The sequence below is a fragment of the Staurois parvus genome, unplaced genomic scaffold, assembly GCF_062004578.1.
Source record: "Staurois parvus isolate SC_StPar_1 unplaced genomic scaffold, SC_StPar_1.0 ptg003601l, whole genome shotgun sequence".
NCBI classification, from domain to species: Eukaryota; Metazoa; Chordata; class Amphibia; order Anura; family Ranidae; genus Staurois; species Staurois parvus.
The window spans coordinates 1,310,656-1,368,592 of NW_028321397.1; the positions used below are offsets into that span (position 1 = coordinate 1,310,656).

The 57,937-nt window shown below is 46.6% G+C and overlaps 2 protein-coding genes and 1 pseudogene across 3 annotated transcripts; 1 reads left to right on the forward strand and 2 right to left on the reverse strand.

Moving 5' to 3' along the window:
- Window positions 1–590: 590 nt before the first annotated feature.
- On the reverse strand, window positions 591–34,929 carry GPT2 (glutamic--pyruvic transaminase 2). Its single transcript, XM_089667837.1, has 11 exons — window positions 34,379–34,929; window positions 21,548–21,637; window positions 20,236–20,344; window positions 11,975–12,108; window positions 11,342–11,585; window positions 8,995–9,074; window positions 7,522–7,658; window positions 6,162–6,336; window positions 4,928–5,083; window positions 3,524–3,636; window positions 591–2,210 (listed from the first exon to the last, which is right to left on the reverse strand). Exons 1-11 carry the CDS (start codon window positions 34,601–34,603, stop codon window positions 2,120–2,122), a joined length of 1,554 nt encoding a protein of 517 aa, XP_089523963.1. The 5' UTR covers window positions 34,604–34,929; the 3' UTR covers window positions 591–2,119.
- Window positions 34,930–36,580: 1,651 nt separating this feature from the next.
- On the forward strand, window positions 36,581–57,822 carry HDIP1 (HDAC and MIER1 interacting protein 1). 2 transcript variants are annotated; one of them, XM_089667810.1, is made up of 4 exons: window positions 36,626–36,752; window positions 41,145–41,305; window positions 56,227–56,323; window positions 57,308–57,822. In XM_089667810.1, exons 2-4 carry the CDS (start codon window positions 41,300–41,302, stop codon window positions 57,583–57,585), a joined length of 381 nt encoding a protein of 126 aa, XP_089523936.1. In that variant the 5' UTR covers window positions 36,626–36,752; window positions 41,145–41,299; the 3' UTR covers window positions 57,586–57,822. The 2 variants fall into 2 exon arrangements, with proteins under 2 accessions (XP_089523935.1, XP_089523936.1); XM_089667809.1 differs by lacking the exon at window positions 41,145–41,305 and having other exon boundaries at window positions 36,581–36,752; window positions 57,308–57,808.
- Window positions 50,045–50,160, reverse strand: LOC149427656 (U2 spliceosomal RNA; annotated as a pseudogene).
- Window positions 57,823–57,937: the final 115 nt, after the last annotated feature.

Genomic DNA, 57,937 nt, shown 5'->3' on the forward strand with positions numbered 1-57,937 from the left:
ATCGCACTTTATGCTAGTCAAGTAAAAAAGGGAATCAACAACCGGCATACCCAGGCCTGTACCATAACGCAGTGTAAAAGTATCAGAGGTACGCAGGCCATAAATCAAAGCAAGCAGAAAACCAGCCTGTGAGGTCATCTTTGTTATTTCTGATTGGCTTGTACTGCTAAATACACTTTGACATTGCTGTAAAGCATGGGTGTCAAACTGGTGGCCCTGCAGCTGTTACCAAACGACAAGTCTCATGAGGCATTGCAAGATTGACAGTTACAAGCATGACTCCCAAGGGCAGAGAAATGATGGGACTTGTAGTTTCGCAACAGCTGCAGGGCCGCCAGTTTGACACCCCTGCTGTACAGTAATCAATAACATGTCCTATCTGCTGGACCACTGCCACCTACTGGATAATGGGAGGTACTGCATGCTAATGCAAAAAAAAAAAAATCCACCTAAAAGAAAATAGAACAGTTTGTATAAAACATATTCAGGCATTTTTTTCATGCTGTAAACAGGAGTTGTATTTATATACACATGTAACGGAATATGAAATTGTAGTTTTATATGTAACAGACATTTGTAGTTTATAAATGTAACAGACAATTTAATTTTATTTCTTATAAATGTAACATATTTCAAGCATTGTAAATGTAACAGACAAAATGTAGCCAAAATATGTAAACTTTGCTGTGTAGAACAAACTCTGTTTTAAATTATATTAAAATTGTTTTTAAAAAAGTTGCAACAATTCCTTAGTGTACTGGGAGATGGACAAAGCCTAGAACAGTGGGCTCCGCTGTGCGGCCCTTTTCATCCAGCCTCTTGGGGCACGATTTCATTCACGGACACAAACAATGGGCCACAATTCCAACCACTAACACCAATGAAGGGGCAAAGTTTCTCCCAATGACACCAACAATAAGGCTCACTGACATTGGGACCTTTTCTACTCCCAATGGCCATAGTCCACCCCCCCCATCCCCCACTAAAGTCTGAAGGACAGTAAACTGGCCCTTTCTTTAGAAAGTTTGGAGACCCCCAGCCTAGAATATGCACAGCCACTGATAAGATGAACCAATTTCAGCAATTTGGCATTTAATGCAATGATCACTCTGACAGAATGCCTTTTACAGCACTGTGGGCCTTTTTCACTCTCCCAGGTTTTAATAAGCCCCTAAGAGCTAGTTCACACTAGATGCAGTCCAGTGTGCATTTTTTTTTCTGCATCAAAAATGCATGCACAGTGTTTTCCATGTATTCCAGTGACCCTAGTTCACATTTGTGCAGTCAGTTTCCGATGCAGAAAAAAAAAAAAAAGTATGTTATGTGCACCCACTTATACTACCTCAAATGGACATAAAGACAGGGTCTCATTAAAGTGGAGCTGTACTTGCGTCACCTCCAGCGATGCGACATTCATGGGCGGATGGGCACCCACATCTTCTGATGAGCTTCTTCTGGCTTCAGGGTCTTCGGTCACCTTGGCTTACCAGGATGATGCAACTCTCATGCATGCACAGCTCAGTGTACAGTGTAAACAATTTCCAAAAACTTTCATTGCCGATGGCTTGTAGTTGTCAATGAACTGCAAGGGTGGTAGTGAGCGCTCTCCCAGTTCATCGATCTTCCTGCTCTCCGGTGACAGCCTGCCCATTTCCGAGGTACAGGCACACAGCTATTCTGAGAATCTACAGGAGCCTTGCATTGCACCCATGATCTGATCATGGTTCAATGCTCTGCAGACTCCTTCGAAAAAGAAAAATAAATGCACTTATTTTTACCGGCAAAAAATGTGCATTTATTATTTTTTCAAAAGGTGAATTTATTAAACTAGAATAAAGAGGAAAAAAGGTGGTGGCAAAAAAAAAAAAAAAAAAAAAAAATAAAAAAAAAATCAGGCTGCTGTTATAAAACGTGACAACTACTACACCCAACAGTCTGTTGGGTACATTTCTATTTACCTTTCTTTCAATTTTGTCCAGAATGCCCTTGATTTAAATATAAAAAAAAGTAGAACTTTCTTAGAATCCAACATTAATATCTGCTTATTGTACTACATGCCGAGCCAGTAAGAGCTAAAGTCACCAGTGCTTTGCATTTGACGTCAGCCATGTCTGTGTGTTCAGGAAAATTCATCCAGGAATCGGACGTGAAATTCTTTGACTTTCTGTAACAGCAGCTTTAGCTTCTCCAGTGGAGGTAGAATGGTCATCCTAGAAATACAGAAAACATGGTGAAAAATGGATAAGGATCCAGGTCTTGTACAGGCCCTGGAGAGGGGGAAGGAAGAATAGGGTCTGCATTTAATACTAGTCATAGGCAGAGCAAGTATTGTGGCAGCTGAACCTAAAGATAGCCATAGAAAGACCCATTTTACTCGATCAGCTCACTGACCAATCCGACAACAGCTCTGTAGAAGGTCGACCACTGTATCTGCTCCTCTCTGTGATCACTTTTCCCAGACAAGCAACAGCAAGAAGAAAGCAGTAGGAGGAACATGCGTCAGCCTCTGCATCCTTCTTGCCATTGTGTGTCTCAGGGAAAGTGTTCAGTCAAGACCTACTGCAGCTATAAATCAAACATCTCCTTCAGAACTATTGTCAGGATCAGCAGGAGTGAAGGGGACAGGCAGGCATTTCTGGATGTGGTCACTGATCCCCGTTTGGCGTTTCTGGATGTTGTCACTGTCATTGATCCCCCTGTTTGGCATTTATGGATATCCAGATTACTAAATATTTTGCCATGAGAATGTAAAGATCCATGTTTCATAAAACCACCTACCAAAAAGTTCTTTGATGGGGTGCACAGAGTGCAGCAACCAATAGCAGCCAGACAGAACTGAGCTGACTCCTGATATAAGTCTGTGGATTTCTGCATCACACAGATTTTCACATTGCATCAACCTGACAGACACTTTGCAGGGAATGTGTGCTTGGAGAAATACATGGGCTGCCATTGCTGACACCTCCTAAAAATGCTGTTTGCCTGCTGTCATGACGACTCTCTGAATTCTTTACATCGAATCAACATCCTAGAGATGCAAAGAATTGATTTATACAAACTAAAGCAAAGGCAACTGCTGCCCACAGCAAAAAGACACCTGTGCTTCCTTTATCTGGGTTAGGACATAGAATTGTGATTGAGGTGATTGTAGCCGCATTAGTGCACTTGTGACAAACAATTGAGTACTGTCTGTGATACTTTTTTTTTTGTTTGCACGAACATACAATTTTCAGGACGAGCTCTCGGGGTATGTCCCCTTCAAGGTACAAGCAGTACTACTAAAAGTTTTAGCAGAATGTTAAAACTTTGTGAAGCAGTACTACCTTGGACCTTGAAGGGGACATAACCCAAAAGCTTGTCCTGAAAATGTTATGTTGGTGCAAATAAAAAAAAAAAAAAAAAAGCATCACAGAAAGTACTGAATTGTGACATAGAATTGTGAGAGTGACTTGTTCCTGTGGGTGAGTGTCCAAGATTTTGTGTCATTGAAGTACTACATAAGGAATAGGACAGTCAATGTTACCTGAAATGGTAAGTCCCCTCTCTTTGGCCAAAACCACTTCCTGGTACAACACAAATCCCCATCTGCTCCAGTAACTGCATACAGTAGAACATGTCCGGCTCCATCTGCAGCTCCTGTGGGTAGAAGACGCTCATTCTTTATTTTTAGGTTTTTCTTTTGACACATTAAAGTGGCTGTAAACCTCAGACATGAAATATGAACAAAGTAGATCTCTCTATAGTGCATGTTTGTCTCAATCCAGAGCAAAGCATATCCCTCTATAGTGCATGTGTCTCAATCCAGAGCACTAAGAGTCGTTTCTATCTGCCTCATTCCACTATCAGCATGAGCCACATCTGACAAGTTTTCCTGACATCAAGAGAAACAGAAAAAAAAAAAAAAAAATGGATGGGAAGAAGGGGGTCTCTTCCTCCAATCAGCCCTCAGACCCTTCAATGAGCTCTGCAAAGTGTAACTTCAGCTCCCCGCTCCTTGCTTTCTGAAAGCTCAGACAATCTGTATAAATTCAGCACATTGAACAAATGTAGAGAAGAGTGCCACAGATAAACAGGTACAACTTATGTAGGAAGATTTGTTTAATCTCTGTGTATCACCCGAGGCCAGTCACTTCACTGGAGATAGGAGAGGGTTTGCGAGCACTTTAAAGCTGAATTCCAGGTATAGTTTTTTTTTTGGATAGTACACAAGTCCAGCTTAGACCAATGTAAGCATGCATTTTCCATACCTGGCTGATCCCTACGGAAGTAGAAAATCACTGTAGTAGCCAAAGCTAGTACAGTGATTCTCACTGTTGTCCAGTTCCCTTGCCAAGTGGCTGCCCTGCTTCATGGTATCACAGGTGCTTGCTCGCTTGGCATGGGTGCCAATTCACAGAACCTCTTGCGTTTTTCTCAAATAATGCAAAGAGTTGCTTGATTGGATGAGGTGAAGAGATGGGCCAGTGGCTTCACGCTTTCCACCTTGTCCAAACAGAGAATGCCCCGTATTTATGAAGATGCTCTCTAAATGACACCTGTGTCAAACAAACAACTTCTATGCAGCAGGGAAGCCACTTGGCATGGACCTGGAAGACAGCAGCAACCAGTATAGTAGTGGCCCACATAGAAGAAAAATATATTTGGAATATATTTTTAAAATATTCTTCTCAAATATATTGACATATTTGAAATGGTACAATTTTGGCCGTATTCAATATATGTAAAAAAAAAAAAAAATATTTCAAGAAAAAAAAAACAAAAACATATAGAGAGATATAAGAGATAGAGATTTCAGATATGTCAATATATTTGGGAAGAATATTTTTAAAATAGATTTCAAATATATTTTTCTTCCATATGGGGGGGGGGGGGGCTACTACAGTGAATAATCTGTCATTGTGGCCACATGGAACAGTGCTGAACTGACCTTCGCCTTCTCTACAGCTCGAGGTGGGATGAAGATTCGAGGAAAGGCGTACATGGCACCCTGTAGGGGGTTACATTGAAGGCCGGAAACCTGATTAAATAATTCCTCCGTCACTCTGGCCTTCTGAGCGAGATTCCCAAGGACAGCTTCTTTCTCCTGAGGGGACAATATACAGAAAAACTATAGCAAGCTTGGGTCTATTTAAATTCAGGGAGGTACACCCCACACAAGCAGCGAGCACAATATTGCAGGTTACAATACATAAAACATGAATAGAGGGTGCAGAGCTAAACAGAATTTTAAATGTGCTTTTCCATATATCAGAAAGTCCCAAAGATTTTATATATACACACACACACACAATAAAAAGTCCATCAGCCAAGAAAAGCCGATTTGAACGTTTTAGCGCGGCACCCTCAATCTATTCATGACAATATGCATTAAATTCAAATTACTAACTCTGACATACAAAGCCATTCATAACGCTGCCCCAAACTACCTCACTGACCTGATACCCAAATACCACCCTACCCGTACTCTCCGCTCCTCACAGGACTTCCTACTCTCTAGCTCCCTGGTCTCCTCCTCCTACGCCCGACTGCAGGACTTCCCCCATCCTCTGGAACTCCCTACCCCAATCCATCAGACTGTCACCTACCCTCCTCACCTTCAGGCACACCTGAAAACCCATCTCTTCAGGGAAGCCTACCCCACCCTCACCTAACAGCCATTCTCCTCCACTCCTCCTACCACTCCATCCCCCACATCCACTTCCTCCTGTACCTCTACCCCCTCCCTCCTAGATTGTAAGCTCGAAAGAGCAGGGCCCTCGAACCCCTCGTGTATTGTATTGTTACTGTATTGTCTTGTTCTGTCCCCCCCACTCTAATGTACAGCACTGAACAAACCTTTTGGCGCTATATAAAACACTGTATAATAATAATAATAATAAATACAGAAGTCTCTGGTTCACATAAGGCCCTTCTCAATAAAATTATACCACAAGAAGAAGAAGAAAAAAAAAAAAAAAAACCCCACACAAAAACATAGAATTCCATTGTAAACAAAACAATTCTTCGGAATCTAATAGAACTGGATAGGTCTCCAATTACAGAAATTCTTACAAAGGAAAATCCTCCACATCAGGAACAAAGGACACCATACTTCCCAGAAACTGACCAGAACATGGTGCGACACTGGCCATGCTGAATAAAGAGGTCTGTGCTGAACATACCCGGATAAACTGCTCGTAGGATTCTTCACTGGGCTGTGGCGGGTTCACTACGACGTCCATCGCTGCCTGGCCTGACACTGGTGGGCAAAGACGGACCGACAGCATCTTCATTAACTGGGCCTGTATATCTGGGTGCAGATTCAGCACCTCCATGTAACCTCCTCTGTAACCGCATCTAAGACATGAGAATATCATGTAGTGTGAACATATAGATTCATCGATTTTATATACGGACACAATAACAAGGCAGAAAACATACGGCTAGCAGTTAGAAACTCCAGCCAAAATGTTCATTTTTTTTGGTATTTGGATACAAAAAAGGTGACATTAAAGTGTTACTAAACCCACAACAGAAATACTGCTACAGGGCGGCACGGTTGTGCAAAATCACATACAGATACACGAGATTTTGCAGTTCTGGGCAGGGGGCACGTGGGAGCATGCCCTATTCGCTGCCTCGGCTATCAATAACCGGGTCCCGGCTGGTGATTACTCGTCTGCACCCGGTGATCGCTTATTATTACCGACGGGGGAGAGAACTGTACGTAAACAATACAGTTCTCTCCCATCAGCTCCTGCACACTGCTTTTGTACGGCTCTGCATAGAAGAGCCATACAAAGCAGTGTGCTTACAGTTGAAAGCACACACACAGCATACAGTTAACCCTTTGATTGTCCCACGTTAACCCCTTGCTATTTATTAGCACTGATTACTGTATTGGTGTCACTGACACCAAGTCAGTTCCCCTCAGTGTCAGAATGCCCCCGCAGTCCCACGATAAGATGCCTATTGCCGCCATTACTAGTAAATTAAAAAAAAATTAAAAATAAATAAATATATATATATATATATATATATATATATATATATAAATAAAATATTTATTAATTACACATACATACCACCATTTGTAGACGTTATAGGAAAAACTCACGTAAACCAAATAATTTACACGTATTGGGATTTTTTTTTTTTCAGCAGACATGTAGCAGAATACATTTTGTCCTAAATTCATTAGGAAATTTAATTTTTTTTAACTTTTCTATTGGATATGTTTTATAGCAAAAAGTCCAAAATATTGTTTTTGTTTCCTCAAAATTGTCAGTCATTTTTTGTTTATAGCACAAAAAAAAAAAAAAAAAAAAAAAAAAAAAAAAAAAAAAAAAAAACAAAAAACGTACAGGCGATCAAATACCACTGTGGGGAAAAAAAAAAAAAAATGATGTAGATTTAATTTAGGTGCAGCGTTGCATGACCATGCAATTGTCAGTTAAAGTAACGCAGCGCCGTAACGCAATAACCTGGTCAGGAAGGGGGGTAAATTCTCAGGAGGGTGAGGGGTTGATTCTGGACACTTACTCTCCCATATAACCCTTGGAGGTGGAGTGGAATGAGGCAAGCTCTACATTACTGCTGTACTCTGGTCCCATCTCAAACAGAACTTTCTTGAAGGAATGGAAATGGCAGTTGTCGGAATAGATATTGTCCTGGTAGACCTGCGCAATACAGACAACGCATGTTTATATTACAGATGATACAAAGCAGTATTCAGTAAACACGCTTTTAAACCGTTCTCAATCTACAAAACATTTCTGATGTGCTCAAGAATATCTATTCAACTGTAACCTCTGACGGAATGAATGGATTACATGCCCTAGATATTTTCCTGTACGTACAGTGTTTTTGAAAAGACAACGCATGGTGAAAAATTGTCCTGTATTACAGAGATGACGACTCGTCATGCCAGACCAACCCTTCAAATATTCATTTTATGCAGATAAATAGACATTTCGTACCATTATACACCAATTTTTTAATTCTGAAAAGTTGATGCAAGAATGATAGTAAAATCAAAACTCTCATTTGACACTATTGTCATTAACCACTTGCCCTCCAGAAGAAGATTTACCCCCCCCAGGCCCCCTTCCTGACCAGGCTATGCGTTACTTTAACGGACAATTGCGGGGTCATGCAACGCCGTACTTAAATTACATTTGTCTTTTTTTTGTGGAGCTTTCTTTTGGTGGTATTTGAACACCTGTGTTTTTTATTATTTGCAATATAAACAAAAAAACTGACAATTTTGAAAACAAAAAAAAAAAAAAAATATATATATTTTTGACTTTTTGCTATAAAACATATCCAATAAAAAAAAAAAAAAAAAAAAAGGTAACATTTCGCCATAAATTTAGGCCGAAATGTATTCTGCTCCGTATCTTTGCTAAAAAAGATCCCAATAAGGTGTATATTCATTGGTTTACGTGAAAGTTAGAGAGTCGACAAATGGCGGTATATATATACTGGAATTTTTTTTATACTAGTAATGGTGGAGATCAGCGACTTATAGCGGGACTGCAGCAGGCATTCTGACACTGGGGGGAACTGACCAACTGCCACTGATATCTCCAGTGACATTAATATAGTGATTAGTGCTAATAAAAAGCACGGGCACTGTAATAATGACACTGGGCAGGAAGGAGTTAACATCTGGGGCGGTCAAAAGGGAGAACTGTATGTTAGGGAGTGTTTTTATTGTGTACTATGTGCTGCTTTACTATGCAGACCTGCTGTGCAGAGAGATAGAAAGCAGCACGTCCATGCTGACAGGAGAGAGATCTGTGTTTACACAGAGATGCTTTCCCCTTTCAGCTTGGCCAATGATCACGAGTCCTGGCCAAAAATCACTGCCCGGGACCCGGTGATTGGACATCCTCAGGAGCCAATAGCAGTGCGGGTAGGGCGGCGTGCGCCCCCACCCGGAAATACAGTACATCTGTTGTAGGGCGGCACGCAAGTGGTTAACAGAGAAGATATGTGAACATCCTGTGTTACCTCATCTGCCAATAGGAAAAGGCCTTCTTCCCAGGCAAAGTGAATGACTTCCTCTATACAGTGTTTGCTCTGGACCTGTCCTGGAAAAGAAAAAAGGGAAAATATTGACATTGCAGGTACTAGCCCGGCTCTGCTCCAACAATACACACAGTACACATGTCATACATACATACATACATACACACACACACACACACACATATATACACATACACACATACACACGCACACGGAGTGAGCTGCAAACACAGACTGTTTTACCTTCATGCATACAAATAAAAAACATATACATACATACACACATATATATTTATTTAAATGGGCCCCTTAGGATAGACTACAAATATGAAGCGCCTCAGGTTGCCATACTTCAATCTGAAGCAGCCCTCTACAGTACAGCTCTTTCACCATTAGATGTCCTCAGTCTTCTGGGTTGAATGCTGCCCAATGTCATTCAACTTGGAGGATGAATGATATACTATGAATGAATGGCCATCACGGTCCCGCTCCCTACTACAGCACCCTTCATTCACAGTGTATTCAGACTAAGTAAAAAGTGCAGCGCTAGAAAATAAAAAGATAAAAATAAAAATAAAAAATAAATAGTCAGTATGCTTGATAGGTACTCCAAAGTCAATACAAAGTCCCAAAAGGAATGATGTATATACTGTGGTAAAGATGTAGTTGAAGATAGGTAGATGTGATCCCCGAATCAGTGAAGATCCCCAGGTCTAAGAGGCATACGTTCCCAAAATGAAATAAGGAAGCAGTCACAGCTATATCAGAGGGAACCACCACTCCTTCACTTTACATCCACGGTATCTAAGAGGAGAAACTCCTCACAAAAAGAAATGCCCATAGTAAGGTATAATATATGACATTTATTAGAGTAAAACGCAGGATGCATCCAGATTAGGTAAAATCATAACACCGCCAACAAATATTAGCATTAGCAGCCAAAGCAAACAGGACTAACCGTCCTGTCAGATGTAGTGGCCGCCGGAGCTCCCCAGTGCTCCGACGGCGTGGCGTCAAGGCGTGCGTAGGTTCCTCCTTACGCGTTGCGTGCCAAGCACATCTTCAGAGGAAAGAACCGGAAAGAACCACGCCGTCGGAGCACTGGGGAGCTCCGGCGGCCACTACATCTGACAGGACGGTTAGTCCTGTTTGCTTTGGCTGCTAATGCTAATATTTGTTGGCGGTGTTATGATTTTACCTAATCTGGATGCATCCTGCGTTTTACTCTAATAAATGTCATATATTATACCTTACTATGGGCATTTCTTTTTGTGAGGAGTTTCTCCTCTTAGATACCGTGGATGTAAAGTGAAGGAGTGGTGGTTCCCTCTGATATAGCTGTGACTGCTTCCTTATTTCATTTTGGGAACGTATGCCTCTTAGACCTGGGGATCTTCACTGATTCGGGGATCACATCTACCTATCTTCAACTACATCTTTACCACAGTATATACATCATTCCTTTTGGGACTTTGTATTGACTTTGGAGTACCTATCAAGCATACTGACTATTTATTTTTTATTTTTATTTTTATCTTTTTATTTTCTAGCGCTGCACTTTTTACTTAGTTCCATGTGAGGATTTTTTGGTTGTCCTGTGTGTTCTAGCTGCTCGTCTTTAGAAAGCGCTCACTTTCATTCATTGTTTCATATATTCAGACTATCGCCTACTCTTCCCACTTTTAGGCGATCTCTGAAAACCTATCTCTTCAGGGAATCCTATCCTGCCCTCTGCGAATAATGGAATCTTCTATTCCTCCTACCAGTCCATCCCCCACAGTTATTACATTTTGTACCACCAGCCCCTCCGTCCTAGATTGTAAACTCCAAGGAGCAGGACCCTCTTGTATTGAACTGTATTGTTGCTGTATTGTCTCCCTTTATATTGTAAAGCGCTGAGCAAACTGTTGGCACTATATAAATCCTGTATAACAATAATAAAAAAAAAACGAAAAACTAAAAAAAAAAAACCAAAAAAACACCTCCCCCCAAAAAACAAAAAAATTAAAAAAAAAAAAAAAAAAAAAAAAAAAAAACCCACACACAACACACGGCAGCCACAATGGACCATTTGGTCTTTTTCTGCTATCACTGTTCTATGTTTCTATCGCTCTGTGCATCAGCAAAGGAGCAAAGAAAGCAAACCCAATGCATCATGTGACCAGCCTGAAACCATCTACAAAAAAAAATAAAAAAAGCTAAAAAAAAAAAAAAAAAAAAAAAAAAAAAAAATCATCAACTCCTACACTATGGGGACCTCTATTAGGGCAGAACGTAGGGATGGGCTTTAAATGCTCTTCTTCATAATAGTCCCAATTCATAGTCTTACCTGTTGGGTTTCCTGGATTAATGATGCACAGCACTTTGGGGTTGCAGTACTCTCTGGCCTGATATAGAGATCTCCTCAGTTCATTGACATCCAAAGCCCAGCAGTTGTCCTCATCCAGGTAGTAATTCACCTGAACTGCATCAAACTCAGATATGGCCGCAGAGTAGAGCGGATACTGCGGGATGGGAATCATGACTCCTGTGCGGGACTTCCCCTCCCCCGACACAAGGATCTTCAAGATGCTCTGAAGGTGGAAAAACAATTCTGTTAGGCATGACTATGTTACATTTACACATTGCCCGATTAAAACCTGGTAGTGAGCATCCTGATCAGGAAGAAAATCACTGCGGTGATCACTCATTGAGGTTGATTTACTAAACAAATACTAATGCCAGCCATAGACGGGACGAAAATCGGCCGGAAAAAAAAAGGCCGATTTTCGCACCGTTCGTGGGTTAATTTGTCAGCCATTTTTTCGGGCATCTTGCACATTTTTTTTTTTTTTTTTTTTTAATCGGGCATGTTGGAAAATTTGCAGCCGATTTTGACAATCGGCCAATTTTCCCGGCAACGATGGGCAAAAGTTTTACTGATAAAAAAAAAAAGAAAAGCTGTGAAATAAAATATACGCACGGCTATGCCTTCACTTGCTCCAGTGGTCAGGCAAATATTGTCAGGGTCTGCCGGGATCCCCCCATCTCTCTTCTCTATATACCGAGCAACATCTTCCCGGATGCAGGCCACACCTTGGCTGGTGCTGTAGGATCCTGAATGAGAAAGGAAATTCTTTAGCATGAGAAACAACAATATTAAGCTTTACAAACCAATACAGAAAATACTAAAATTCTAGTTCAGGTAAGGAATGGCCTGCTGAACAGGGCTGCTGTCAAGAAACCACAGGGCCCCATACAGCCAACGTGACAGGGCCCCCAAATAAAAACAGTTTACTATGCTTCAATTATGAATGAACATAGTGAGTGATTGGTACTAATCACTTGTGTTCAGAAAGGAAGGGGCTGGTAAATTACATATTTACGGACCCTTCCCCCATTCTTCCTATAGCGTGTTTGCAGCTAGGAAGGAGAGGAGAGAAGCCGACAGCATTACAGGGGTGGGGCACACGGGGGTGAGCTTGGGCAGCATGGGGAAATGTATGGTGCACCGGGAGGTGCTGCAGAGAGAACCATACAGGGGATCAGCTCCAGCAATTGCCCCCCTCTCCCCCGCTGTGCACATCACCATCCCTGCCCACATCCGATTCTTCCAGCTGCCTGGGCCCCCCTGGTAGTCTGGGCCCCATACAGGAGGACCAGTGGTACCCCCTTGCATACTTATGTGCTTGTTTTGACTAGCTTGTTTAACTTGCCCTCCAGAGGATTCCCCCCCCCCCCCTTCCTGCACAGGCCACTGTTTGCGTTACGGCACTGCATTACTTTAACTGACAATTGCGTGGTCATGCAACGCTGTACTGAATTGAAATTTATGCTCTTTTCGCCCCATGAATAGAGCTTTCTTTCGGTGGTATTTGATCGCCTGTGCGTTATTTTTTGCGCTATAAGCAAAAAAACAAAAAACATGTGCAGTAAAGAAAAAAAAAAAAAATTTTTTGTCATAAATTCAGGCCAAAATGTCTGTTAAAAAAAAAAATATCCCAATACGTGTAAATTAATTAGCTTACATGAAAGTTATAGCGTTTACAAATGGCGGTATAGATAATGGGATTTTTCCCCTACTAGTAATGGCCGCGATCAGCAACTTTTAGCGGGACTGCAACGGACATTCTGACACTGGGGGGGGGGGGGGGGGTGGAAACTGACTTGGTGTCACTGACACCTCCAGTGACACCAATACAGTGATCAGTGCTAGAAATTTAAAAAAACAAAAAAAAAAAAAAAAAGCACCGACACTGTACTACTGGCAATGGGCAGGAAGAGGTTAATATGAGGGGAGATCAAAGGGTTAATGGTGTGCATTTTACTATGGGGCGGGGTGTTCTTCACTGTAAGCACACTGATTGGGATAGCTGTACTGTGCACACCCATCCCGAGCAGTGTGCTCAAGCTGACAGGGAGGAACTGATGCTGCACTGATAAGCAGCACTGCTGGGTACAGGTGGGTGGCACCAGGGGCGGACTGACAACTCATGGGGCCCTCGGGCAATAGGGGATCACGGGGCCTCTGTGTCCTATGAAAAGGTACTAGGGGGGCATCTCATGGGGCCCCCTACTGACCCTGGGCCCTTGGGCAGTGCCCGAGTTTCCAAATGGTCAGTCCGCCCCTGGGCGGCACTGATCATCAGTGCCGATCTGTTCGCTGACAACTGCTAGTTATCGGTTGCTGTGATTGGCCTTTTACCACATTACGTGACCAGCTGTGTCCGTAGGATACAGCGACCACGTAGATCGCCTGGTGTGCAGCCTCTGGGGGCGAGCGGTAGGACGTCATATGACATCCTCCCAGAACTGGACAACCGCGCTGTAGCCGTCATTGCCAAGTGGTTAATTCCTCCGCATGCGTGGTCCGTGTCATATCTAACTATTATGCAGCTTTCGCCTTTACTGTACTAGATACAGAGACCTCAGGATTGTTGAATATGTAATTTCCTCGCAGGAAGTGTCAGCTCTAAGACCACAGACAGAGGTCATGCATTAACCTGTGAAGTGCCACGTGGCACACCTCACATTTTAAACACAAACAAAAACTTCGGCACCGAAATGTGAAGACTTACTCTACTATAGGCTGAGCATACACAGCAACAAATCGCAGCTTGAAACTACAGTATCAATGCTCATCTTCAGGCAAGCGAAAAACACAAGTTACAGCGAAGTAGGTTTATAATGCCTTTAAAGATTTATAAAACACAAGTCTGTTTGTTTGCCCTTGAATTGCTCCTGTACTGTGTTGTGGGACTTCCAAGTATCAATACGGTGTGGAATCCCGGGTGTTAGCATGGTATTGTATGGGATCCCAGCTATCAGCACGGTGCTAATCCCAGAGGTCTGTCTGGTATCATAGAAACATGAAAACACAAGCTCTCCCAAATTCCCAGGCTGCTTGGATGCCATGCTGATCCTCTTGCTGCCTTCAGTCACTAAAAGAAAGAAAGGGGAGCGCTTCTAAGAGCGGCTATGTGCTGACTCAGAACAAGAATGCAGAGCAGGACTTCTGACTTTTCTCTAGCTTTTCTTAAAAAGCTAGTCCCAGGTTGGGAACTTACAGTAGAAAGCTCTGAAGCCGGACAGTAACCATCCTGACGTCAGACATGCAAACCGAGCCGTAACAACAGAATCCCAAACGTCTATCTTTTTCTGGCATATAATAGTTCCCTACAGAATACACACAACAACTTACTCCAAGTACCGTATTTTTAGCTCCATAAAGACACACCTAGGTTTTAGAGGAAGAAAACAATAAAAAAAATCAACGGACTGCGGACGCGCCGCGGGAGATGACCCAGAGCCGGCAGACGCGCCGCGGGAGATGACCCAGAGCCGGCAGACGCGCCGCGGGAGATGACCCAGAGCCGGCAGACGCGCCGCGGGAGATGACCCAGAGCCGGCAGACGCGCCGCGGGAGATGACCCAGAGCCGGCAGACGCGCCGCGGGAGATGACCCAGAGCCGGCAGACGCGCCGCGGGAGATGACCCAGAGCCGGCAGACGCGCCGCGGGAGATGACCCAGAGCCGGCAGACGCGCCGCGGGAGATGACCCAGAGCCGGCAGACGCGCCGCGGGAGATGACCCAGAGCCGGCAGACGCGCCGCGGGAGATGACCCAGAGCCGGCAGACGCGCCGCGGGAGATGACCCAGAGCCGGCAGACGCGCCGCGGGAGATGACCCAGAGCCGGCAGACGCGCCGCGGGAGATGACCCAGAGCCGGCAGACGCGCCGCGGGAGATGACCCAGAGCCGGCAGACGCGCCGCGGGAGATGACCCAGAGCCGGCAGACGCGCCGCGGGAGATGACCCAGAGCCGGCAGACGCGCCGCGGGAGATGACCCAGAGCCGGCAGACGCGCCGCGGGAGATGACCCAGAGCCGGCAGACGCGCCGCGGGAGATGACCCAGAGCCGGCAGACGCGCCGCGGGAGATGACCCAGAGCCGGCAGACGCGCCGCGGGAGATGACCCAGAGCCGGCAGACGCGCCGCGGGAGATGACCCAGAGCCGGCAGACGCGCCGCGGGAGATGACCCAGAGCCGGCAGACGCGCCGCGGGAGATGACCCAGAGCCGGCAGACGCGCCGCGGGAGATGACCCAGAGCCGGCAGACGCGCCGCGGGAGATGACCCAGAGCCGGCAGACGCGCCGCGGGAGATGACCCAGAGCCGGCAGACGCGCCGCGGGAGATGACCCAGAGCCGGCAGACGCGCCGCGGGAGATGACCCAGAGCCGGCAGACGCGCCGCGGGAGATGACCCAGAGCCGGCAGACGCGCCGCGGGAGATGACCCAGAGCCGGCAGACGCGCCGCGGGAGATGACCCAGAGCCGGCAGACGCGCCGCGGGAGATGACCCAGAGCCGGCAGACGCGCCGCGGGAGATGACCCAGAGCCGGCAGACGCGCCGCGGGAGATGACCCAGAGCCGGCAGACGCGCCGCGGGAGATGACCCAGAGCCGGCAGACGCGCCGCGGGAGATGACCCAGAGCCGGCAGACGCGCCGCGGGAGATGACCCAGAGCCGGCAGACGCGCCGCGGGAGATGACCCAGAGCCGGCAGACGCGCCGCGGGAGATGACCCAGAGCCGGCAGACGCGCCGCGGGAGATGACCCAGAGCCGGCAGACGCGCCGCGGGAGATGACCCAGAGCCGGCAGACGCGCCGCGGGAGATGACCCAGAGCCGGCAGACGCGCCGCGGGAGATGACCCAGAGCCGGCAGACGCGCCGCGGGAGATGACCCAGAGCCGGCAGACGCGCCGCGGGAGATGACCCAGAGCCGGCAGACGCGCCGCGGGAGATGACCCAGAGCCGGCAGACGCGCCGCGGGAGATGACCCAGAGCCGGCAGACGCGCCGCGGGAGATGACCCAGAGCCGGCAGACGCGCCGCGGGAGATGACCCAGAGCCGGCAGACGCGCCGCGGGAGATGACCCAGAGCCGGCAGACGCGCCGCGGGAGATGACCCAGAGCCGGCAGACGCGCCGCGGGAGATGACCCAGAGCCGGCAGACGCGCCGCGGGAGATGACCCAGAGCCGGCAGACGCGCCGCGGGAGATGACCCAGAGCCGGCAGACGCGCCGCGGGAGATGACCCAGAGCCGGCAGACGCGCCGCGGGAGATGACCCAGAGCCGGCAGACGCGCCGCGGGAGATGACCCAGAGCCGGCAGACGCGCCGCGGGAGATGACCCAGAGCCGGCAGACGCGCCGCGGGAGATGACCCAGAGCCGGCAGACGCGCCGCGGGAGATGACCCAGAGCCGGCAGACGCGCCGCGGGAGATGACCCAGAGCCGGCAGACGCGCCGCGGGAGATGACCCAGAGCCGGCAGACGCGCCGCGGGAGATGACCCAGAGCCGGCAGACGCGCCGCGGGAGATGACCCAGAGCCGGCAGACGCGCCGCGGGAGATGACCCAGAGCCGGCAGACGCGCCGCGGGAGATGACCCAGAGCCGGCAGACGCGCCGCGGGAGATGACCCAGAGCCGGCAGACGCGCCGCGGGAGATGACCCAGAGCCGGCAGACGCGCCGCGGGAGATGACCCAGAGCCGGCAGACGCGCCGCGGGAGATGACCCAGAGCCGGCAGACGCGCCGCGGGAGATGACCCAGAGCCGGCAGACGCGCCGCGGGAGATGACCCAGAGCCGGCAGACGCGCCGCGGGAGATGACCCAGAGCCGGCAGACGCGCCGCGGGAGATGACCCAGAGCCGGCAGACGCGCCGCGGGAGATGACCCAGAGCCGGCAGACGCGCCGCGGGAGATGACCCAGAGCCGGCAGACGCGCCGCGGGAGATGACCCAGAGCCGGCAGACGCGCCGCGGGAGATGACCCAGAGCCGGCAGACGCGCCGCGGGAGATGACCCAGAGCCGGCAGACGCGCCGCGGGAGATGACCCAGAGCCGGCAGACGCGCCGCGGGAGATGACCCAGAGCCGGCAGACGCGCCGCGGGAGATGACCCAGAGCCGGCAGACGCGCCGCGGGAGATGACCCAGAGCCGGCAGACGCGCCGCGGGAGATGACCCAGAGCCGGCAGACGCGCCGCGGGAGATGACCCAGAGCCGGCAGACGCGCCGCGGGAGATGACCCAGAGCCGGCAGACGCGCCGCGGGAGATGACCCAGAGCCGGCAGACGCGCCGCGGGAGATGACCCAGAGCCGGCAGACGCGCCGCGGGAGATGACCCAGAGCCGGCAGACGCGCCGCGGGAGATGACCCAGAGCCGGCAGACGCGCCGCGGGAGATGACCCAGAGCCGGCAGACGCGCCGCGGGAGATGACCCAGAGCCGGCAGACGCGCCGCGGGAGATGACCCAGAGCCGGCAGACGCGCCGCGGGAGATGACCCAGAGCCGGCAGACGCGCCGCGGGAGATGACCCAGAGCCGGCAGACGCGCCGCGGGAGATGACCCAGAGCCGGCAGACGCGCCGCGGGAGATGACCCAGAGCCGGCAGACGCGCCGCGGGAGATGACCCAGAGCCGGCAGACGCGCCGCGGGAGATGACCCAGAGCCGGCAGACGCGCCGCGGGAGATGACCCAGAGCCCGCAGACGCGCCGCGGGAGATGACCCAGAGCCCGCAGACGCGCCGCGGGAGATGACCCAGAGCCCGCAGACGCGCCGCGGGAGATGACCCAGAGCCCGCAGACGCGCCGCGGGAGATGACCCAGAGCCCGCAGACGCGCCGCGGGAGATGACCCAGAGCCCGCAGACGCGCCGCGGGAGATGACCCAGAGCCCGCAGACGCGCCGCGGGAGATGACCCAGAGCCCGCAGACGCGCCGCGGGAGATGACCCAGAGCCCGCAGACGCGCCGCGGGAGATGACCCAGAGCCCGCAGACACGCCGCGGGAGATGACCCAGAGCCCGCAGACACGCCGCGGGAGATGACCCAGAGCCCGCAGACACGCCGCGGGAGATGACCCAGAGCCCGCAGACACGCCGCGGGAGATGACCCAGAGCCCGCAGACACGCCGCGGGAGATGACCCAGAGCCCGCAGACACGCCGCGGGAGATGACCCAGAGCCCGCAGACACGCCGCGGGAGATGACCCAGAGCCCGCAGACACGCCGCGGGAGATGACCCAGAGCCCGCAGACACGCCGCGGGAGATGACCCAGAGCCCGCAGACACGCCGCGGGAGATGACCCAGAGCCCGCAGACACGCCGCGGGAGATGACCCAGAGCCCGCAGACACGCCGCGGGAGATGACCCAGAGCCCGCAGACACGCCGCGGGAGATGACCCAGAGCCCGCAGACACGCCGCGGGAGATGACCCAGAGCCCGCAGACACGCCGCGGGAGATGACCCAGAGCCCGCGGGCATAGTACAGGAGATGACCAGAGACTGCAGACCTTTGGTGAGCAAAAGGATGGGGGGGGGGGAATTACACAGGTACCCGCTCCCACTTCCGCGGACTTGTCCTCCCTCCCTGTAGTCTTGTGGGACACATGACAGGTCCCAGAAGACTGCCGGACCATTCACAAAGCGCAGCGCTTCTCGCACACGTGCAGTGGGGACCCGGCTGTGAAGCCGCAAGCTATCACAGCCGGGTGCCCACACTGAAGATCGCGGTGCCAGGGAGAGAAGACTGAGGACACCGCTGGACCGAGGAGCAGGTAGGTCCGAGGAGCAAGTTCTGCTGCACAGAAGAGCCGTGCGGCCGGCCCGGTGTTCTAACACGACGGCAGCAGGAATAACGGGTCGGCCGCTCCATAAGAAACACAGGCATTTCCCCCCATTTTTTTGGGGGAAAAAAACATGCGTCTTATGGAGCGAAAAATACGGTACACAAAACACTGCTGTGCTTCCTTTATGGGTTTAGATACATCTGGCCGTATTGTCACACTTCTAAAAATACCTACATGTGAGTACACATCCAGACAAAACTCCCTGGCATTTTCACTGGATTCTGTTCCATTGTAACTGTGCCTGGCCCTATTACTGGGCCATTAAAGCACAAGATCACAGCTAGTAGAATACTACAACAATCACATTTGAAAAAGAAAATCAATATGTTTGACTAAAGCCCTGCAGGAAATGAAAATGTACGCTAAGAACAAAACTGTGCACTGTAATGGAGTACATGCAGGCTTGCAGAAAAAAAAAAAAAAAACTCCTTGCACCGATGACATACTGCAATCCGTTTCTTAATGTGGTACTGCACTGTATCTGAGCACCACAAACCAATATACGGTTTGATTAATTTTTAATATTCAAAGCAAACCCCCTATCCAGGTAGGCAGGAGGGTGTGCTTAGCTGAGAAAACTCATCCTCCCCTCTTGAGGACTCCTGGATGTGTGGCATAATTTGCCTAGCCCAGAAACTAGGAAGTAACAGAATAAATGAGAAAAAAACAAAACAAAACAAACAGAAAAAAGCAAAAAAAAACGTAAAACAAGTAAACATAATATACCTTCCTGTCTATTTATTAATGACTAGCAGAAGTATTAAAAATATTTCAGATTGATAGAGTTCAGTTCTACTTTATAAATCATTATCCAGGTAAGATAAATATGAACAATTTCCTCCTCGCATCATTGACATGCTGGTGCCGTACAGCGGTTGCAGGCTGAGCCAAGTCAGAGCATTTCAGTGACTGGCACGCTGGCCCACACGTCCGATGATTTACGTCTTCCTTCTCTGTGGAGCTCTAAATGAGATTTTATTCCGTTTGACAACATTCAATATTTTTTTAAACAAGGTAGTTCAGTCTGAATACGAAGGCGTATTGATTACTGCATCTCACCAAGGCTGTAGCCTCCACATGACTGCAGGATTCTGCTGGCTCTGCTCTTGGCATCCGCTGGGAAACGCGGGCTATCCAGGAGATCAGGATAGGTGCACAGTGCTACGACCTGCGAACAGCAGCAGAAGTAATAGCTGGTTATTCATTTGTTGGAAGGCCGGAGGGACAACTACTATGCAAGAAAAAAAAAAAAAAAAAAAAAAGGAAGAAGATTGGGTCTGCACAGCTTCATCTGGTATTAACAAGAAAATGGATCATTCCAAACCTGATATATCTCAAGTAGATTGTGACAGGATGAACCTTTCACTGACACCTTAAAACTATCAATTTCCCTGAAGCACCCATTAGCCAATTTTCACAAAACAAAGTGACTCAGCAGTTTCAGAGTATGAACCCTCCCTGGTCACACGGTACTTCGAGTGTGCCAATCTGTTTTCTTTAATCGTGGCATTCACCCTTCCAAAGATGCTAAGCAAATATCGACTTTTGTGAAAGTTGGCATCTGCATGTGATCAACCAGTCAACCCCCTTTCCCCAGAACAGTGATCAATCTAGAAATAGGTTGCTCTGGCACTGCATTGCAGAGAAGGCAGGCATGTATTTGCTACCATATTTGAAATTTTAGGATATGCAGGGGGTTACTGCAGCTGGTCGCGGCCGTGCCGTGCAGGGGGTTCTTGCAGCTGGTCGCGGATCGGCCGTGCAGGGGGTTCTTGCAGCTGGTCGCGGATCGGCCGTGCAGGGGGTTCTTGCAGCTGGTCGCGGATCGGCCGTGCAGGGGGTTCTTGCAGCTGGTCGCGGATCGGCCGTGCAGGGGGTTCTTGCAGCTGGTCGCGGCTCGGCCGTGCAGGGGGTCCTTGCAGCTGGTCGCGGATCGGCCGTGCAGGGGGTTCCTGCAGCTGATTGTGATGCTGTGCAGGGGGCTTTTGCAACGGACCAAGGTAGTGTGTGTGTGTGGGGGGGGGGGGGGGTGTTTATTGTAGTGGATCAGTGCTAGGCGGGCATACTCTGCACAGAGTTGCATGGGTGGGTATGCACTATGCAGATATAAGGTCACTTTGATTTGTGTGTACCTACTATAGGTTGTGCTTTGAGTTCTCACTTCTGTGCACCTTTCATCCCCATTTCAAGGGGGTCTACTCTCCAAATTCAGCAACAGATTATAGGAGTGCAGTCATAAAAAGATTTTAAAAACTAAAAATCGGCGATTCACCTTCCAATTGCCACAGTTTTTGGGTGGATGAACCCTTTACATCCCTATAATGAAAAATATTCATGTGATGCTAATAACAGAAGACAAACTGTTCATTACCTGTCGCAGAAATGTGATTGGCTGCTGTCCCATAGCATGAGCATCACCGATGTTGGCTTTTATGACCTCATCGAAAGGTTTCTTAATCCCCTATAGAAAAAATGATCAGTAAGTCAGAGGCGTGGAGAAACAGGGTTTAATCAATTGTAAAGTATTGAAATTATTGGAAGGAAAGAAAGCCACCGCACACCAATGACCTCACTGCAGTGCAGGATTATTGCACAGACAGCCACAACAGCAGTCTGCCCCTCAAGGACTGACATTTGTTTTTTATTTTTTTTTTTTGCCATTTACAGAGAGGATAATTGGGGAGAGGAGGAGCAAAATAAAAAATACAGAAGTAATTGACGGTCCACTTTAACATCACTTCATTTTTTTTATTTAAGGATACATCATATACATGAAAAAAAATGCAACAGAAAGGGTTACATTCTTCGCAGTCACTTTTAATAAACACAAAAATGTGTCAGAAATTCTATATTTAACTGCTGCCGCCTTCACTCTGCCGATGCGGGGACAACGTGCATGTGCATCCGGTATTAGCTACACCGCTGGGTCGCCGACTCGGAGGTTACCATGGCAACTGCATTCAGTACAAAATCCCTATTGTTGATTATTTTTTTTTCCCCACCAAAAAAATGGCACAATTATATTCGGATCTCCAAGTTCTTCTTTCTGCACACATTTTCAATCGCCCTCTCAGTGTTTTAAATGTTTTGTGTCAGTTCCCTCATATTAAAGAAGATCTTAAAGGATCAGGACACGGACGATTGTATAAGAAGACCGATACAGAAAGACTGATTTCCCACCATTCATCTCTATAGAGACAGGAAAGACCGCCATCAGCCAATAAGAGGTGAAGGTTCCAGCCATAGGCTATTAACCGCCTCCCGCCCGCCCTATAAGGAAATGACGGGTGCAAGGCGGTTCCCTTGTTCTGGGAGGATGTCATATGACGTCCTCCCACTCTGGGCACGCAGCGCGGCGATCAGTGGTGCGCTGTGTCCCTGGGACACAGCAGATCACCAATCAATGGAAAGAGCCGATGACGTTGGCTTTGTCATGTGATCAGCTGTGTCCAATCACAGCTGATCGCATGTAAATAAGGAAATTTCTCTCGAGAGCGCGGCCTTTGTCGGTATCTGCAAGCGCAGGAACTTTCGTGCCCATGCTGCAGATGCCGGGGCCGTGCGGTGTCAGCCTCACTGCTGCAGCCCGGAACATCCCCGCGGGAGGGGAGCGGGACATTTGCCACACCATGACAACTGGTTATCGGCATTCCTCTCCTCATGAGCTGTCACGCTGACAGAGGAGAGGAGAGACAGTAATTACTCAGAGGGGACATCTACACTGATCTTCAGGGCACTGATGATCAGTGTAGCCCCATCAGTGCCACCTGTCAGTGTCCAATGCCACCTGTCATTGCCTTTCAGTGCCACCTCATCAGTGCCCATCACTACAGCCTCATTAGCGCACATCAGTGAAGGAGAAAAAAAAATTACTTATTTACAAAATTGTATAACAGAAACTAAGAAAAAAAACTTTCAGTTGTTTTTGGTTTGTTTAGCAAAAAAAAAAAAAAAAAAAAAAAAAAAAAAACCACCCCAAAAACCCAGAGGTGATTAAACACCACCAAAAGAAAGCTCTATCTAAAAAGAAAAAAAAAAAAGAAAAAAATAAAAGAAATATTTCATACGAGTACAATGAATGTTGCATGACCACGCAATTGACAAAGTGCGACACCGCTGAAAGCTGAAAATTGGCCTGGAAAGGGGTATACGTGCCCTGTAGGCAAGGGGTTAAATGAGGGTAACACTGCATCTCGGCGCAATGTGTTATCAAGTTGTGCAGTATAGAAAATGTGATTTCCATCCCTGGTATATTTCTAGTAAAAGTTTTGTGAAAGTTTAGCAGAATACAAATGTTTTTATTGTATATGAGCCCCAGGAATAATCGCCTGTACACTCTCCATCGAAAATCTGTTCATAGGCAGGCTGATCAATTTGCAACTGCCACTTGATCGAAATAAGGGTCAAAAGAAGGGTCGATGGATAGACTGAAGGCTCCAAAATTGCAGCTGTATCAAGATCCATAGATGAAGGATGACCAAGGGAGGAGAGGTGGGGTTAAATCACCCCCCCCCCCCAAAAAAAGATAAAATAAAAACCACTGATCCATTAACCACTTCAAGTCCGGACACTTTTACCCCCTTTCCAGTCCAGGTCAATTTTCAGCTTTCAGCACTATCACACTGTGAATGACAATTGCGCGGTCATGCAATACTGTACCCATATGAATTTTTTTGAGACAGATAAAAAAAAAAAAAAAAAAAAAAAAAAAACACAAAACTTTATTTTGGTGGGATTTATTTACCACTGGGATTTTATTTTTTTGCTATATAAAATGAAAATGTCCAAAAATTTTCAAAAAAGAAAGTGTTTTTATTATAAAATTTTGCAAATAATTTCTTCATGAATCTTGGCCAATATGTATTCATCTTTTTAGAAAAAAAAAAAATTGGATGCGTTTTGGGGAACAGGCCCCCCCTTCCTGCAACCTGCTACAGTTCTGCCATTGATATGTACACCTCTTGTAGGGACCCTCCCCTTCATTATCCACCATGGGTGGTCCCACTACACCAAACAACCGGGCCCGTTCCACTAACATCCCCACAATTGACCTCACTGGCCATCAGACTGTAGGCATTAGCTACATACATATCATACTTTAGGTCATATTGATAATCGGATGAATAAGTATATCAATGCTCATGATCCAAAACATAATAAAATACACAGTGAAGTGTAACAGAATATCCTGAATTCTAATGAACCACTGATACATAAAGTCATTAACCCATACATTCTAGGATACTGATCGCCTATATTACACCGTAGAATCTGCACTTACTTTGCAAACGGGGGAGAGAGAGAAAAAAAAAAAAACAAAAACAAAAAACTCAAGTTATGCAGGCCATACATGGTTCGAATTCCGAACGATTTTTCTTCCAAAAATTGGAAAAGTTGTTCGCTCGGTAATCCGATGATGCCATCATTGATTTTGAAAATCGGCCAACCAAGTCATAAAGTTCACCCCATAAAACAGCCAAAACTGTTCCTTCCAGGTCATGGCTCATGCGCATATTCTTTTCAGAAAAACGATCGTACGATCATATAAAAACATCGGTCGTTTTTCACGAATTTTCCAACATGCCCGATCACTGAAAAGGGGAGGAACCACGAAAATCAGCTGATGCCATTGACCCACTAACAGAGCGAAAAATTGGCAGATTATTCTTAGGTCCGATTTTCAGACGAAAAATCGGTTGATTTTCGACCAGTGTATGGCTGGCCTTAGTATGGCGCGCCTCCCAGTTCTCAGAGAATTGTTAGTAAACAAAACAGTTCTCTCCCGTTAGCTCCTGCACACTGCTTTGCATGACTCTGCAGTGTGCTTACAGTAAAGCACAAACACAGATCATCATGTAAAAAAGCGCACAGTTAACCCTTTGATCGGTCCAGATGTTAACCCCTTCCTGCCCAGTGCCATTAGTACAGTGTCAGTGCTTTTTATTAGCACTGATCCTTGTATTGGTGTCACTGGGGATGTCAGTGGCAGTTAGTCAGTCCCCCCCCAGTGTCAGAATACCCACCGCAGTCCCGCTAAAAGTCGCTGATCGCCGCAATTACTAGTATAAAAAGAAAAAAATCCCAGTATATACACCGCCATTTTTAAACGATATAACTTTCACGTAAACCCATTAATTTACACGTATTGGGATTATTTTTTTAGCAAAGACATGAAGCAGAATACATTTTGGCCTAAATTTATGATAAAAAATTGATTTTTTTTACTGGACATGTTTTATAGCAAAACGTATAGTTTTTTTTTTTTCAAAACGGCCGGTCTTTTTTGTTTATAGCGTTTCGAAGGGGGTCCCTGCTTCCTCAGAGCTGTACTGAACACCCACTCCCCTGATGGGACTCATGTTATCTTCAAGTGCCTGTGAGGACTTACATGCCTGATTTTATTCGCTGTTTGTGAGTATATTTTTTACAATTAATACATTTTGGTTACTGAGGTAATGCGCAAGGTTGGTGCGCTTCTCGTTTTCATTTCACACCACAACTACAAGGCCAGACATGACATGATCACACACACAATCATGTGTTAGATCCAACCAGTGCCATCCATCAGTGTCATTTATCTGTGCCACACACAGAAAACTGAGCAGATCATCTTTCATTTCCTGACCTTCACTAGGAAAGGAAGGGAAACCATCTATTTACTAAGAGCAGCTCACATCTTCCTTCGAGACATTATGTCTGAACGCTGGACTTAACCTCTTTGCTGCCAGAGCCGTTGTTTTTGCATGTTTAAAAAAATAATTTTAGGCCAGAAAAATACTTAAAGGGGAACTACACTGCATTTGAGCACCACAAACAAATGACTTCTGATCGCCTAGGCCAGGGGTAGGCAACCTGGGAGCCGCAGGACTACACGTTCCCTCATGCCTCTGCAAGTCATAGCTGTAACGGTCAGTTTTGTAATCTTTGCAATGCCTCATGGGAAATGTAGTTCCACAACAGCTAGAGAGCCGCAGGTTGCCTAGGCGATTGCAGCGGAAGTGGGAGCGGGTAACTGCCAAATTCGGGTACCCCCTCCCCCCCTCTGCCCAAAGGGGCCAATCCTTAATGGAGATCGGGGGACAAAGGCTTAAAGCAGAACTTCCCATTTTGGGTGGAGCTCCGCTTTAAATCCCCTTTCTTCCCCATTCTGATGCTCGGTTTGAACTTCAGGAAGTCGTCTTCAACCTCGTCTAGATGCCTAAAAGCATTGAGTTGCTGCCATGTGATTGGCTGATTAAGTTTGTGTTACCGAGCAATTGAACAGGTGGACCTAATAAAGTGGCCAGTGAGTGTAGATGATACAGTATGGTATTCCAATGCCGATGTTATAGAATGAAAGTGTATGATGTGAACATATAACTCTGTTAATAGGGCGGCACAGTGGCTAAATGGTTAGCACTTCCACCTGGCAGTACTCGGGTCGTGGGTTCGAATCCCAACCACGGCACCACCTGCCTGGAGTTTGCATGTTCTGCCTGTGTGGGTTTCCTCCGGGTACTCCCGTTTCCTCCCACACTCCAAAGACATGCTGGTAGGTTAATTGGCTCCTGTCTAAATTGTCCCTAGTATGTGTATGTATGAATGTGAGTTAGGGACCTTAGATTGTACCCCCCTTGAGGGTTAGGGACTGATGTGAATGTACAATATATATGTAAAGTGCTGTGTAAATTGATGGCGCTATATAGGTACCGGAAATAAAAAAAATCTTGGCAAGGTGAAATTCCAGTTCTAGCAAGAAGAATAAACTGCCAACAAGACTGCACTACACAAAGAAGAAAAAAAAAAAAAAACACTCAGAACGGGGAAAGTTGCAGCAGCAACACCCCCACCCAATGCTCCTACCCCTCACGGAGGATGAATACAGAACACAGACATGTCCAAGGTGAGGCGACGCGTTTTGCCCAGAGGAATTAATCCATCAACCTTAATCCTGCCTCCCTCCACTCTGCAGCTGATCAACTCCACGACAGCATCCTCCTCCCCCTGTCCTGCCCCGACTTGGCTTTGACCGCCTACAACAACGCGCTCTCAACAGCCCTTGACTCACTAGCGCCTTTAACCACACGCAACATCAGACCCCGACCGCTCCAGCCCTGGCAGACTGATCACACCAAAACCCTCAAACGACAAAGTCGTGCCCTGGAGCGACTATGGCGCAAAACCAAATCCAAACAAGCCTTCACCCGCTACAAATCTGCCTTCCACACCTACACCTCCTCCCTCCATGCTGCCAAACAGGCCTACTTCTTGACCCTCATCAAGGCCCTCTCCTCCAATCCTCGCCGACTCTTCTCTGCCTTCAACTCTCTACTCTCTCCACCCCCACCTCCACCCAGCACCTCACTCACTGCCCTTGAGATTGCCAATCACTTCAAAAACAAAATTGACACAATTCGCAAGGACATTGCCGCAACTCACACGCCCTCTCAACCTGTCCCCTCTCACACAGCTACCCCCTAATCCCCACTCCCCCTCGACTTAACCCGCAGGGATTTCGTCGCTGCTCAAACTCTCTCCAACCCCCTTCACCCTCACTCAGCTACCCCCTCATCACCCCTCTCCCACGGCCCCACCACTGCTCTGACCTCCTCTTCCACCCCACCCTACATTCCTCATACTGAAGCTCCCCCAACACTCCGCACCTTTGACCTTACTACCATCGAGGAAGTCTCCAAGATCCTCTCTGATGCCCGCCTCACCACCTGCCCCCTCGACCCTATCCCCTCACAACTCCTACGACCTTCCTCCTCCTCCATCCTACGCTCCCTCACCCACATCTTCAATCTCTCCCTCTCCTCAGGCACTTTCCCCTCCCCTCTGAAACATGCACACATCACCCCCATACTTAAAAAGCCCTCCCTGGACCCCAATGACCCGAACAACCTCAGACCCATCTCCCTGCTCCCATTTACATCTAAACTCCTCGAGCGCCTAGTCTACACCCGCCTATGCTCTCACCTCAACGACAACAACCTCCTCGATCCCCTACAGTCCGGCTTCCGTCCCCTACACTCCACCGAAACTGCCTTACTCAAACTCTCCAACGACCTGCTAACCGCCAAAGCTAATGGCCACTATTCAGTGCTCCTACTCCTTGACCTCTCTGCGGCCTTCGACACAGTCGACCACCCCCTCCTCCTCAAAAAACTACACTCCCTCGGCCTCAGAGATTCTGCTCTCTCCTGGCTCTCATCCTACCTGTCACAACGCTCCTTCAGCGTTACCTATAATGCTACCACCTCCCCCTCACTCCCCCTCTCTGTTGGGGTCCCTCAAGGCTCTGTCCTCGGGCCCCTTCTCTTCTCCATCTATACCTCCTCCCTTGGCCAACTCATACACTCTCACGGCTTCAACTACCACCTCTATGCCGACGACACACAAATCTATCTCTCAACCCCCCACCTCACCCCCTTGGTCTCAGCCCGAATCACACACCTACTGAGCGACATATCAGACTGGATGTCGCTCCACTTCCTTAAATTGAACCTCTCCAAAACCGAGTTTCTTGTCTTCCCCCCAGCCCGGACACCACCCCCCATTGATTTCTCCATCACATCCAACAACGCTACCATCAAACCCGCCCCGCAGGCCAGAGTACTGGGTGTCATTCTGGACTCCAACCTATCCTTCCAGCCCCAAGTCCAATCTTTAACAAACTCGTGCAGACTCCACCTCCGCAACATCGCCAAAATCCGCACGTTCCTAACCCCAGAAACCACTAAACAGCTCATCCACTCCCTCATCATATCACGACTCGACTACTGCAACTCCCTCCTCACTGGCCTGCCTCGCCGCTGGCTATCCCCTCTTCAGTCCATCCTGAACACGGCTGCCAGACTCATTCACCTTTCCAACCGCTCTGTCTCCGCCACCCCCCTCTGCCAATCCCTCCACTGGCTTCCGATTGCGCAACGGATCAAATTCAAAATCCTAACGCTGACGTACAAAGCTGTCCACCATACTGCCCCGAACTACATCACTGACCTAATATCCAAGTACCACCCAGCACGCACACTCCGCTCCTCACAAGACCTCCTTCTCTCTAGTTCCCTGGTCTCCTCCTCCCATGCCCGCCTCCAGGACTTCTCCAGGGTGTCACCCATCCTCTGGAACTCCCTGCCCCAACCCATCAGATTATCACCTACTCTCCTCTCCTTTAGGCGCACCCTGAAAACCCATCTCTTCAGGGAAGCCTACCCCACCCCCTGCTAACTTGCCGACCTCCTCCACTCTTCCTACCACTCCATCCCCCACAGCTATCTCCTCCTGTACCACCATCCCCTCCCTCCTAGATTGTAAGCTTGAAAGAGCAGGGCCCTCGATCCCCTCATGTTTTGCATTGTATTGGTATTGTTCTGTCACATGTTCTGTCTCCCTCTGTAATGTACAGCGCTGAGTGAACTATTGGCGCTTTATAAATACTGTATAATAATAATAATAATCAACCTCTTCCAATGGAAAATGACATCATCACCATCATGTGATCACATTCTGGCCTCACCCATCTCCGATCAGAAAATCTCCATTCAGCGTGATATTGTATTGTAAAGCGCTGCGCTATATAAATCCTGTATGACAATATGAGAATACACAGCAAGCCAAACACTGAAAAACATTTTTTTCACAAGCAAGGACGGGTCAAAACTAGTGGTGCATTGGAATGAAAATTCTGGTGCCGAAACCGAAAACTCAAAATGCACTTGGCCGAAAACCGAAACGCAAAGTTTTTTTAAATGAATATATATTGATAAAAAAACCAAACAAAAAAAACAAACAATATATACCCCGATTTTTTTGTAATTTATGAAAGAGGATAATTACACCGAGTAAATAGATACCCAACAAGTCACGTTTTAAAATTGCGTATGCTCATTGAATGGCATGTGGCTAAATAGTTAGCACTTCCTGGCTGTACTAGGGTCGTCGGTTCGAATCCCAACCACGGCACCTCCTGCCTGGAGTTTGAATGTTCTCCCTGTGCCTGCATGGGTTTCCTCGGGGTACTCTAGTTTCCTCTTACACTCCAAAAATATGCTGGTAGGTGAATTGGCTCCTGTCTACATTGCCCGTGTATGTATGAATGTGAGTTAGGGACCTTAGATTGTACACCCCTTGAGGGTTAGGAACTGATGTGAATGTAAATATATATATATATATATATATATATATATATATATATATATATATATATATATCTCTATCACTGCATAAATTGACAGCAGAACCTGCAATGAATAAAAATAAATGGGGTCACAGAGACAGGAAATGAGACAGCCTCTCCTAAATAGGGTCAAAGGACAGGAAATGAGACAACCTCTCCTAAATGGGGTCACAAAGTTGGGAAATGAGACCACGTTTCCTAAATGTGGTCAAAGGTCAGGAAAGGAGACAACCTCTTCAAAATGGGGTCAAAGGTCAGGAAAGGAGACAACCTCTCCCAAGTGGGGTCACAGAGAGACGGGAAAGGAGACAACCTCTCCCAAATGGGGTCACAGAGAGACGGGAAAGGAGACAACCTCTCCCAAATGGGGTCACAGAGAGACGGGAAAGGAGACAACCTCTCCCAAATGGGGTCACAGAGAGACGGGAAAGGAGACAACCTCTCCCAAATGGGGTCACAGAGAGACGGGAAAGGAGACAACCTCTCCCAAATGGGGTCACAGACGGGAAAGGAGACAACCTCTCCCAAATGGGGTCACAGACGGGAAAGGAGACAACCTCTCCCAAATGGGGTCACAGACGGGAAAGGAGACAACCTCTCCCAAATGGGGTCACAGACGGGAAAGGAGACAACCTCTCCCAAATGGGGTCACAGACGGGAAAGGAGACAACCTCTCCCAAATGGGGTCACAGACGGGAAAGGAGACAACCTCTCCCAAATGGGGTCACAGACGGGAAAGGAGACAACCTCTCCCAAATGGGGTCACAGACGGGAAAGGAGACAACCTCTCCCAAATGGGGTCACAGACGGGAAAGGAGACAACCTCTCCCAAATGGGGTCACAGACGGGAAAGGAGACAACCTCTCCCAAATGGGGTCACAGAGATGGGAAAGGAGACAACCTCTCCCAAATGGGGTCACAGAGATGGGAAAGGAGACAACTTCTCCCAAATGGGGTCACAGAGACGGGAAAGGAGACAACCTCTCCCAAATGGGGTCACAGACGGGAAAGGAGACAACCTCTCCCAAATGGGGTCACAGAGATGGGAAAGGAGACAACTTCTCCCAAATGGGGTCACAGAGACGGGAAAGGAGACAACTTCTCCCAAATGGGATCACAGAGACGGGAAAGGAGACAACCTCTCTTAAATGGCAAAGGAACGAATATCTCAATATCTTGTCTATAGTGGTGGGTCCCCCTACGATGAGCGGGGGTCATTGCTGGGCTCCTGGCCATGCACGAAGAAAAGGGCCCAACTACTGTCCAGAAAACTTTATTCATTGTTGCAAAAATAAAGGTCACAAAGTGCCCAGCCCACTCGATGCAAGTCATTTTACATAACACATAGAAAAGCGATATAACCGCACAGAAAGTGATCTGGAGCAGCTCCCACCCTCCTGGAAGGACAGCATGCAATGCAGCAAATGCGGTCCTGTGAGAAGAATGAAATGTAACCAGAAGAAATAGAATCCTGCAGTGTGGGCAGAATTTGCTCATAGTAAACCCTGCAGAGGAATGTCGGGGTCACCACCCTCTGCGCCCCCCCCCCCCCCCCCCACTGACAAGTGGAAGGCCAGAGCACAAGGATGTGATGGGCACCAGATTCCTGACCACAACTGTACAGAGCAGATCAGCTCCTCTATAGGTGGAACTACAAGTCTCAGCAAACTGCAGAGGTTCCGGGTTGGTTACAGCACAGCTCAGCCTGGTAAATGACATTCACAAAGGGAGGAAGCACTGAAAATGTGCGCTCAATATACCTTCGCTTTAATGTCATGCACCATAAAAATTGGAATTACCGCAACTTTACTCTCCAAATGAAGCAAGAACCACCAAACAAGGAGGGGGGGGGGGGCACTCAAAGATGCATTAAAAGTGGTTGTAAAGGCTGAAGGTTTTTTACCTTCTGTGTGCAGCAGCTTCCCCAGCCCCCCAATACTTACCTGAGCCCCATCACGATCCAGCGATGTGTCCGACACCCTTGGCTGCCCCAGCTCAAAAACCACTGATTTTGAACAAAAAAAAAAGGTTTTTCTTAGTTTGTTATAAAATTTTGTAAATAAGTGATTTTTCTCCTTCACAGAAGTGCACTAATGAGGCTGCAGTGAGGGGCACTGATAGGCTGCACTGGAAGGTGGCACTGATAGGCATCACTGATGGGCACTGAAAGGCAGCACTCATATGTGGCACTGATGAGGAGACACTGGTAGGTGGCACTGATGGGTACTGACAGGCATTACTGATGGGCACTGAAAGGCAGCACTCATATGGCACTGATGAGGAGGCACTGATGGGTACTGACAGGCAGCACTCATATGGCACTGATGAGGAAGCACTGACAGGCATCACTGATGGGCACCGAAAGGAAGCACTGATGGGCACTGACAAGCAGCTCAGATGGGCACTGATATGTGGCGTTGATGTGCACTGGTAGGCACTAATATGTGGGATTGATGGGGCTACACTGCCGTGCCCTGATGATCAGTGTACATGTCCCCTCTGAGGAATGCCAATTACCGGCTCTCCTCTCCTGTCAGCGTGACAGCTCGTGAGCAGAGGAATGCCGATAACCAGCATTTCCTTATTTACATGCTATCAGCTATGGTTGGACACAGCTGATCACATGACAGAGCCGACGTCATCAGCTCTTTCCGTCGATCAGTGATCCGCTGCGTCCCAGGGATGGTTAGAGCAGGCATGGTTAGAGTTGGAGGACGTCATATGACGTCCTCCCAGAACGAGAGAACCGCCACCCACCCGTCCGTCATTTCCTTAAATGGCAGGTGGGAGGCGGTTAAAGTAGTGCAGGAACCTTTACAAAGTCGTTGCGACTTTGAAAAGGTTCCCACACTACTTTGGCGCGACTTAAGTGTTAGAATGTGTAAAGTCGCATCAATAGACGCACTTAATGCTTTCCTATTGGCCAAAAAGAAAACACGTCATTAAACCCAACACTTGTGTGGTTCCAGTGAAGTCTATTGCGCCAAAAACGCAATCTGCTGCAGGAAAAAAGTCCCTTTTCAAAAACGCAGCAGCTGAAAACGCATGGAGGTGAAGGCGTGCCATAGGAGGCCATGTGAGATGGAAGATGGGGTGTGCAGGAACAGCATCTGCACTGGGACCCGGGATAGGGGGTCAGAGTATGCTGGGATCTGTAGTGCCCCAAGAACTTTGTTCTATATAGGACATATAGAATCCCGGGGATCCACAGCAGTCATAGAAGTCCTGACTACATGAGGTCTGTCCGCAGCATGGAAGGGATGGTGGTGACTCCGCACACCATGGACATCCCCAATGACAGACATGGAGCTCCCCAGATCTGTAGCCCCCATCATGCTGGGACTTACAGTTCCACACGGATTTTTAATTCCTCCATCATACAGTCCTCTGCTACCCCAGACGGGAGGGAATGTCTAATCTCTCAGTCAGCCAGGCCATGCTAGGGGTTGTAGTCCCCCCGTAGGGCTATGCTGGGGGTTGTAGCCCCCCCATCAGGTCATATTGGAATTTGTCGCCCTCCCGGCGGGCCAGGCTGGAAGTTGTAGCCCTCCCGTCAGGCCATGCTGGGAGTTGTAGTCCCCCCATCGGGTCAGGCTGGGAGTTGTCGTCCCCCTGTTCAGCCGCACTGGGGGTTGTAGTCCTCCCGTCAGGTCAGGCTGGGAGTTGTAGTCCTCCCGTCACTCAGGCCATGCTGGGAGTTGTAGTCCTCCCGTCACTCAGGCCATGCTGGGAGTTGTAGTCCTCCCGTCGGGTCAGGCTGGGAGTTGTCGTCCCCCTGTTCAGCCGCACTGGGGGTTGTAGTCCTCCCGTCGGGTCAGGCTGGGAGTTGTAGTCCTCCCGTCGGGTCAGGCTGGGAGTTGAAGTCCTCCCGTCGGGCCATATTAGGAGTTGTAGCCCTCCCGTCGGGTGAGGCTGGGAGTTGTAGTCCTCCTGACACTCAGGCCATGCTGGGGGTTATAGTCCTCCCGTCGGGTCAGGCTGGGAGTTGTAGTCCTCCTGTCACTCAGGCCATGCTGGGGGTTGTAGTCCGCCCTCACTCACCCTCTGCAGCTCCCTCTCGATCTCCCCGGCCTTGATGACGATGGGTCCCCGCACAGCGTACTCCACCGCCCGCACCTGGGGGTTCATAGACTGCAGAGTGAGGATCCGATTCCGCACCGCGGGGGCCTCCGCGACCACACTACTACTGCCGGCCCTCCGGGGGGCGCCGGATCCCCCTGCCCTCCTCAACCCGCCGAACAGCACCGACCTCACGACACCCCTCATGTCACCGGGAGACCGCCTCTCTATCGTAGGCGGGGTCAGAAGGGGCAGGGCACCGGCTATATGGTGGGCGGAGTCAGGAGAAAGGACAGGGCGTCCTCTTTATGGTGGGCGCAGTCATGAGAAGGGGCAAGGCGCTCGCTCTATGATGGGCGGGGTCAGGAGAAAGGTAAAGGTGTCGCTCTATGGTAGTTGGAGTCAGGAGAAGCGGAAGGGTGTCGCTTTATCGTGGGCGGGGTCAGGAATAAGGGAGGGCGCCACTCTGTGGTGAGCGGGTCAGATTCAAAGCAGGTGGACGCATTGTTTTGTGTGAGGGAGTAGGGCAGGGCCCAGCTCTGTTTGTAGGCGGGGTTAGAAAGGGGGCAGGGCACGGCTCTGTTTGTGGGCGAGGTTAGCCGGAGGGGCATGACGCCGACCTATAGTGGGCGGAGTCAGGAGGAAGGAGCGCGCAGGGATCGTGGCCGGCTACACAGTACTAGAGCGCGGAGAACCCCCAGCATGCAGTGCGCGCCTGACAGGAATTGGCGGGAAGGGCTCAGTGGTGTGATAGTATTGGCGGCGTTGTGTGAGGAGAGCTCAGGCGTACAGGACGGCTGATAATCAGTAGCAGGGAACTAAAAAATGGTTATATCAGAGTCTGCCACACCCAGAATCCCAGGAATACAGGAGCCTGTGATGGGGACGTTAGTTTCAATATTCTGCCTAATACGGGGGTGAGCGGCCCATAGATGGGTGTCTCCATGTGGGGTGAGCGGCCCATAGATGGGTGTCCCTGTGGAAGGAGTTTACCCCTATTCCTGCTTAGGTGACTACAGTAACTTTTGGATTCCTGTCAAGCCTGCTGTAGTCACCCATATAAAGGGAAGGTGAACCAGAAATACATTGGGGGGAGTTCATAAAAACCGGAGCAACTGTGCATGGCAACCAATCGGATTCTACCTGCAGCTTGTTCAGTTAAGCTTTGAAAATGAAATAATAAAGCTGATTGGTTGCCCTGCACTGCTAACCACACCCCCGTTGTATATATCCAGTACACAGAGTACACCCAACATTGGGACATGGCTGCCAACCAACCCCTACCATCCCCGTCCAATCATCTGTAATACATTGTCCTAATGGCCCTTCACCTGGAGCTCCTTCCTCACCCACATCCCCACCTATCATCCTTCATCACCCCTCACCTGGAGCTCCTTTCTCACCCACCTATCATCCTTCATCACCCCTCACCTGGAGCTCCTTTCTCACCCACCTATCATCCTTCATCACCCCTCACCTGGAGCTCCTTCCTCACCCACATCTCCATCTATCATCCTTCATCACCCCTCACCTGGAGCTCCTTCCTCACCCACATCTCCATCTATCATCCTTCCTCACCTGGAGCTCCTTCCTCACCCACATCCCCATCTATCATCCTTCATCACCCCTGACCTGGAGCTCCCTCCTCACCCACATCTATCATCTTCCATCACCTGGAGCTCCCTCCTCACCCACATCTATCATCTTCCATCACCTGGAGCTCCCTCCTCACCCACATCCCCATCTATCACTATATTGTGGTTTCTTTGCATTAATATTACTTTTTTCCCCCTAAAAACTTGTGTTTGATAAATAACTGCGCACATTGCGCGCCAACTGCCATTGTATTCTCCGGGGTCTCCGCTGTCAGATGTTTGGGGGGGAAATGCTGATGTTAACATCTGTCTCTGACAGCGCGGCCCCGGAAGACGAGCGGTTACAAAAGCCGCATTGTGAGCCTCGGTACACTTCCAGTGCAAGGCTCTGATATCTGCCTTCCAAGAACTTGACCCGAATGCACCGAACCCCCACCCCGCTGCCCACCAATCAGGGGATTGACAGTACAAAAGCCACGCCCAAACTCCCGGTTCAACCAATGCCTGCGCGCAAAGCAGTCAACGGTGGGCGTGCCCTCCTCGAGGGTGGGCGTGCCCTCCTCGAGGGTGGGCGGCTGGGAGACGCGAGCGCCTGCGCGCTCCTGAGGCTGTCTTCTGCTGACGGTATGAGCTTGTAGCTAAGAAAGCGGGAGCGAGCCGCGGCGGGAGCGGGGGCGCGCACAGCGGGAAGGAGCATGTCCGTGGCCAGAGCCAAGAAAGTGAAGATGGCCACCAAGTCCTGTCCGCAGTGCGACCAACAGGTGAGGCGGGAGGGGGCCACGGCTGGGGCAGCACTGTGACAGTGATCTGCTCCGCATGGCAATGGGCATACTGTGCTGCTGGGGGGGAATGCTGGGAATTGTAGTCCTTCTGCAGCTGGAGGAGCTCAGGTGGCCAATAGTAATACTGCTCTGAGCCTGGGACACACACACACAACACCCCCCCCCCCTGTTTAGTAATAGGACCTCATATACATATTACCAGTCTGGGGATTAGTGTGTCATATGTGTGTATATATCTCCTGTATGTATACCATGTACACACTAGACATGGAGATATTACTATAGCTGGGCTCTCCCGCCATCTATAATATGAAATCGATAATAAATGTATACATAAAATATAAATATCTCAGAGGTCTGCTCATATATAATACAGCTCTGAGTGGGGATCCGGGGATCTTTTTATATATGTAAATAATAATTATGTCTCCCTAAAACTCACCATTTTTGAATGTTTGTGTGTATATTTTATATATATATATATATATATATATATATATATATATATATATATATATATATATATAATGTGTGTGTGTGTATATATATATAATGTGTGTGTACGTTTAAAAAATTTATATATATATATGTATATTTGAGGTACGGGTAGACATATATAAATTATATATTAAATAGAAGACAGAGCCTTGGAGCTGTTATAAATGTTAAGAGCAAATCCTAAGAAAAAAATAGAATTAAAGAAAAAATATAAAAAATGTTTTATTTGTGTGTATGTGTGTGTGTGTGTGTGTATATATATATATATATATATATATATATATATCTCTCTGGACTCTCCCGCCATCTATAATATGAAATAGATAATAAATGTATACATAAAATATAAATATCTCAGAGGTCTGCTCATATATTACAGCTCTGAGTGGGGATCCGAGGATCTTTTTATATATGTAAATATTAATAATTATGTCTGCCTAAAACTCACCATTTTTTAATGTTTTGTCTGTGTGTATATTATATATATATATGTGTGTGTGTGTACGTTTAATGAAAAGGGAAAAAAATAAATATAAATAAATTTGAGGTACGGGTAGACATACAGGTGAAACTCGAAAAAATTAGAATATGGTGCAAAAGTTCGTTTATTTCAGTGCAGCAACTTAAAAGGTGAAACTAATATATGAGACTCATTACATGCAAAGCAAGATAGTTCAAGCCGTGATTTGTCATCATTGTGATGATTATGGCTTACAGCTCATGAAAACCCCAAATCCACAATCTCGGAAAATGAGAATATTGTGAAAAGGTGGAATATTCTCGGCTCAAAGTGTCCCACTCTAATCAGCTCATTCAGCCATAACACCTGCAAAGGGTTCCTGAGCCTTTAAATGGTCTCTCAGTCAGGTTCAGTAGGAATCCCAATCATGGGAAAGACTGCTGACCTGACACCATCATTGACACCCTCCATAAGGAGGGAAAGCCTCAAAAGGTAATTGCAAAAGAAGTTGGATGTTCCCAAAGTGCTGTGTCAAAGCACATTAATAGAAAGTTATTTGGAAGGGAAAAGTGTGGAAGAAAAAGGTGCACAAGTAGCAGGGATGACCACAGCCTGGAGAGGATTGTCAGGAAAAGGCCATGCAAAAGTGTTGGGGACTTTCACAAGGAGTGGACCGAGGCTGGAGTCAGTGCATCAAGAGTCACCACACACAGACAGATCCTGGATATGGGCTTTAAATGTTGTATTTCTCTTGTCAAGCTGCTCCTGAACAACAAACCACGTCAGAAGCGTCTTACCTGGGCTAAAGAAAAACAGACCTGACCTGTGCTCAGTGGTCCAAAGTCCTCTTTTCTGATGAGAGCAACTATTGCATCTCATTTGGAAACCAAGGACCCCGAGTATGGAGGAAGAATGGAGAGGCCCAAGGACCCCGAGTATGGAGGAAGAATGGAGAGGCCCAAGGACCCCGAGTATGGAGGAAGAATGGAGAGGCCCAAGGACCCCGAGTATGGAGGAAGAATGGAGAGGCCCAAGGACCCCGAGTATGGAGGAAGAATGGAGAGGCCCAAGGACCCCGAGTATGGAGGAAGAATGGAGAGGCCCAAGGACCCCCGAGTATGGAGGAAGAATGGAGAGGCCCAAGGACCCCCGAGTATGGAGGAAGAATGGAGAGGCCCAAGGACCCCCGAGTATGGAGGAAGAATGGAGAGGCCCAAGGACCCCCGAGTATGGAGGAAGAATGGAGAGGCCCAAGGACCCCCCCGAGTATGGAGGAAGAATGGAGAGGCCCAAGGACCCCCCCGAGTATGGAGGAAGAATGGAGAGGCCCAAGGACCCCCCCGAGTATGGAGGAAGAATGGAGAGGCCCAAGGACCCCCCCGAGTATGGAGGAAGAATGGAGAGGCCCAAGGACCCCCCCGAGTATGGAGGAAGAATGGAGAGGCCCAAGGACCCCCCCGAGTATGGAGGAAGAATGGAGAGGCCCAAGGACCCCCCCGAGTATGGAGGAAGAATGGAGAGGCCCAAGGACCCCCCCGAGTATGGAGGAAGAATGGAGAGGCCCAAGGACCCCCCCGAGTATGGAGGAAGAATGGAGAGGCCCAAGGACCCCCCCGAGTATGGAGGAAGAATGGAGAGGCCCAAGGACCCCCCCGAGTATGGAGGAAGAATGGAGAGGCCCAAGGACCCCCCCGAGTATGGAGGAAGAATGGAGAGGCCCAAGGACCCCCCCGAGTATGGAGGAAGAATGGAGAGGCCCAAGGACCCCCCCGAGTATGGAGGAAGAATGGAGAGGCCCAAGGACCCCCCCGAGTATGGAGGAAGAATGGAGAGGCCCAAGGACCCCCCCGAGTATGGAGGAAGAATGGAGAGGCCCAAGGACCCCCCCGAGTATGGAGGAAGAATGGAGAGGCCCAAGGACCCCCCCGAGTTTGGAGGAAGAATGGAGAGGCCCAAGGACCCCCCCGAGTATGGAGGAAGAATGGAGAGGCCCAAGGACCCCCCCGAGTATGGAGGAAGAATGGAGAGGCCCAAGGACCCCCCCGAGTATGGAGGAAGAATGGAGAGGCCCAAGGACCCCCCCGAGTATGGAGGAAGGATGGAGAGGCACACACTGCAAGATGCTTGAAGTCCAGTGGGAAGTTTCCACAGTCTGTGTTGATTTGGGGAGCCATGTCATCTGCTGGTGCTGGTCCACTGTGCTTCATTAAGTCCAGGGTCAACGCAGCCCTCTACCAGGAGATTTTGGAGCACTTTATGCTTCCTTCCGCAGACGAGCTTTATGGGGATGCTGACTTCATTTTCCAGCAGGACTTGGCACCTGCCCACACTGCCAAAAGCACCAAAACCTGGTTCAATGACCGTGGGATTACTGTGCTTGATTGGCCAGCAAACTCGCCTGACCTGAACCCCATAGAGAATCTATGGGGCATCGCCAAGAGAAAGATGAGAGACAGGAGACTGAACAATGTCGAAGAGCTGAAGGCCGCTATTGAAGCATCCTGGTCTTCCATAACACCTCAGCAGTGCCACAGGCTGATAGCTTCCATGCCACACCGCATTGAGGCAGTAATTGCTGCAAAAGAGGCCCAAACTGAGTACATGCTTCTACTTTTCAGAGGTCCGATATTGTTCTATGTACAATCCTTGTTTTATTGATTGCATGTAATATTCTCATTTTCTGAGATTGTGGATTTGGGGTTTTCATGAGCTGTAAGCTACAATCATCACAATGATGACAAATCACGGCTTGAACTATCTTGCTTTGCATGTAATGAGTCTATCTCATATATTAGTTTCACCTTTTAAGTTGCTGCACTGAAATAAATGAACTTTTGCACAATATTCTAATTTTTCGAGTTTCACCTGTATATAAATTATAAATTATATATTAAATAGAAGACAGATCCTTGGAGCTGTTATAAATGTTATGAGCAAATCCTAAGAAAAAAATAGAATTAAAGAAAAAAATATAAAAAATGTTATATATAGCTGGACTCACCCGCCATCTATAATATGAAATAGATAATAAATGTATACATAAAATATAAATATCTCAGAGGTCTGCTCATATAATACAGCTGTGAGTGGGGATCCGTGTATCTTTTTACATATGTAAATATTAATAATTATGTCTACCTAAAACTCACCATTTTTTTTAATGTTTGTGTGTATATTATTTATATATAGTGTACGTTTAAAAAAAAAAAAAAAGAAAAAGAAAATATATATATAAATTTGCGGTATGGGTAGACCTATATAAATTATATATTAAATAGAAGACAGATCCTTAGAGCTGTTATAAATGTTATGAGCAAATCCTAAGAAACAAATAGAATTAAAGATAATAGAATTAAAGAAAAAAATATAAAAAAGTTTTATATATAATATAATTTTTTTTTTTTTTGGGGCAGCACAGTGGCTAAATGGTTAGCACTTCCACCTGGCAGTACTCGGGTTGTTGGTTCGAATCCCAACCACGGCACCACCTGCCTGGAGTTTGCATGTTCTCACTGTGCCTGCATGGGTTTCCTCCGGGTACTCCGGTTTCCTTCCACACACCAAAGACATGCTGGTAGGTTAATTGGCTCCTGTCTAAATTGTCCCTAGTATGTGTATGTATGAATGTGAGTTAGGGACCTTAGACTGTACGCCCCTTGAGGGTTAGGGACTGATGTGAATGTACAATATATATATATGTAGAGCGCTGCGTTAATTGACGGCGCTATACAAGTACCATATATATATATATATATATATATATATATATATATATATATATATATAAATTTTTTTTTTTTTTTTTGTCCCTCTCATAATAGAAATCAGTGGGCCAAACATGCACAATCCTCCCCCATAGATGCTCCTGTGTATGGCGCTTCATGAGCAGAAAATACAGCTGGAAAAAACCTACTTACACTAAACCCAGGAGTCTGGGGATCTGTGTCTTCTCTGTGTGTGTATATATATGTGTGTGTGTGTGTGTGTGTGTGTGTGTGTATATGTGTGTATATATATATATATATATATGTCCACCTAGCTCTCCAGTTTTAGTCCTTTTTCACACGGCCGTTATGTATGTCTGTTTCTTCATCTGACCTTTTACGGATGAAAAACGGACACCCATGTATTTCTATGGACTAGCGGATGTAAAGGGATGACCATCTGTTTACATCCATTAATATCCGCATCCGTTCACCGTTTTTATTTTTATTTTTTGAACGGAAGAAAACCCTATTTTTCTTCCATTAGAAAAAAGAAAAGGACAGAAAATGATGAAAACTGATGTGAAGTAATCCATTGTTTTCTTGGAAAAAAACATGTCTGAACTGATGAAAAAACGGAACTCCTGTGTGAAAGGGGCCTTAGTGTTCTATAAAATGTATCAATTGTATATACAATGTGGGTCCATGCATAAAATGCCTGGGTGTATTCTTTGTCTGTTTTTGCATATTTTTTATTTTTGGAGATTTTTCATGCTTGTGTCCATATAGAATTGTCTGTTCTCATTCTATATACTGGCGTACCTTTTATGAATCTATGTTTACAAATTTAATTCGTTCTGCGGGACTTTTCATGTTGCGAAAAATTCGTAAACCAAAACGCGGTTTCCCATAGGAATGCACTGAAAACCAATTAATCCAGTCTGCAGGTCAGAAAAAAGTAAAAAAAAAAATTTCTATCTGTTCAAAACTCTTTATAAAGTGCACTTTATTTCAGGTACTTATATAGCGCCATCAATCTACGCAGCACTTTACATATATATTGTACATTCACATCAGTCCCTAACCCTCAAGGGGCGTACAATCTAAGGTCCCTAACTCACATTCATACATACACATACTAGGGCCAATTTAGACAGGATCTAATTCACCTACCAGCATGTCTTTGGAGTGTGGGAGGAAACCCGCACAGGGAGAACATGCAAACTCCAGGCAGGTGGTGCCATGGGTTGGATTCGAACCAACAACCCGAGTACTGCCAGGCGGAAGTGCTAACCATTTAGCCACTGTGCTGCCCTTTTAAAGACATTAAATACATGATTAAAAATTTGTAGATGCATTGAAAACCAATTTATTCTGGAGGTCAGAAAAAAGTAAAAGTATCTGTTCATTTCTCTTTATAAAGTGGACTTGAAAGACATAAATACTATACAGGGACATGATTAAAAAAAAATATGTAAATGCATTGAAAACCAATTAATCCATTCGTATTGTGAAAAAAAAACGAGCCATTATCTTCAATGGATTTTTATTTGTAAACTTAAAATTACGTTAACTGAGGTGTTCGTAAACTGAGGTGTGTGTTTGTATTTATCATATATATATTATGTATAGTTATCATTTTTTTTTTCCTCTCCCATATCTTGCTCTTTAAAAAATATATACACTGTGTGTGTATATATGTGTGTGTATATATATAATGTGTGTGTATATATATATATGTGTGTGTGTATATATATATATATATATCTATATATATATATATATCTTGCTGTTTATAAAAAATATATATATGTAAATAAAGATATGGGAGTAAAAAAAAAATATATATATAATTTTTTTTTTTTTATTTTTACTCCCACATCTTTATATACATTTACTCATATATATATGCACACACTGATATGGGAGGAAAAAAATTACATATATAATGTGTATATGTTTATAAAATCTCTGTATTGAACAGTCAGTTCTAGGAATAGACGTTGCAATTATTCTTTTTTTTCTGTTCTGTTTTTCTCCCGTTACCTCCCATTGGAATTGAGTCAGAGAGGTAACATTCAGCATTGGGATGTTTTTGTTTTCTCACTTTTTTTTTTTTCCCGGTCTTTTATAGTAGAAATGTTATGAAAATGATGTGGAAGGTATGAGCTCTGTGATAAGTAACACAATTGTGTTTTAATATTAAAATGAAAACTATAAGCCCAGCTCGTCTATTTAACAAAGGTATTTTTAGTAACCTCAATGATGTCCGGTGCATGCACTGCAGCCTCCAGCAGTGAATTTAGCATTTGACACTTCCTGAAGTGTCTGATGTCTGTGCCCCCTCCCCTGACAGCACATATGTGTGTGTATATGTATATGTATGTGTATATGTATGTGTGTATATATATATATATATATATATATATATATATATATATATAAATTTCTCCCATATCTTGCTCTTTATAAAAAAAACTAAAGGCTCAGGAACCCTTTGCAGGTGTTATGGCTTAGTTAGCTGATTAGAGTGGGACACTTTGAGCCGAGAATATTGCACCTTTTCACAATATTCTCATTTTCTGAGATTGTGGATTTGGGGTTTTCATGAGCTGTAAGCCATAATCATCACAATGATGACAAATCACGGCTTGAACTATCTTGCTTTGCATGTAATGAGTCTCATATATTAGTTTCACCTTTTAAGTTGCATTACTGAAATAAATGAACTTTTGCACCATATTCAAATTTTTCGAGTTTCACCTGTGGAGTAAAGTTATCCAAACTGACAACATTTTGGCTTCCCATCCCCCTCTTGTGCAGCACAATAATCAGAGTAATATATAAGCAATAGGATCTTGGAAGCCCTAGACTTCCAGTATCCCCCAGGGCCTGAAAACACATCACCTCTCCCCTTAATCTCTGTGTTGCAACAAGCACATCAGTTCATATGTAATCCGATTCCTCTCTGAGCCTTGATAAACAATAGACTCTTCCTGTACAACAAGTTGCCCTTTATACATATTAAGCAGGACGTGAGAGGAGATCCATCCAAAGCACGGGGGACAACCTCTCCTAGGCAGTTGTCACAGAACAAGTGTCCCCATATGAAGATTCCCCTTCTATTTCTGTTATTCCCAACAACTGACAGTTTTGGATTTCCATTGACTTTCTACAAATTGTTCTGTGATTGGAGGAGGGTGACAACCAGGGAGTCCCTCACTTCGAAGGATTTTCCTCTGATATCCTGTTGTTGACATGGGACAGGAAGTGAAGGGAAATTTCCCCAGTGGGGCACAGATGCCAAAAAAACTGACGGGTTATAATCTCTTAGATTGTAAGCTCCCAGGACCAGGGTCCTCCTTACCCTCTTGTATTGAACTGAATTTGTTGCTGTATTGTCGCCCATTATATTGTAAAGTGCCGAGCAGACTGTTGGCGCTATATAAATCCTGTATAATAATAAACTCTCTCTTACTCTACTCTATCCACAATGGGGGAAAAAAGTTCCTTCCCAAAAAAACCCCCAAAAAAACCCAAAACATGCTAACATAACCCTGCATTACTCTATCCAAAATGAAACAAAAAATATTTTGGCTTGAGCTCTCCTAATTGGCAGACTTTCTAGCATTTATCTCTGTCTTAGATGTGTCTGACTTCAAACGAAAGTGAAAGAAGGTGACCACCAGGGTTTTCCTTCTCCTTTTTTCTTTTTTTTTTTTTTTTTTTTTTTTTTTTTTTTAGGATTTCCTGTTGTGGACATGGGACAGGAAGTGAGAGGAAATCTCTCCAATGGAGACACTAGTTCTGGTGAAAACATCATTGTAGAGGGATTTCCTCTCATTTCCTGTTGTTGCTATGGGGCAGGAAGTGAAGGGAAATCTCCCCAATGGGGACACAGATGGCAAATAAAACTGATAAGGCTCACCATCCTCTTACTATAGCCAAAAAAAAAAGAAAATTCCCTTTGTTCAACTTTAAAGTCCCATGCAGCGGAAAACGTGCGTGCCAAACTGCATGCTGCCGCATAATTTCATAAAAAAGGTCAGGGAGTGTTTTTCCCGCATTTTTCATGGGTAGGACCATTGAAACAAATAGGTTGCCCTACACGAGGTGCATGGGAACTTGCGCAGAGTGTGCACACGCAATCATGTGAGCCAAGCCTGATGCAGAATAACTCGCATACTACCGTACATAACAACAATGCAGGTATTCATAGAGAAGTTCACATTATAAATGACTGGAATGGGCAGTATGACTGTGTAAGCGGCGCGGTGTCCGAGTGAGATCAGCACTGATAAGATTTTCAGGAAGTTTCATAAAGTTATAAAATGTTTACTGAGTACAGGCGAGATACCGTTCAAGGATGATGTGACCATAAAGGGCTTCATTGCTGAGTAGGTGGCTTCTTCCCATTTGTAGAAAGGAAGTGTTACAACCATTGCTGGTTTAAAAAAAAAACTGCAACCTGGCAGGTGTTTCTTCTTCTTTTTTTTTTTTTACTGCAGAAGAGATGTAATATGGAGTGAATTTATTAAAGGTAAATAGCCTCTGCAAGTGCAGTTGCGCCAGAGCTTGGTCAATGAGATGAAGCTTCACTCAGCAAAACGTTCTCCCCGGACCCTGCATTCACTAGATCCGCTCTCCCCGGACCCTGCATTCACTAGATCCGCTCTCCCCGGACCCTGCATTCACTAGATCCGCTCTCCCCGGACCCTGCATTCACTAGATCCGCTCTCCCCGGACCCTGCATTCACTAGATCCGCTCTCCCCGGACCCTGCATTCACTAGATCCGCTCTCCCCGGACCCTGCATTCACTAGATCCGCTCTCCCCGGACCCTGCATTCACTAGATCCGCTCTCCCCGGACCCTGCATTCACTAGATCCGCTCTCCCCGGACCCTGCATTCACTAGATCCGCTCTCCCCGGACCCTGCATTCACTAGATCCGCTCTCCCCGGACCCTGCATTCACTATATCCGGTCTCCCCGGACCCTGCATTCACTAGATCCGCTCTCCCCGGACCCTGCATTCACTAGATCCGCTCTCGCCGGACCCTGCACTCACTGTGTCCGCTCTCGCCGGACCCTGCACTCACTGTGTCCGCTCTCGCCGGACCCTGCACTCACTGTGTCCGCTCTCGCCGGACCCTGCACTCACTGTGTCCGCTCTCGCCGGACCCTGCACTCACTGTGTCCGCTCTCGCCGGACCCTGCACTCACTGTGTCCGCTCTCGCCGGACCCTGCACTCACTGTGTCCGCTCTCGCCGGACCCTGCACTCACTGTGTCCGCTCTCGCCGGACCCTGCACTCACTGTGTCCGCTCTCGCCGGACCCTGCACTCACTGTGTCCGCTCTCGCCGGACCCTGCACTCACTGTGTCCGCTCTCGCCGGACCCTGCACTCACTGTGTCCGCTCTCCCACAGTACACACAACATGGAAATGCGATTATTTTAGTAAATATAAACTGCTAAATTCCTTTTCTCATCAGCAGTATAGAGTCTAGTGACTTTTGTCAGTGTCCAGCTAAACACTGATTTAGCCGTACTGTCCTCTGAGGATGCATAACCCCCTGACCCTCTGGATAGTGCTGATTGGCCCTGTGCTGATCACATGCACCCTCCTCAAAAAGCAAAAAAAACCCCTCCTAGCAATACACCGTAAACCGAGCATGTGCAGAGTGACTCCTAGAGCTCTGTACTTATCAGCAGATGGATTGGGGACTGTGGAAGAAGGGGAAGAACCGAGAAGACAAGATCAAACAACTTTTTTTACATAATGCAGAGGATTAACCCCTTAGGTTCCACAGTGAGTATAACAAGCATGCTTTACTGTATATACAGACTGATTGTACTGTTGGGGATTTAGTAACACTTTGACTGAACAAGCTGATATTAGAAGCTGATTGGCCGCCATGCACAGCTGCACCAGACTTTGCACTCTCCAGTTTTAGTAAATCTCTTCTGCAATGGAGGCATGTTACCTTCTACTTACTGTCACCTATTTCTGTGTTCACCGAGCCGCTGAGTGTACAATCTCAGCATGTACTGGGATGAATGATATCCTGTGCAAATGCGCGGAACTTGTGCCATGCTGGGTCGGTCAATGAAGATTCTGAACCTCCAATGAGCCAGGAAGGATGCTCACGGACATTGCAGGGAGTGGAGGGGAGGATAATCCTGCTTTCAAGTTGATGTAAAGGTAAAAACTATTTTTTTTTTTTTCTTAGGTTTGGATGGAGTAGAGAAGGTTAGACTCTATGGTGGTTATTTACTAAAACTGGAGAGTGCAAAACCTGGTGCAGCTACGCAGGTTTTATTGTCAAAGCTTAACTGGAGAAGCTGAAGTTGGAAGCTGATTGGCCGCCATGCACAGCTGCACTAGATTCTTAGTAAATCTCCCCTTATGTCACTTTTTTTGTTGCTGTCTGTGTCCCCGCTGGGAAGATTGGTTCTTCTTTTTGTCCTGGTGACCACCGCCCGAGAGGCAGAAGGTAAAGGCCAAACATTTTGAGCTGTCATCTGAGCTAGATCCTGCAAATGGGACATCTCATGACCACTACCTAAGGTAAGAATTTTGCTCACAGGGGAGTTGACTTTTCATTTCCTGTTGCAACCTCAGGACAGGAAGTGAAGGGAAATCTCCCCAATGGTACACAGACAGCAAAAAAAAAAAACAAAAAACAAACTTGCCATTCATTTAAAGGGGTAGGGTTCATGTACACTGCAGCTGATAAACTGATGTTCAGGAGCTGTTCAGCGGGTTTTTTTTCAGCTGAACTCTCCCTAATGTTTTCCTTTGTGTCCATGTACGCATCGTCGTTTGCAATCCTTTACAGGCATTTGAGTTTACTGTTGTTTTTTTGAACGCAGAAAACTTGCGTTCAGCATTTTAAACGCAAAACGCGGCAAATCGCATTTATAAGAGTTTGCGTCTGAAATTTTTTTTTTTTTAACTCTTCCAGTTCCCGATGCTGTCCAGAGCCTTTTTTTCATCATGAAAAATGCATGCAAAGCGTCTTGAAGGTACTCAAATGGAGAAAACACTGAACACAGGATGTTCCTAGCAAGCTTGTCACACATTGTAATGACCAATTCACACCTCAGACCTCTCCCGCCCTTGGAAACAGAAGATATGTTAATGACCATTCACACCTCCAATTCCTCATGAAGACCCCCTGCCAGGAGACCTTAATGACTCCCTCCACCAGACACCTTCCCACAACAAAAGAAATGTTAATGAGCAACTCACCTCAGCTAATCTCAACACCTACTGCTGTCTCTGCTTCTACTCTCTGTATTTCTCTGAAATGGTTAATAATTTACCACTTTTCAGTGCATTTGGGAGGTTCTCCTGTGCTTATCTTTAAAAAAAGCGTGTGTGTGTGTGTGTGTGTGTGTGTGTGTGTATATATATATATGTGTGTGTGTGTGTTTTTTTTTTTTTTTTTTTTTTTTTTTTAAATATCTGGAGCATTTTATATATATTATGCTCTAGATAATATATGATTAAGAAAAAAAGTGTGTGTAATATAAATATATATAATTTTTATCATATTAATTTTTTTTTAAATTGGATTGCTGCACATAAAAAAAACTTTTGTTGTTGAAAAATCACCATACGAAAGAGTGATCCAAAAAATGGACAAAGCTATACATGTTCAATATATGGCCCTTGGGAGGGCCTGATTGCTATGCACCTGTGATTGATCAACGTTGTGCACTCCACCTATATTACTGAATAAATAAATAAAATAAATACATTTTTTTTTTTTTAAGTCCGCAAACGTGCAAACTACAACGAAAAACCCGTAAGTGATCACAAAAAAAGTGCAAGTGCAAAACACCACACGAAAAAGTGCACTTAGGGGTGTGTTTGTCCTACCCCCGAAGGGGTTGAACCGTTACCCTGATCCCCCGGGGCACGAAGCTCCTGACAGGGACAAGGTTCCCATTTGGTCCTCCTGGCCAAAAGGCCTGGTGGACCACCGTTCCTTATGCCCAGCCGAAGCCGGACATCCAGTACTTGGTCAGGGGGTTCTCCCGGAGAGAAAACCCCCTAGGGATCAGGGGAGGAAGGAACCGAAAGGCCACACATCCTCCCCCTAGACTTCAGGGTAGGCCCGAGGACCCACACCCTCCATCCTGTGAAAAACACACACATAAGTAACAGAAAAAGTGACAAACGTGGGAGGTGAATAAATTAAATAAATATAAAATAAAAAAGTGGTACCGTAACAAATTGTGCACAGACCAGGCCCTGAGGCCCATAGCAAAAATTGCCCTGGACTTAGCCAAAAGGCCTGGTCCTTAGGGCGCTGTGCAAAAAGAGTGAAAAACAGTGGCCATGTGTCATCTTCACACTGTGGGGTCCCACACCCAGGTGTTACTAGTGGCACCCCTGAGAGCGTCTTCCTCAGGGGGCACTGAGTTTGCGGACTTTTTGCCTTCCCAGCCTCTGGCCAGACCGAGGTAGATCCGTCCAAATCAGGAGGTACTGGGTCTTTCCAGCTTTCCCAGAGGAATTACTCCCAAGGCCCCAGAACGAATCATGGCGCTCCCTGGTTTCTGTCCCTCTGGTCTAGCCTTCCGGACCCCCATCATACCAGTGAGGGTACTATACAACAGCCATCCCCGCAAAGCTAGAATGGCCGGGAGCACCCCCACTGGACACTGATAAGAACAGATACTACACTTGATCTTAGCCAAAAGGCCGAGAAGCGATATATATAATATATATACATTTTTAAATAATATAGTGTGTTCTCCCCTTAAGTTTAGTTTTGGCCTCTGTGATTTCTTGGCCCCATCGCAGTGAGTTGCTTTATATTTTCCAAGCTCTGGAGGTTTTCCATCAGCGGAATTTATTTTTCCTAGATCGCTCTGCGTTTTTAATCCTTAGTCTGCATTCCAAGAACGGATGTTTGCTGATCCCTCTGCTGGCTGTAATGCGGGTTAGCACAGACCGTTTCAATTTTTTTTTCTTTTTCCATCATATTGAATTCATGTTTACGTGTTTAATCTTATTTTTAGACCGTTGTGCTGTGTTGGGTTCAGATTATATTGGGGATGCTGCTGCATTCATTTATTAAAAGACTGCGCCATCCGGAGAGGGTTTCTGAGTATCGCAGAGTCATTGCAGCTGATAAATAATAGATGATATTTGCAGAATATATTATCTCTTTGCCTTCAAAGAATAGCTACAGTCTAAACAAAAGCTTTTATGCTTTTGTAGAGTAGGGGAATGGTCAAAATGGTTCTAAAGTCAAAAGGTTTTGTTTGTTTATTTTTTTTTTCACCTTTTAGAGATACAAAAGTCTTGTGTTCAAAAAAAAAAAAAAGTCATACTTACCTGCTCTTCATACATCATATGATCCTCCTCTTCTAGGGTCCCCGCCAGTGTTCCCGGTGCCCCCAGAGCAAGCAGCTTGCTATAGGGGCCCTTGAGCAGGCATGCTCCCGAGCTGAGGCTCTGCGTGTCCACTTGCACACAGCGCCGTGGCTTGACCTCACCCTCTCCCTTTCCTGATTGGCCCACTGGCTGTGATTGACAGCAGCGGGAGCCAAAGGCTGCCTCAGCCAATCAAGAGCGAGAACCGAGGCTGTCTTGGACAACGCTGGAGCGGGATGCGGCTCAAGTAGTGTTAGGGAGGGCTGCTGCACACAGAAGGTTTTTTAATTTCATGCATAGAATGCATGAAGGTTAAAAAAAAACATTGAGCCTTTAGAACCACTTTAAGGCATTCCATGCATTAAGGTGTGAAAAAAAAAGCACGCACCATTGCCTGTCTTGCCCAATCCTATCCCTAATTGCTTACAAGGCCCCTGTCACCTCTCTAGTGCTGTTTTTGGCTCCAACACCTTTCTCCTCTTTTCCTGGTCTCATAGGAGACACTGAGAGCAGCGGGAGCCATAGAAAGGGGGTGTGGCTTACCAGAGCTATGTGTGTCTATGGATGCACACAGTCCAGCTAGGAAGTGCATGCACCTGGCTTGCTAAGGAGGGGGGCACCAGGAGCAGTGAGAATGTGGCGACGCTGGTGCCATTTATTTTCCCTGGCACTCCCAACATACTCCGGTGACGCACTTGTGAGACAGCATGCCGTAGTGTGTTGCATTCGAAAAAAGGTCAAGTGTGACTGCGAAGTAAAAAAAAAGATGATGGACTTTTTTCCATTTTGGATAGAGTAAGGACAGGCTATAACCCCAATCTGATTATTTTTTTTCCTTGCCATCTGTGTCCTATTGGGGAGATTTCCCTTCACTTCCTGTCCCATAGCCAAGCAGCCATAGAATTTTAGTTATACTTTTAAAGCCTGGAAGCCGAGAAAACATAAATCCTCCCTGAAGGTGGTGTTGGCTCTTTGGTAGTACGTGTTGAGTGATTTGCAGGTGGAGGTCTGAAGTCTGTGGTGTGTTTTGAGGTTTTACAACATAAAATGTTCCTCCATTGCTAGGAAGTCGTGTGTGTGTGTGTGTGTGTGTGTGTGTGTGTGTGTGTGTGTGTATATATATGTGTGTGTGTGTGTGTGTGTATATATATATATATGTGTGTGTGTGTGTGTGTATATATATATATATGTGTGTGTGTGTGTGTGTATATATATATATGTGTGTGTGTGTGTGTATATATATATATGTGTGTGTATATATATGTGTGTGTGTGTGTATGTGTGTGTGTGTGTATATGTGTGTGTATATGTGTGTGTGTGTGTATATGTGTGTGTGTGTATATGTGTGTGTGTGTGTATATGTGTGTGTGTGTATATGTGTGTGTGTGTGTGTGTGTGTATGTGTGTGTATATGTGTGTGTGTGTGTGTGTGTGTGTGTGTGTGTGTATATGTGTGTGTGTGTATATATGTATGTGTGTGTGTGTGTGTATATATGTATGTGTGTGTGTGTGTGTGTATATATGTGTGTGTGTGTGTGTGTGTGTGTGTATATGTATATATATATATATACACACATATAAAATTTATTTTTATATTTATTTTTTGCCGCAACGCTAACGGTTCAGTGTGAACAGCACTGTGTGCTGAAATGTGTATCGCTTTCATAAAAACGCCCCTCAAACGCCTGCTTTCAACGCTAGTGTGAACTGAACCTAACGCACTTCTGCATTTATTGTTCTTGGCAGAATGAGTTCACCTCTGCGATGGAATGTCGTCCTGTATTAGTTTTATGTACTGATTTTGTATTGATCAGACATTGCTGTCAATTGTTTCTTTTCTCTATCTTGTTGTCTTTCATCTGGATGTCTAGTATTAGTTTGACAAGTCTGCCATCTAGTGTCCGGTTGTCGTACACATGGACTTTGTTCAGAACTTGGACCTGGTTTATTTAAAGCTGACCTCCAGGCAGATCTAAGACACGAATTATTCCAGCTCTGTAATCATTGATACACCATTAAAGCTGTATTAAACCCAAAAGCAAACATTTATTATACAGCAGCTTACCAATTCTTAGATGTGAGGGCTGCAGTAGTTTTTTTTTTTTTTAAGGATTTCTTTTTTTTATTTTCACCAGGTGATCTGGCCAGTAAGTCTGTTTTTTTTTTTTTTTTTTTTCAATAGAACAAGCTCTCTTTCAGATGTAGCAGTTACAGGGTTGAGACAAACCATTTATCATTGACAGGGGTGCTTACGATTGGTTTTATTTATTAATGTAAAATCTTTATCCCAAAAGGAAAAAAAAAATGTTTGCTGTAACTGATTATATAAAGTGTGAGCTGAAGTTTGGCTTCAATTTGTTAGTGTATTGAAATCTGCTAGTACAGCCAACAGTCCTCTCCTTCATCCAGAATGGGGGCTCTCTAATACCGGAGGTGTGTCACTGGCCAGATCACCAGGTGAAAACAGAGGGGGAACAGCCTAAAAAGAAAAGTATTGCAGCCCTCACATCTGATTGGTAAGCTGCAATATATAACATTTTTGGGTATAATTTCACTTTAAATGTATTTTTAAATCCAAGCAGTGTAAGCACCTTAATTGGATCTGGTATCGGCCTGACATGCCCCCTGATGAGTCAGGGCTAGAGCTCTCCAATCAGCAGGAAGCGTGAGCTTTGCCAATTGCAGAGCTATAATTGCAGGCCATACATGGTTTGAATTCCGAACGATTTTTCATCCAAAAATCGAAAATGTCGTTCGCTCGGTAATCCGATGGTGCCATCAGTGATTTAAAAAATCGGCCGACCGAGTCCTAAAGTACACCCCATATAACAGGCGAAACTTCTGTTCCTTCCAGGTCACGGCTCATGTGCATATTTGTTAGGAAAAGCAATCGTACGATTTACCCATCATTAAGTCGAAAATCGGTCATTTTTCAGGAATTTTCCAACATGCCTGATCACCAAAAAGGGGAAAACCACAAAAATCGGCTGGTGCCATTGACCCACTAACAGAGCTAAAATCGACCGATTATTCGTAGGTCCGATTTTCGGACGAAAAATCGGTCGAATTTCAACCCATGTGTGGCCGGCATTAGTTTGACTCCTCAGAGGATGTGTCTGACCTCTGCAGAGAGACCACTGCTTCCACACAGAAAGCAAGGGTCCCACTCTGCAGAATGCTGGCAGACAGGGGCACTGACCATTTGGAAACTCGGGAACTGCCCAAGGGCCCGGGGTCATTAGGGGGCCCCATGAGATGCCCCTGGTATCTTTTTCATAGGCTCTTTTGAGTTTGGGCAAGGACACAGGGGCCCCATGATCCCCTATTACCTGGGGGCCCCATGAGTTGTCAGTCCGCCCCTGTTGGCAGAGGACAGTCTTTTCTACTCAGGCTTTGGCTGATTTCCAAAAAAAAAACAAACTAAGACTTTGGACATTTTGCAGTGGATTTACTAAAACTGGTGCACTCAGAATCTGGTGCAGCTGCGCATGGTAGCCAATCAGCCTCTAACTTCAGCTTGTTCATTTAAGCTTTGGCAAAAAAAAAAAAACCTGGAAGCTGATTGGTTTCTGTGCAGAAGTGAGTGTGATTTTGCACTCTCCAGCTTTAGTAAATAGGCCCCTTTCAGGGATGTTTGATTCCTAACGCCCGGGACGTGTAGTTCTGCGTGCCGGGCAGGTGGTTTTTGTTTCTATCGTTAGCCCTGTCAGGTGGAAGCATTCGGGCGGCACTTCCACACAGTGCCAGCTCGCCCCACCCGTGAGGTCTCCGCTTGCCCATCCGGCTCGCCATCAGCTAGAGGGGAGGGAGAAGAGCGGACACGTCCCTCCCCTTCTTGTACTGACATTATAATGTTACTTCCGGGTCCCCGTTGAGAGATTGTAATGCAATCCCCTGGAAAGAATGTAATGAGGTGCAATGTGCACTGCATTACATTCAGCGGCGCACAGGGGAGACACACAGGTTCTTTTAGATCCTTGATGTCTCAGAGAACCTGTCACCAAAGAATCATCACATAGGGGACTTTGTCCCCATGTGATTGAAAAAAAAAAAAGCAAAAGTTTTGGGTTTTTTTATTTTGGGGGGGGGGGGGGGCAGTAAGTACTGTATACATGTCATATCATTATAATGGAGTACAGGGGAGCTGGGATATACATTACTGTATACAGTTTTATATTTTGGACTATTCTAAAGAAAAATGTAATTTCATAAGCTTTAAGGGGGTGGGGTTGGGGGGGCGGACCTGGGCAAGGTTGGGTGGGGCAACCGGGTGGCGAATAAGTTTTGTGACCGGCAGTAGGTCTGGACTCGAAATTTTAACCCCTGACCTAGAAGGAGCTTTAAAAGTTTCGACCTATAGAAATATAGAGTCCTGAAGTTTGTTGTCATTTCACGAGTGTGCACAAATTTAAGGTTTGACAAGTTGGATATCTATTTACTCGCTGCAACCTCCTCCTTTTTATATTTTACAAAAAAATGGGATAATTTTATTGCTTTTTTTGTGCCCTAAAATTAACTCGTATTTTTTACTAAAATTTTGTGGTAAAATCATGCGACATAAATTGGAACTACCACTATTTTATTCTCTAGGGTCTCTGTTTTCAGAAAATATATCATGTTTGGGGTTTTATGTAATCTTCAGGCCTAAAATGATTTTTTTTAAACTTGTGCAAAAAATGCACAAACGGCTCTGGCCGCGAAAGGGATAAAAGATAAGCCCTGACCCCCCCCCCCTTTCCTGATGAGCAGCCAATCTGTGTTCATCACACTGCAAGGTCTTTTTCCTCCCTGCTAGTCCCTGGGTGCGGCGCTGAAGACAGGCGGAGGGGGGGAGGAGATAAACCACGCAATGTTAAACATATTACACGTTTAAGTCGCCATAAAGCCCCTTTTGTTTTTAAATGCCCCCGACATTCCTAATATCACCTCCGATTTAAATACGGTTTTGGTTAAAACATTTTTTTATCTGGACAAGTAGATTGTCATGAGGGGGGACAAGTAAATTGGGGCCCTGATTTAGTCCCTGAACAAGTCGGTTTTTTTTCAAAAATTTCCACACCCCTGCACGATGCACCTGGAATATAGAACAGAAAAGAAAGTTCCGTTGGGTTTCAAATCTAGAATTGTTCATGTACCAAGGGATCTTTAGAGTTGGTTGGAGTTTCACAATCGAGAAAAAAATGATACAATATGGGTACGTGCTCTGTACAATATGCAGATTGGTATTGAATTTTTGCTTTTCACTGTTTTCTGTACATTTTGGAATATGCCCACTACATATTGTTTGCTCTATGAATATTTGCATGTGGAAAAAAAAGCCCTTTTTAAAATAAAAAGTAATTTTATACAAAAATAGATATGTTTGGGATCTGTCTTATGAATTGTGTTTTTGCGTTTCAGGTTCCTGTGGCCTGCAAGTCCTGTCCCTGTGGATACATATTTATTAGTAGAAAACTTCTACACGCCAGACAGATGGAGCGGATACACCCCACGTCAGGTATATGTCTCACCCTCCTTGTATTTTACGGTCCTAATTGTCCGACCTGAGCAAGGAGATGCACAAAACGTTAAAGTGAACCTGAACATAGAAATTGAAGATTTGATATGTTATATAGAGAACATCTGGAAATGTTAATTGTATCGAAGCAGTCCCCTGAGAAATGTACCCTTTTGTCTTCATTTCCTCCTGATCGCAGTGCGCTTCCGTGGATTGCGAGTGCGCTTCCGTGGATTGCGAGTGCGCCTAAGCACCTTCTGATAGCTGGATATCTGCAGTGTGAGATCTAAGGCTCTGCTGCATCTGACAGCTAGTCTCAGGAGTGAGATTTCGTGATGTCACTAGTGTTCTTTTGCTGGATGCTCTGACATGAGGCAACAAGGCCCTGCCTCTACCAAGATGGCCGCCTTCACATAGAAACACTGAAGAACCAGGCATTGTAAGTCAGTAATGGGTGAACCAATCAGATGCAGGGAGACCACAGACTATACTGGTGACCAATCTTTTGACCTCTACCTGCATTTTTTTGGACCCAGCTTCTAGAATTCAGTTCCCTTTTAAATATTTAATACATTTCATGTATATCATCTTTTACAGCAGAACTCCAGCTACATTTATGTTCTTTAGTTTTGGATGCATGGAGAAGGGTTAGAATCTTTTTATTGCTGTCTCCCTAGGGGGATTTGCCCTCACCTGTAATGGCATCGTACAGGAAGTGTGGAAAAGTCTCCCCTAGGATCACAAACCGGTTATAGACTTTCTCCAGACCACCCAAAACTAAAAAAGCAAGTTTAGGCGGTGATAGGGTTTTACTATTGCATTTGGGGGGTTGGTAAAAACAGGTGTTTGAAATGCATTTTTTTTTACTGCCTCCCTAAGCTGCATAGGCTGCTGTATGGTGGTATATACAAGCACTTCTAAACCATTCTATGACAAGGGTTCGGGATACTTCTTCTTAAAACTACCTGTCTTGGTTTCTTTTAGAGAACCGATCCGATCCTAAAAGAAGGCGGACAGAAAGGATAAAAAGAGAGCGGATCATCTCTACAGTCAGTAGAGAGCTGGAGAACAGGCGGCGGTCGCGATCCAATAGCCAATCGGAAGCAGTGCGCCGAGGCAGAGGGCGGCCAAAAACAGCTACATCAAAGAAACAGGAAGAGGAGAAAGGTATCTATTGCTACATACTGTCCAGAGGTTCTCTACCCAAGGTTCTGCATTTTAGTACTGCCAACGGGGGGAAGGGAGGTCAGCCTCCTTTATAAATGGCGGTTGTAACAGAACCGGACCCCGACTGCACTAGGGTATTTCCATTAAACTCCCGCTTCCCTGTCCGAACACAGATCCACGGACATCACCGCTGACCATACAAGACGAAACAGCACCAGACTTGTATTAAAACAGGAAATAGACTGCTTTATTTTAACACAGATACAAGATATAAACATTCAAGGGAACAACCCACCTCCCTGCATATGCAGGGCGTGGCAAACCAAATCTAGCAACCAGAGACATCAGCAGACACCCCCCCCCCCCCCCCCACCAAGCCAATACACAACAATCCCCCCTCCCTGCCTAATGACACAGGGCGGGGCAATCTGCATTTAGTAACAAGAG

What these genes read in the sequence shown, in the direction of transcription:
- GPT2 (XM_089667837.1), bottom strand. Translation starts at nt 34,603, where the DNA reads ATGAGGGGTGTCGTGAGGTCGGTGCTGTTCGGCGGGTTGAGGAGGGCA. An exon ending in TAATCCAGGAAACCCAACAG is followed by an intron (nt 9,075 to 11,341) that starts GTAAGACTATGA and finishes TTTCTTTTCCAG; the next exon opens with GACAGGTCCAGAGCAAACAC. An exon ending in TCCAAGGGTTATATGGGAGA is followed by an intron (nt 6,337 to 7,521) that starts GTAAGTGTCCAG and finishes CTCATGTCTTAG; the next exon opens with ATGCGGTTACAGAGGAGGTT.
- HDIP1 (XM_089667809.1), top strand. Translation starts at nt 36,687, where the DNA reads ATGTCCGTGGCCAGAGCCAAGAAAGTGAAGATGGCCACCAAGTCCTGT. An exon ending in GTCCGCAGTGCGACCAACAG is followed by an intron (nt 36,753 to 56,226) that starts GTGAGGCGGGAG and finishes TTTGCGTTTCAG; the next exon opens with GTTCCTGTGGCCTGCAAGTC. An exon ending in GCGGATACACCCCACGTCAG is followed by an intron (nt 56,324 to 57,307) that starts GTATATGTCTCA and finishes GGTTTCTTTTAG; the next exon opens with AGAACCGATCCGATCCTAAA.